This window comes from Arachis ipaensis, chromosome B2 (genome assembly GCF_059453495.1).
Source record: "Arachis ipaensis isolate K30076 ecotype BB chromosome B2, ASM5945349v1, whole genome shotgun sequence".
NCBI lineage: Eukaryota > Viridiplantae > Streptophyta > Magnoliopsida > Fabales > Fabaceae > Arachis > Arachis ipaensis.
The window spans coordinates 61,561,209-61,633,297 of NC_142437.1; the positions used below are offsets into that span (position 1 = coordinate 61,561,209).

The following is a 72,089-nucleotide window of genomic DNA, read 5'->3' on the forward strand; positions in this document are numbered from 1 at the left end:
CATCATCATGCAATCGCATCATCAATTCATCTCATCAAGAACAGCCCTCAACCTCCACCGACACCAACATGAGGGGCCTCTCAGTTGTACAAACACAAGCAATACAGGCAAGTAATACACAATTAGGGTACAAGTAGAACAAGTAGCACATAATCAGGTAACTTAGCATATATAATGTAGAAATCCAAAACAAATAGGCAAACCCAAACAATTCAAACATATGCAAATGATGAATGCCTGCCCTATGGCTGATGATATCATCTGTCGGTTATCAAGCCAACCCGACATGTCCGGTAGCTAACCCGGGCACATTCTCTCTGTTGCGTATTAATATCATTAGAGGGAATATGTGCCCTGTCACCATTAGAGGGTATCTGCGCCCTGTCGCCATTAGAGGGTATCTGCGCCCTGTCGCCATTAGAGGGTATCGGTGCCCTGTCACCCTTACAACCAGAGAGAAAACACAAGCATGCTTACATTCAACATTTTTCATCATTATTCATTTATCATATTCGTTAATTTATCATATATGCCTTTATACTCAGCCATAATCCATAATGGCTTTGCCGTAACTCGGCAATAACTCAGCCACCCGGCTCACAGTTCAATCCAGAACTAGCCAATTTATCAACATGGCTCCGCCGTATCTGATGACAAGTCATATTGACCCAGTTTTACTAGCCTTTTTCTTTATTTTTATTTAGTTTTATACACTTTCTTGCATCCTAAGAAATCAATTTGGAATGAAAATGCATAACTTCTCTTAATCAATCAACCACTATATAATTGATGCTAAATCATGAGGTTTAGGCCAAATTTAATTGCAGTTTTATGATTTGTAAACCTTGTGAATTTGGTGATACTTTGATTGGTTGTTTTGATTAATTGTAGGTGAAGAAAAGAAGAAAAGAAGAAAGCGTGGCCTAAGAAGTGTTGCTCAAAGAAGAAAAAGCGTGGCCAAGAAAAGAGGAAGTGTGGTGCAACAAAACCATGAAGCTCCCTCCAAAGCTCACTAAGTGAGCGCTACACTCACTACCAGGAGACCAAAGCATAAAGCTCAGCTCACTTTGTGAGCTGAGCACAACATGGGGTCAAGAGACAAGAAGAGAAGAACCAAGCTCTGCTCACTTTGTGAGCTGAGCACAACACAAGGCCAAGAAATAAGGAAATGAGGAACCAAGCTCAGCTCACTAAGTGAGCATTATCGAGAGCGCTAGAGGAAAAATTCAAAGGAAATGATTTGCAAATGCATGCTCCAAGGCTTGAACTCATGACCAAGGGGGATGGGGGAGGCGCTACTCACAAAGGAAAATAAGCAAAAAATGGCCAAATGCACTCCTCAAGGTTCGAACTCACCACCATGAGGAAGCAAGGAAGCAAGGCATCACAAGAAAACCAAGGAAAAGCTCCAGCGCATGCTTCCCATGGGTTTCGAACCAAGGACCTTTCCTTGGATGCCCCAAAGCTCAGCTCACTTTGTGAGCTGAGCGCTATCCATGGGCACATGAAGCACACCTTGACACGGTCCTGGGCAGCACAAGGCGCAACAAATTGGCACCAAGGCACTAGCGCTCAGCTCACAAAGTGAGCTGAGCTCTCCCCTGATGCATCCCAAGCAACAAAGGCCTCCCCACACTAAGTCTCCAAGCTCAGCTCACTTTGTGAGCTGAGCATCCCCCTGGAAGCAAATTTCTTCATGGGCTGAAATTCAAATTAAAAATCCAACTTAATTCATTTCTTCACCAAATCAAAAGCCCATCCAAATTCCAATATCCAAGAATAGAAAGTGTATAAATAGGACTTAGTTTGATGTAATGAAAAACTTTTCTCTGGGACATTTTTTTGAGAATTCCCTTTTGAGCTTTAATTTTTGAATTGATTTCCTTAGAGAATTGGGAAGGAGAATTGATCTCTCTTCTTCCTTGTTCTTGCTTGAGCACTCGTTAATTTTCTTGCTTTGGATCTTGGGTGAAGAATTGAAGAACTTCTGTTTCAATCTCACCTTGAGATCTCTTGTTTACGTTTCTGCATAATTGAATTTGAATTTCACTCTCTGGTCATTGCATCTTCTTCTACTCTTCTGCAATCTATTTCTGCAATTTACTTTTCTTAATTTCTATTGCAATTGTTCTTGTTGGATCAAGGAAGGATTTGAGATCTAGACTTGTTATCTAGTCTCTTCCATTCCTGAGATCTTGAACCATTTTTTCATTTGCTGCAACTTAAGCATCGCTTTCTGTTTTAATTTCTCAAGCATTTCTACTTTGCTGTTTAGATCTACTTTGCTTTAATTCATCTTTCACTATTCTGTTTTGTTGCAATTTACTTCTGCTTGTTTAATTTCTGCAATCCCACTTCCTAATTCCCTTTTATCATTCAAGCAATTTACATTTCTTGCACTTTAAGATTCAGTCATTTACATTTCTTGCAATCTAAGTTTCTGCAATTTAATTTACTTGTTCTTTAAGATTTAGCACATTTACTTTCCTGCTCTTTAATTTACTGCACTTTACCCTTCTCCCTTTACGTTTCAAGCAATTTAGTTTCTGTTAATCACAAACCACTCAACCAACACTTGATTCGCTAGACTAAATCAACCACTAAACTAAAATTGCTCAATCCTTCAATCCCTGTGGGATCGACCTCACTCACGTGAGTTTTTATTACTTGATACGACCCGGTATACTTGCCGGTTATACGTGAAAGAAATTTTTCGCGCATCAAGTTTTTGGCGCCGTTGCCGGGGATTGATTAGATTGACAATGATTAAGTGAAGTGGTGATCTAGATCTAGCATTTTTATTTTCTGTTCCTTTAATTTTTGACTAACCCACTAACTGTTTGAATTTTTGCCTGAGATGACTGAAACTTCACTTTAGCAACAAAGTAAAGTTTTCCGGGAAATTTCTGGCTCTATGCAATGCTCTTGCTTACACAAGAGAAGCAATTTCTGCCACTAATCTCCCAAGTCCATCAACTGTTTGATGCTTTGTGCCAGCTAACCTTCTGAATCACATTCTAAGCTTAAAAATATTCCATCATCACTTGAATTGGTTGTGACTGTGCAGATCATGGAAGGGAACTCAACAAATTCTAGCAATCATGAGAGTAATATCCCCACCTTGGATGATAATGTAACCCATAGTTCGAAGCAACTATCCATAGCCATGAATGATGTTGCCCAATGGTTTGAAGCTTTTCCACAAGGAAGCATTATCGGATGGGAAGAACTGATGAATGGACTCCTAGTCAAATTTAACCCATCACAGAGAGTTGTTAAGCAAGAGGCAGAAGTGCATCCATTAGAGAAAGAAATTGAAGGTGCTCGTGCAGTGATAAGCCAAAACAAGCAGATGCATCAGCAGACTCTACAACAACTAGATATGATGGCTAGAAAAATCACTGAGTTGAGACATGCTGTAGTACATACATACAACCTGACTCAAAGCTCATATGGGTGTAATCAAGCTGAACACAGCTTTGGGGCCATTAACCATGAGCAACAAAGCTATGAGCAACTACAAGCTCCAAGCAATCACTCTAGCATGCTCCAGCACAGGCCTCAGAATGATGTGTACAATCCACCTTGGAGAACTCATTCTAATGGGAGGGGGGTTGAGAACCAAAACCAAAGACCAAGGGACTTCAACTGCAACAATCCCAACTTCAAAAATCAACTTAAAACACACCCCCACAACAACAATCACACACACTTCCAACCCCGTCCTACCTCACCATTAGCTCAAAATGACATTCATCAACCACCACAATTGACACAGCCACAACCACTTCCAACCTTTCAAAGAATCTATATTCTAGAAATGCTGATGGAAAGGTCCATAAAAATTCAAGAAATGATGGCAATAGAGTGGGAAGAAATAAAGAAACATCAAGAGATGATAAGCAAGAACCAGGAGGCTTCACTCAGAAGACTTGAAAGGCAGGTGGAACAATTAGTGCAAAACCTTGCTGAATTGGGTGAGAAAAAGGGGACTCTGAACCCAAAGAGCCATGAAAAGGATGCTGTGTTGAAAGAGAAGGGAGTCATGGAGGAAAATAAGAAGGCTATGGAAAGAGAAACAGAGGGAAGGAAGCCCATAGCAAGAGGAGGAAACCTAAGGCAACAGAAGCCTCAACTTCCATGAGCACAGAGTGAAGGATGTCAAGCTAGTGACAATAAAAGAGCGCTTGTTGGGAGGCAACCCAACCCGAGGTAGTTTTCTGTTCATAACTATTTTAATAAAAAGGTTAATTAGTTTTATCTATAATGCAAGAAGCTAAGTTTGGTGTTGCACACCAAAACAATCTAAGGGAGAGTGAAGGATTCTAAGTTTGGTGTCTCACCAAAATCTCATCATAAAACGCATTCTCACTTTCTACATAATGCTAGCTTCAAGCATTTAGATAAACTAGTTAACTATTTACTGTTTCATAGTTTTTAGTTTTATTACCTTTAGCATGGAAAAAAGATTTCACAAGATAATTAATTTGCTGCATGAGAGACATTGGCAAGGAACTAAGTTTGGTGTTCACACACCAAAGTAAGTTCAAAAGCCCACAAATAAGCTTTGCATATTAACCGGGTACCTTAAGGGCTTGAGAGGCAAGCCACTTTTGAGGATTATGCAGGAAATAGCCAACAAATTAAAGAACACTTGCATTATGACTCAGAAGGAGCAAACAGAAGGAAGAATGAAAAGCTACAACCCAACAGGTTGTATTTATACTTGATCCTTGTTGTTATGTAGTGATTTAATTCAGAGATTCCTTTATGTCTGGCTGGAATGATTATTTAGTTGCAAGTGGAAGTACATGTTGAAAAAGAAAGCTATCTGCATAATTTTTGCTTGAAAGTTATCTGCATAATAATTGTCATCACTCATTAACTTGAATACTTTGTTTTGTTCCCCCTTGCTGTTTGAATAAAAGAGAGATGTTTGGTTTAGAAAAGTAATTGTTCAATGTCACAGAAGTTAGAATGAAAGTTAGTGGTGGTGTGTGTTTGATTAATTGTTAGCTCATAGAATAAAAGCTGCAAAATGACATGTTTCTTAAAGCCTAAGCTAGTTTGCTGCTATGATGTCTCAATCAATGAAAGTACCTTGAAAGTAAACCAAAATAGAAGAAGAAAAAGAAAGAAGAAAAGCCAAAAGTTGGCAAAGAAAGAAACAATAAGGCTAGACACCAATAGCTTGGACCCTAGGACATATGCCTGTGGTGTTTGTGTACTAGGATATGCTTGGACAAGTAAGTTCTAAGGAGTATTTTGAAACTTGGCAACTTAGATCAACTGATCTGGGATTGCCAACTGAAAGTCCACAATAAAGAGCAGCCTAGCTACAAAACATTTAGTGATCCAAAGAGATGCTGGGCATCAATGATCCTAGGAAGAACAAAGTGAGCCATGTGTCTGTGGTGAAGAAATGTTGAGTAAAATAAGGCCAAAGGCCACTGCAACATTTGACACCAAGCCTTCAATAAGAAATAAGTTCTGTAATGCAAAAGAAAGAAGAAAAGCTGACAAGGGAAATGAGCAAAAAGTGAGGATTCATAGCAGCAACCTTAATGAACCCTTAAAGGAACATTGTTTGTTTTGACAGCAAGTAATAAATGAGCTACTTTTGATCTGCATAAAGCCCCATAGACCAAGTTCAACTATCTGCCTAATAAGAACATATATACTTATCTATTTCATTCTATCTTCTCTTATGTTTGATGCTTGCTTGGGGACAAGCAAGTTTTAAGTTTGGTGTTGTGATGACAAGTCATATTGACCCAGTTTTACTAGCCTTTTTCTTTATTTTTATTTAGTTTTATACACTTTCTTGCATCCTAAGAAATCAATTTGGAATGAAAATGCATAACTTCTCTTAATCAAACAACCACTATATAATTGATGCTAAATCATGAGGTTTAGGCCAAATTTAATTGCAGTTTTATGATTTGTAAACCTTGTGAATTTGGTGATACTTTGATTGGTTGTTTTGATTAATTGTAGGTGAAGAAAAGAAGAAAAGAAGAAAGCGTGGCCTAAGAAGTGTTGCTCAAAGAAGAAAAAGCGTGGCCAAGAAAAGAGGAAGTGTGGTGCAACAAAACCATGAAGCTCCCTCCAAAACTCACTAAGTGAGCGCTACACTCACTACCAGGAGACCAAAGCATAAAGCTCAGCTCACTTTGTGAGCTGAGCACAACATGGGGTCAAGAGACAAGAAGAGAAGAACCAAGCTCTGCTCACTTTGTGAGCTGAGCACAACACAAGGCCAAGAAATAAGGAAATGAGGAACCAAGCTCAGCTCACTAAGTGAGCATTATCGAGAGCGCTAGAGGAAAAATTCAAAGGAAATGATTTGCAAATGCATGCTCCAAGGCTTGAACTCATGACCAAGGGGGATGGGGGAGGCGCTACTCACAAAGGAAAATAAGCAAAAAATGGCCAAATGCACTCCTCAAGGTTCGAACTCACCACCATGAGGAAGCAAGGAAGCAAGGCATCACAAGAAAACCAAAGAAAAGCTCCAGCGCATGCTTCCCATGGGTTTCGAACCAAGGACCTTTCCTTGGATGCCCCAAAGCTCAGCTCACTTTGTGAGCTGAGCGCTATCCATGGGCACATGAAGCACACCTTGACACGGTCCTGGACAGCACAAGGCGCAACAAATTGGCACCAAGGCACTAGCGCTCAGCTCACAAAGTGAGCTGAGCTCTCCCCTGATGCATCCCAAGCAACAAAGCAAGCAACAAAGGCCTCCCCACACTAAGTCTCCAAGCTCAGCTCACTTTGTGAGCTGAGCATCCCCCTGGAAGCAAATTTCTTCATGGGCTGAAATTCAAATTAAAAATCCAACTTAATTCATTTCTTCACCAAATCAAAAGCCCATCCAAATTCCAATATCCAAGAATAGAAAGTGTATAAATAGGACTTAGTTTGATGTAATGAAAAACTTTTCTCTGGGACATTTTTTTGAGAATTCCCTTTTGAGCTTTAATTTTTGAATTGATTTCCTTAGAGAATTGGGAAGGAGAATTGATCTCTCTTCTTCCTTGTTCTTGCTTGAGCACTCGTTAATTTTCTTGCTTTGGATCTTGGGTGAAGAATTGAAGAACTTCTGTTTCAATCTCACCTTGAGATCTCTTGTTTACGTTTCTGCATAATTGAATTTGAATTTCACTCTCTGGTCATTGCATCTTCTTCTACTCTTCTGCAATCTATTTCTGCAATTTACTTTTCTTCATTTCTTTTGCAATTGTTCTTGTTGGATCAAGGAAGGATTTGAGATCTAGACTTGTTATCTAGTCTCTTCCACTCCTGAGATCTTGAACCATTTTTTCATTTGCTGCAACTTAAGCATCGCTTTCTGTTTTAATTTCTCAAGCATTTCTACTTTGCTGTTTAGATCTACTTTGCTTTAATTCATCTTTCACTATTCTGTTTTGTTGCAATTTACTTCTGCTTGTTTAATTTCTGCAATCCCACTTCCTAATTCCCTTTTATCATTCAAGCAATTTACATTTCTTGCACTTTAAGATTCAGTCATTTACATTTCTTGCAATCTAAGTTTCTGCAATTTAATTTACTTGTTCTTTAAGATTTAGCACATTTACTTTCCTGCTCTTTAATTTACTGCACTTTACCCTTCTCCCTTTACGTTTCAAGCAATTTAGTTTCTGTTAATCACAAACCACTCAACCAACACTTGATTCGCTAGACTAAATCAACCACTAAACTAAAATTGCTCAATCCTTCAATCCCTGTGGGATCGACCTCACTCACGTGAGTTTTTATTACTTGATACGACCCGGTATACTTGCCAGTTATACGTGAAAGAAATTTTTCGCGCATCAGTATCCGGCAAGAACTCAGCCATCCGGCTCATGGTCCAATCAAGAACCAACCATTTATCAATAAATATAGTCCTTCGGCTCATGGCATACACGGTACTTCCACTGCCATCCTCCATATCTCATATAATCATATCTGATCATCATTGATCATAACCTTTTCCCTTGCTTCACTCGCAAGTTACCACATCCCCTAGCTCCTTCCTCATTGCTAGGCATACCATAATGATTTGATACATAAGGGGTGAGATCGGAGGCTTAAAAGTATGAGGTTTGGCTTTAAAAACTCAAAAATCAACTTTGGCATGAAAACAGGGCCACGCGTACGCGCACTTCACGCGCACGCGTGGATGGCCAAAAACTCATCTACGCGCAAGCGTCATACGCGTGAACGCGCGGGTTGAGAAATATCCAAACGGCGCGCAAGCGTCAGCCACGCGTACGCGTGGGTGCTCTTGCGCCCAGGCACAAAACTGGCACGACCCTGGCACAACTCTCTGGAAAATAGCTGGGCATTTGGTACAGCGCATCGACGCGCCCGCGCACACCACACGCACGCGTGGATGGTGCTTTCTGGAAGAACGGCGCGCACGCGCCAGGTGCGCCTACGCGCGTAGGGTCGTTTTGCTAAAAATTTTCTAAGTTAAAAGCTGCAGAATTTACATATTCAACCCCCAATCTTCTGACGGACATAACTCTCTCATTTTAAATCGTTTTTCACCCGTCCTTCGAACGGCATGGACATCCCGGATCCAATTTCATTTCTAAATAGATTTGGCAGGAAACAGAGATCCGTAGTCCAGGTTATGTCCCGTCAAAGTATGCCCCAAAACCATGTTTCCATACAAAACCACAAAGTGCCATTTTCAAAACAAGCCATTTTCAACGCTTTTCAAAATCAATCAAAACATGCCAATTTCAGCCTTTTCTTTGAAATCAATCAAAATATACCAAAATCAACATCAAGCCTCCTCAACTCGCACGTTGACACTTTCTCAAACTCAAACACATTTACATATCATATACTCTTTCTCATGCCAAATTTCAACAACACTATTTCCAATCAACCATCATTATACATAATCAATATCGTACTCACTATCACGTGGCTTCACCCACAAATCAACCTTAATCATTCCTCAAGCATATATCACGACAAACATATCTCTAATGCATCATCATACCATCAAGGCATCAATAATCATAATCACATATATGACCATATAATATATCTCAACCAAAACCAAACATACCTCATCTATATAATTGCACCCAAATTTACCAAATCCCACACCTCAACTCCTCAAACCTTATTATTCAATAACCAACCCAATCATTCATATATTCATTATCTGAAATTCATCCAATCACTTGTGTCATCATACAATGCACACATCAACTTACCTTTCTCACCTTTTTTTCGGCCTCCGACCCAAAATCCACGGCCTCCGGCCCAATATCATAATTTAAATGCATAAACCACAAATCAATACTCATTACCCAGTACATCAAATTCTCAATACACCAAGCATACAAGGCCACACAATTCTCAACCCAAATCATTAATTCACATTACATACCAACTATGCATATTAGCACCAACCATTTACACAATCCAAACTTAATCCTAGGGGCATCTAGCCTAGGAATTCTCATCACAACACACGGTACTTAAATGAAACTTAAACCGTACCTCTTGTAGCCAAACCAATTGAGCCTCTTCTTTGGAAGTCTTCACCAACCTTAGCTCCAAGCCTCACCAAAGCTCCTCAAGCAATACCAATCTCCCAATTGTGTACCAACATCACCAAATACACTAACATAACCAATATCACATACATACATCAACCTAGGGCTCATAAAAATGACAAGTCACAAGGGTTTGAGCACTTCTTACCTCATCCCATATGAAGTAGGGATAGAACCCACTTAGAATCCATGTTGGAGTATCCCTAAACACCCAAAATCACAAGATTTCAACACTAATTACCCAAAAACGTGTAACAGTGGGGAATTTCGAAAACTGGGCAGAGATGAATGGAAGACTCACCACAAAACTTAGATAGAATTGTAGAGGATGAGAAGAGCAACACGTGGAACGGCTCGTCAATCGGAGCTCCGTAGCTCAAGTTATGGTGGTTTGAAGATCAAAGAGAGTTAGGTTTTCTCTCTTCTCTTCTCTCTTCCCAATTTCAGCGCCCAACACCCCTTCTTTAGGGCAAAATGAGCTGAAATGCTCATAACTAATGTTTATATATGTTGGGTCTTGGGCCCACTTAGGCCCGGTTCACTTATTTTTGCCCATTGGCCCAATTTTGGGCCAAAACCTTTAAGATTAGCGCTCTAAATTGCACTTTAAATATTTCTACCTTCCCTAATTATAGTTCCTCATTTATTAATATTATTTACCCATAATCAATTTCTTCAGCTGTAGTACCAGACAGATCTCAGCCGGTACTGCCGGTCAAAATTCCACTGCGCGCTTTTACGCAGAAAACTATGTTTTCCGACTCGGAAAAATTCACTGAATCCAAATATCATATTTGAATTATCAAATTCCAATTGCCAAATCTTCCAACCATATTCGCTCTTATTTAACTTATTATTTAATTAATTTCGGTTAGACCGGGTATTACAAATTACATAGAGTGTATGTATGTTAGGTGAGAGCTTAGGTTAGCCAGAGATTCATATGATAGCTCACTTGGCCATATATATATACCCTCACCCTTACCTTAGCCCCATTACAACCTTGAAAAGACCTCATGATGTTTGCATTTGTACACTTGATAATTGTTGATTAGTTAGAAGGAAGAACAAAGTTTTAGAAAGTATGATTAGAGGAGATTTGAGTGTTTTAACCCCAAACACTGAGTGATTAGAGTGTATATACAATTCCAGTGAAGGTTCAATTGCTCATTTTCATATGTCCATATTTGATCATTACTTGTCTTGCAAGTTTGTGAACTCTTTTGTTTGACTCAATTCAATTGTGAAAGTGTTTTGATATGATCTAGTCCTTGATTGTGCATATTTGATTTCTTGGAAATTTGACTCAATCTGACCACATGTATGCTTATATATATATATATATATATATATATATATATATATATATATATATATATATATATATATAGGTAGATAGTAATTAGAATAGCATGATGCATGTAGGTAGTTTACATTTAAATAGGTTGCATTGCATAAGTTTCACCATTCTGCCTTCACTCCTTTATAGTTTCTCTTGAGTTTAGCATGAGGACATGCTAATGTTTAAGTGTGGGGAGATTGATAAACCACTATTTTATGGTTTATCTTGTGCTCAATTAAGTGGTTTTTATCAATTCTTTGCTCACTTATTCATACAATTTGCATGGTTTTACAAATCCTTCCTAATTCTGTAATATAGTTGAAAACATGTTTCCTAGGACTTTAAACTGTCAATTTTAGTTATCCTTTATTATCATTCAATGCCGTGATCTGTGTGTTAAGTGTTTTCAGGCTTTATAGGGCAGGAATGGCTTATAGGATGGAAAGGAAACATGCAAAAGTGGAAGGAACGCGAGAAAATGAAGTTTTGAGAAGCTGGAAGCGACGCGCACGCGTAGACGACGCGCACGCGTGCCTAGCGCAGAAGACAAGCGACGTACGCGTGACAAGGAATTTTGCCAAATGATGTGCACGCGTGACCTACGCGTACGCGTGACATGCGCCACGTGCAGAAACTTGCAGAAAGCGCTGGAAGCGATTTCTGGGCTCCTTTTTGGCCCAGTTCCAAACCTGAGAACACAGAATAGAGGTTGCAGAGTGGAATCATGAGGAACTTCTCATTCACACAATTTTAGGTTTTAGATGTAGTTTCTAGAGAGAGAGAGGCTCTCTCCTCTCTCTAGGTTTTAGGATTTCTCTTAGTTTTAGGTTTATTTCTTCTCAATTCCAAGTTCAATGTTCCTTTAATTTAGTTTCTCTTCTACTTTTATTTATTTTAGCATTCTAGTTTATTTATTTACATTATTGATTACTTTATGTTGTCAATTTAGTTTATGGATTCTCATGTTTGGGCCAAAACCTTTAAGATTAGCGCTCTAAATTGCACTTTAAATATTTATACCTTCCCTAATTATAGTTCCTCATTTATTAATATTATTTACCCGTAATCAATTTCCTCAGCTGTAGTACCAGACAGATCTCAGCCGGTACTGCCGGTCAAAATTCCACTGTGCGCTTTTACGCAGAAAACTATGTTTTCCGACTCGGAAAAATTCACTGAATCCAAATATCATATTTGAATTATCAAATTCCAATTGCCAAATCTTCCAACCATATTCGCTCTTATTTAACTTATTATTTAATTAATTTCGGTTAGACCGGGTATTACATTCTACCCCCCTAACAGAAATTTTTGCCCTCGAAAATTCCATCCATCACTGCGAGTACGCGAGCGTAGTCTGCCTCTATATCCAACGCATAACAGTCCCAAGGTCCTTTTATTCTGCGCGCTTCCGTTGCCGCGCTCTGATTTCTCTATATTCGAGGTTCTCGGTCATTTGTCCAACGCCGACCAATAGTCTCATTCCTTACTTTTATCGTCTCATCAACTCACCCTATTAAATCTCAAATCATGTCATCAATAATATTACCATCGTCGTTAATCACAGCCATCGTCCCCCATCACTATAATCAATCAAAGATCATCACCACACCTTAATGATACTCCATCACTATCCTCTCTCTCTGCCAAGCCAATTACCACTAATCACAGCACAACTCCAAGCATAAACTCCAAACTTACTTTCTTATTCTCAAACCCTCGAATTTCCACATGACTTGCTGTTATAAAGCCTCTGACTCATCAATCAAAAACCCCTTTCATTTCTGGAAAGCAAATGAGTTTGAAATAATAATTTAACAAAATTATAAGAATCCGCTTTCCTTTAATAATCTATAAAAGCATTCGAGACACATCTCTTTTGTTAACGTTACTCATATCAAAAATCATCCTCAAAACCATAACCAACGCTCTTTCAATTTCTTGGGAAAAATTTTCAACAGTACCTCCCCAAAAATTGGAGTTTACCACCCGTCACGGGTTCCCTTAAACCAATCTCAGTACCGCATCAGCATTCCAATTTAGTGGTTTTCACATTCGTCTTTCAAAACCAATCATTATAAATCTCAATCTAATTCCAAGGTCACTATGACCAAACATCATGGTACTCATCTCTCAAACACGACAACTTGCACTCTCTCATCATCTAAATCCAATTATGCATCAATGATAATTTCCTCATCCACTTTAGAACCATCAAAGCTCGCAGCCGCAATCAATTCCAACTATTGGGGATCATTACTTGCAGTAACCCGCTTAACCCTTCTAGTATTCAAACATAAGATACTATAGTAAACTTTTACAGCTCTTATTCGTAGCTATCCTGTGTTACTGCTTCCACAAGTTTCCACTGCTTTATTCTGATCTCTCGTCTAGTACGAGTTCTATCACTTACTTCCTCACAACCACAACTTAGCATGACTGGCATTCACTAGATTTCTATCTATGATAGCCAAAACCACATACCAACTTAATCGTACTTTTAACACGTTGTTACCGATCTTTCGCTTACCAATTCCCAAACCGTCGGATCTAACGGTATCACCCGTTGTTGTAGTGAACACACGACCTTGTTGTTGGCCCTTGGTAGTATTCCGGTTGACCTTCTTAGGACATTTCCAGGACACGTGTCCAACTCCTCTACAACCATAGCAAAGTCCCAATCCACCTCGACACGGAGTTCCCGGATGATGGCTTTGACATCGCCCACCAGTCATTCCACTCTGAGGTTGCTTTCCGTTAAAGGCCTACCTAATCACTTATGCTCACCAAACCTTCTATTAAGATAACTTAGGGTTATCTAGAACAGATCATAATTTTTCATTCGACCATGTATTATGAGTGAATACCATCCTTCAGCATTATCTAAAGTGGTAAAGAATTAAGTTATCAGTTTTCTTATTACCTCAGGTACGAAAATCAGACCTGGCAGTCTCCCGGTCCTTCCGATGTGGGCAATCTTTGACCAAATGTCCTAGCTTTCCGCAATTGTAACACAAACCCGAACCATAACGACACGGTCTATTTAGGTGATGACCTCCACATCTCTGACAGCTCAAAACATCTTAAACAACCACTATTTGCTTTTCCCTACCTTTTCCTTGGGAATTCTTATTTGTCGCAAGGTCATTTCGCCTTTGGGGAAGACGTTGTGGGTATCCTCTTCTCTTAAACTCTTGACCCCTTGCTGGGTATTCCTGATTGTGCTTTCTGCGGTGGGACTCCTAACGGTCATTCTTCGTCTCAACAGCCTTCCTCACACATTCTTCAGCAATATGGCTCTTGTTCACAAGTTCGGAGAAGACCCTAATCTCCATCGGTCCAACGGAGCTCAGGATTTCACTTTGAAGTCCTCCCTCATACTTAATACACTTCCATTCCTAGAAGTCTCCTGGGGTTCCTTGACACATACGAGAAAACCTGAATAACTCCTCAAATTTATCCGTATACTCAGATACGGACATTGTACCCTGCTTCAGCTGCAGTAATTCAAGTTCCTTGACCGTTCTAGCAGAATTCGGGAAGTACTTCTTATAAAATTCCACTTGGAAGGTACCCCAGGTGATAGGATCATTCCCCTGCTGCAGGAGACGTCGGGCCCCTTGCCACCAATGCGATGCTTCCCCCGTGAGCAGATAGGTAGCAAATTCAACACACTGTTCTTCAGGCACCAACTGCGCTTGCAGTGCTCGCTCCATGGCCTGAAACCAGGTGTCAGCTTCAGTCGGATTAGTGGTTCCCTTGAACTTAGGTGGATTAACCTTTAAGAAAGTTGCCAGTGTCATCGGGCCCTGAGCTCCACTTCCGCCATTGCCATTATTGTTTATCTGTTGCCCAAGAGCCTCCGCAGTGGCCTGCATAATAGCAGCCATATTCTCCAACACCGCCATAAAGTTTACCGGGTTATTCGGGTTGATTTCCGGTTCCTGAGTACTAGTACGATCTCTCTTACGTCCCCGACCAGGTCCACGAGGCGCCATCTGGTTCCTATACACACCAAACAATCGATATCAAGTTGATCAGTCTCAATATCGGAAGTATAGTACTTCAAAGTACCAAAAGTACACTCATGGACTTCATGCTAGATGTATCGGTTAGATACCCTAACTAGCACAGGCACAGACTCAGAGTATGCATTGAAGCATAAGCAGTTCCATCCCTCAGGCTCACGAGGACGAACTGCTCTGATACCATAATGTAACACCCTAATATTCAAATCCTTATGCTCGAGTCATAAGTCAATGATATTACGGTGGTACGACTCTCAGGTGGATTTTTAATATATAAATATAGGTAATTTCGAAAAGAGTATTAATCGAGAAGCCTGAAAAGAGTAGAAATAAAATCACGAAGACGTATCACTCACGTTTCGACAACAAAAGATAAACCGTGAAGCCGAAAACGATATACGGACAAGGCGTAGAGGAGATTAAGAGATAGATAACAGATAGATATATATAACATAAGTAAATAGCCACTAGTCGCGACCCGCGAAGTTTAGGCCGGCTAGGGTACAGTATGAAAGTAGATGACAATAGTATATCCTAAACTCTCCTAAAGGAAACATAAGAGCCTCTATAGGCAAGTTCTAAAAGAGTTCAATACATAATATAATCTTTTCAAAACATAGGTGGAGAGATTCTAATCAAACACAAAGTAGAGGAAATAAAGATCTTCGCCGTCTCTCAGACGACCCACAACTCACTTCTGAGCACCTGGACCTGTATCTGAAAAACAAAAGATATATACGGAATGAGAACCCCGGGCCCATGGGTTCCCAGTACGGTAAAAGTGCCAAATAAATACAATGCACTGCAATAAAAACTCACCAAGCATCCTAAACTCCTTTTCACCAAGTATCTAGCCTAGATTCTCACTAATCTATAAATAGGCATCTGTCGTAAGGGAATACTAAATCTAGATCACATCTCATATGACTCCAAACTCGCTGACTCTCCCACGAATCAGATTTCAGAATCATAAACAAAGCCATCATCAGTCGTGCTGTCTCAGCAATTCTATATCAATATATCATGCCCTCCCTGGAACTAGTGAAACCACATCACTGCGTCTACCCAGGGAGCTCAAATCATCTCAACTAATGATCACCATCATCATGCAATCGCATCATCAATTCATCTCATCAAGAACAGCCCTCAACCTCCACCGACACCAACATGAGGGGCCTCTCAGTTGTACAAATACAAGCAATACAGGCAAGTAATACACAATTAGGGTACAAGTAGAACAAGTAGCACATAATCAGGTAACTTAGCATATATAATGTAGAAATCCAAAACAAATAGGCAAACCCAAACAATTCAAACATATGCAAATGATGAATGCCTGCCCTATGGCTGATGATATCATCTGTCGGTTATCAAGCCAACCCGACATGTCCGGTAGCTAACCCGGGCACATTCTCTCTGTTGCGTATTAATATCATTAGAGGGAATATGTGCCCTGTCACCATTAGAGGGTATCTGCGCCCTGTCGCCATTAGAGGGTATCTGCGACCTGTCGCCATTAGAGGGTATCTGCGCCCTGTCGCCATTAGAGGGTATCGGTGCCCTGTCACCCTTACAACCAGAGAGAAAACACAAGCATGCTTACATTCAACATTTTTCATCATTATTCATTTATCATATTCGTTAATTTATCATATATGCCTTTATACTCAGCCATAATCCATAATGGCTTTGCCGTAACTCGGCAATAACTCAGCCACCCGGCTCACAGTTCAATCCAGAACTAGCCAATTTATCAACATGGCTCCGCCGTATCCGGCAAGAACTCAGCCATCTGGCTCATGGTCCAATCAAGAACCAACCATTTATCAATAAATATAGCCCTTCGGCTCATGGCATACACGGTACTTCCACCGCCATCCTCCATCTCTCATATAATCATATCTGATCATCATTGATCATAACCTTTTCCCTTGCTTCACTCGCAAGTTACCACATCCCCTAGCTCCTTCCTCATTGCTAGGCATACCATAATGATTTGATACATAAGGGGTGAGATCAGAGGCTTAAAAGTATGAGGTTTGGCTTTAAAAACTCAAAAATCAACTTTGGCATGAAAACAGGGCCACGCGTACGCGCACTCCACGCGCACGCGTGGATGGCCAAAAACTCATCGACGCGCAAGCGTCATACGCGTGAACGCGCAGGTTGAAAAATATCCAAACGGCGCGCAAGCGTCAGCCACGCGTACGCGTGGGTGCTCTTGCGCCCAGGCACAAAACTGGCACGACCCTGGCACAACTCTCTGGAAAATAGCTGGGCATTTAGTACAGCGCATCGACGCGCCCGCGCACACCACACGCACGCGTGGATGGTGCTTTCTGGAAGAACGGCGCGCACGCGCCAGGTGCGCCTACGCGCGTAGGGTCGTTCTGCTAAAAATTTTCTAAGTTAAAAGCTGCAGAATTTACAGATTCAACCCCCAATCTTGCGACGAACATAACTCTCTCATTTTAAATCGTTTTTCACCCGTCCTTCGAACGGCATGGACATCAAGGATCCAATTTCATTTCTAAACAGATTTGGCAGAAAACAGAGATCTGTAGTCCAGGTTATGTCCCGTCAAAGTATGCCGCAAAACCATGTTTCCATACAAAACCATAAAGTGCCATTTTCAAAACAAGCCATTTTCAACGCTTTTCAAAATCAATCAAACATGCCAATTTCAGCCTTTTCTTTGAAATCAATCAAAATATACCAAAATCAACATCAAGCCTCCTCAACTCGCACGTTGACACTTTCTCAAACTCAAACACATTTACATATCATATACTCTTTCTCATGCCAAATTTCAACAACACTATTTCCAATCAACCATCATTATACATAATCAATATCGTACTCACTATCACGTGGCTTCACCCACAAATCAACCTTAATCATTCCTCAAGCATATATCACGACAAACATATCTCTAATGCATCATCATACCTTTAAGGCATCAATAATCATAATCACATATATGACCATATAATATATCTCAACCAAAACCAAACATACCTCATCTATATAATTGCACCCAAATTTACCAAATCCCACACCTCAACTCCTCAAACCTTATTATTCAATAACCAACCCAATCATTCATATATTCATTATCTGAAATTCATCCAATCACTTGTGTCATCATACAATGCACACATCAACTTACCTTTCTCACCTTTTTTTCGGCCTACGACCCAAAATCCACGGCCTCCGGCCCAATATCATAATTTAAATGCATAAACCACAAATCAATACTCATTACCCAATACATCAAATTCTCAATACACCAAGCATACAAGGCCACACAATTCTCAACCCAAATCATTAATTCACATTACATACCAACTATGCATATTAGCACCAACCATTTACACAATCCAAACTTAATCCTAGGGGCATCTAGCCTAGGAATTCTCATCACAACACACGGTACTTAAATGAAACTTAAACCGTACCTCTTGTAGCCAAACCAATTGAGCCTCTTCTTTGGAAGTCTTCACCAACCTTAGCTCCAAGCCTCACCAAAGCTCCTCAAGCAATACCAATCTCCCAATTGTGCACCAACATCACCAAATACACTAACATAACCAATATCACATACATACATCAACCTAGGGCTCATAAAAATGACAAGTCACAAGGGTTTGAGCACTTCTTACCTCAGCCCATATGAAGTAGGGATAGAACCCACTTATAATCCATGTTGGAGTATCCCTAAACACCCAAAATCACAAGATTTCAACACTAATTACCCAAAAACGTGTAACAGTGGGGAATTTCGAAAACTGGACAGAGATGAATGGAAGACTCACTACAAAACTTAGATAGAATTGTAGAGGATGAAAAGAGCAACGCGTGGCCGCAAACGGCTCGTCAATCGGAGCTCCGTAGCTCAAGTTATGGTGGTTTGAAGATCAAAGAGAGTTAGGTTTTCTCTCTTCTCTTCTCTCTTCCCAATTTCAGCGCCCAACACCCCTTCTTTAGGGCAAAATGAGCTAAAATGCTCATAACTAATGTTTATATATGTTGGGTCTTGGGCCCACTTAGGCCCGGTTCACTTATTTTTGCCCATTGGCCCAATTTTGGGCCAAAACCTTTAAGATTAGCGCTCTAAATTGCACTTTAAATATTTCTACCTTCCCTAATTATAGTTCCTCATTTATTAATATTATTTACCCATAATCAATTTCCTCAGCTGTAGTACCAGACAGATCTCAGCCGGTACTGCCGGTCAAAATTCCACTGCGCGCTTTTACGCAGAAAACTATGTTTTCCGACTCGGAAAAATTCACTGAATCCAAATATCATATTTGAATTATCAAATTCCAATTGCCAAATCTTCCAACCATATTCGCTCTTATTTAACTTATTATTTAATTAATTTCGGTTAGACCGGGTATTACAAATTACATAGAGTGCATGTATGTTAGGTGAGAGCTTAGGTTAGCCAGAGATTCATATGATAGCTCACTTGGCCATATATATATACCCTCACCCTTACCTTAGCCCCATTACAACCTTGAAAAGACCTCATGATGTTTGCATTTGTACACTTGATAATTGTTGATTAGTTAGAAGGAAGAACAAAGTTTTAGAAAGCATGATTAGAGGAGATTTGAGTGTTTTAACCCCAAACACTGAGTGATTAGAGTGTATATACAATTCCAGTGAAGGTTCAATTGCTCATTTTCATATGTCCATATTTGATCATTACTTGTCTTGCAAGTTTGTGAACTCTTTTGTTTGACTCAATTCAATTGTGAAAGTGTTTTGATATGATCTAGTCCTTGATTGTGCATATTTGATTTCTTGGAAATTTGACTCAATCTAACCACATGTATGCTTATATATATATAGGTAGATAGTAATTAGAATAGCATGATGCATGTAGGTAGTTTACATTTAAATAGGTTGCATTGCATAAGTTCCACCATTCTGCCTTCACTCCTTTATAGTTTCTCTTGAGTTTAGCATGAGGACATGCTAATGTTTAAGTGTGGGGAGATTGATAAACCACTATTTTATGGTTTATCTTGTGCTCAATTAAGTGGTTTTTATCAATTCTTTGCTCACTTATTCATACAATTTGCATGGTTTTACAAATCCTTCCTAATTCTGTAATATAGTTGAAAACATGTTTCCTAGGACTTTAAACTGTCAATTTTAGTTATCCTTTATTATCATTCAATGCCGTGATCTGTGTGTTAAGTGTTTTCAGGCTTTATAGGGCAGGAATGGCTTATAGGATGGAAAGGAAACATGCAAAAGTGGAAGGAACGCGAGAAAATGAAGTTTTGAGAAGCTGGAAGCGACGCGCACGCGTAGACGACGCGCACGCGTGCCTAGCGCAGAAGACAAGCGACGTACGCGTGACAAGGAATTTTGCCAAATGATGTGCACGCGTGACCTACGCGTACGCGTGACATGCGCCACGTGCAGAAACTTGCAGAAAGCGCTGGAAGCGATTTCTGGGCTCCTTTTTAGCTCAGTTCCAAACTCGAGAACACAGAATAGAGGTTGCAGAGTGGAATCATGAGGAACTTCTCATTCACACAATTTTAGGTTTTAGATGTAGTTTCTAGAGAGAGAGAGGCTCTCTCCTCTCTCTAGGTTTTAGGATTTCTCTTAGTTTTAGGTTTATTTCTTCTCAATTCTAAGTTCAATGTTCCTTTAATTTAGTTTCTCTTCTACTTTTATTTATTTTAGCATTCTAGTTTATTTATTTACATTATTGATTACTTTATGTTGTCAATTCTGTTTATGGATTCTCATGTTTGATTTGATTTCCCATTTAATGCAATTTGAGATATTTCATGTTTATTGCTTCTTGCTTTATTTGTTATCATTGATCCTTGCAATTGGTTGCTTAGGTTTTATTATCTCTTATTAATTTCTATGTTTTTATGTTATGCCTTCCAAGTGTTTGACAAAATGCTTAGTTGGATTTTAAGTTAGATTTTTATATTCTTGGCTTTGGTTGAGTAATTGGAGACGCTTGAGTTATCAAACTCCTTTGTTGATTGATAATTAAAATTTGCTAGTTGATTTGGATCCCTCTAAAGCTAGTCTTTCCTTAGGAGTTGACTAGGACTTGAGGAATCAAATTGATTCATCCACTTGACTTTTCTCCATAGTTAGAGGTTAACTAAGTGGGAGCAATGAACAATTCTCATCACAATTGATAAGGATAACTAGGATAGGACGTCTAGTTCTCATACCTTGCCAAGAGTTTTTTTAATTGTTAGTTTATTTTCTTGTCATTTACATTCCTTGTTCAACTTTTCAAAAACCTAAAAAGACACTTTTCCATAACCAATAATAACTACACCTCCCTGCAATTCCTTGAGAGACGACCCGAGGTTTGAATACTTCGGTTTATTTTTACTGGGTTTGCTTTAGTGACAAATAAATTTTTGTATGAAAGGATTCTTTGTTGGTTTAGAAACTATACCAGCAACGAGAATTTATTGTGAAATTCTTTACTGGCAAAAGATCCGTTCATCAGTCATTATGAAAAACGGTTCTTCTCCCTCGATCAAAATCACAACACTCAAAATTTAAACAACGATCAAAACCTCTCAAAATCGTCATGAAAAGTCAAAGAAATTTCAAAGCTGAAGCCAAAATCTTACCAACAAACACACAAAGAAAAGACAAAAGATTATTAAAGGTAATGTTCACTAATCTTGTAGGTTTTTCCCTTTTCTCTTTCTCATTCTGATAGCAAAACACTACATAGTAATACTGCAGTTTATTTTGTGTTCTTACATTACTGTTCTCATTATACGCTTCATTTAGTGATAACTGTGTTAGGTCAGTGTAAAAATGTTACGTAGTATTTGTTGTATATATTAACCTATATTTGCATGTGTTTGAGAGATTTAAATGTGTTTTATGTATGTTTGAGTTTTGCATATTTTGAAATGAGTGTCTGTAGTGTTTTTGGTATCATTGTATTCATGTTTGTGTTTTGGTCTATTTGGTTTGTCTTTTGGTGTATTTGGCATGTCTTTCTGTGTATTTCATCAGAATTTAGATATACTTGGTGGTATTGTACTCTTTATGCTGTAATTAGACAACATAATATTCTTCTTGTGCTTCTGATGTTATTATGTACATATTTGAGTGATTTATAACTATTTTGTCCATTTATTAGAAATTTTGTTCATCAATTTATTGTAACAAACCATAGAATTTTATTCTATTGCTTCTGGTATCATTTTATGCATGCTTGATTCAGTTGCATGTCTTTTTTATCTCACATTGTATGATGTAATCAATAAACAATAGCAACGTATTTGGTTTGTATTTCGGTGTATTTGGTTTGTCTTTTGGTGAATTAACCTTTTTTCTATATCTTATAGAAAAAATGGCATCAAAGATAGCACCAAAATATAATGTAAGCATATATATGTTTGAACAAATCAATTTATTTTGTATAAATATAGTTTATTTACATGATTCTTATTTATTTACAGAAAATCCATGCTTTAAGATGCTCCACAAGATCAATTCAGGATAAATTCTAGAACATGAGCAAGGACAAAAAAGCAATTGTTCCAGAACTGGAATTTGGTAGTTTGATGCATATCCCTCCAATGAATGTGCCATACAAGCTATTGAAATAATTGGCATATTCATTTGATTTATCCCTTAACAGACTGGACACATGATATGGTATAATCAACATCACCCAAGAAAATATAGCAGCTACCCTTGGCTTGAGTATAGCTGTTAAAAATTAATTTCCTAATATATTCTGTGAATCAAATTTTGGTATATTATCAAATTATTTCTGTGTCATTGAAATATTTCTTGCCGCTTTTGCAGGCCCATGCTATCTTGGAAAAATTAACATTCAAGAACTTAGTGAGGAGAATAAAAAAGTTGTTAGAAGCTTCCAAGGCAAGACCTTGTCGCAATTATCAACCTCTATGATGGAGATAAATGTCGATGGGGAGGAAAATCGGATGAAATTTAAGAGGACATTCATCCTATGTATTCAATTGTCCTTTTTGTTACTGACAACGGTAAACAAAATTTCTTCGGTTCACATGCTGCCCATTTTCACATGGACACAATACATCATCGGAATTGGGTTGGTCATGTGCTCAACTTCCTAATAAAGGGCATTAAAGAGTACATATTGGAAAAGAAATATACTGGTAATGGCTGTCTCTATGCTCTAATGATTATATATTTTCACGAATCGACATACAAGTATAGCCCATTGGATGAAATTTCTGGACCACCGTGAGTCCAACATTGGACCAAAGAGTTGCTGGTACAAAGAATAAATGCTGAGATCAAGGATGAGATGGTAACTCAACAGAAATTTTTCTTTATTCTCAGTGTATTTCTGATAAATATATTGTGTAAACAAATATTTTTCTATTTTAAGGAATCGTGAAAATGGCACAACTGAAAAAACAACTAAAATAACGGAAAAATAAGGGAAAAAAATTAAGGAAAGAAAGAAAGAAGAAGAAGACGACTATTTTCTATCATTGTAATGCTATCTTTATTGTGTTCATTTGCCTGAGGATTGTTCGCTTTAGCAGAACTAAATCCAAAAAAAAAAAAAAAAAAAAACAGAAACAAGTTGTTAAGGACTCATCCTCACAAAAAGAAACTGAATCTGATAATGAGTAAGATTCAGAAACTCTCACTGTAAAATGCTATGCTTGTCTTTTGGTGTATTTTAGCAATTTTACTGTGTTTTATTTTCCTGATGATTGATTGATTTTTCAGGATGCTGCAAAAATCACTGATATTCTAGAAACTGGACTTCACTCTACAGAAGCTCACTATGATCCTTTACCAACGTAAGATTCATTGTCTGAAGTTCTTTCGTTGCTAAATTTTCCTTAAACCTGATATAATTACTCTAGTTTTATTGAATAATATTTATTTTGTCCTTAAAATGCCACATGTAAATTTGGCAAGTAAAAATAATGTTGTGTTTCTAACACACATAAGCAATCAGAGCAATGTAAATCAACCAATTGATAAAATATAATTTTTTCTCTTACTATTTCTTTCATTCTTTGCACTACCATATTATGCTTCTGATTTCATATTTTTTTTTAGAAAAAAAATCTCTTTAAGATTTTATGCAAGAAAAAAAAAGCAAAAATAAAAAAAAAAAGAAAAAACTGTAACTATGTTAGTTCTTATGCAACATAAATTGTGTTTTTACTGAATGCTTGTGGTGTAGTTCTGATGTGATTTCAGTGTATTTCAGGTTCACAGAACAAAAGGAATCATTGAATGAACTAGCTCCTATTCAGAAAGGAATAATAAATGATAATCCTAAAGGACAAATCATTGTTCTTCCGATACAAACTCATTCTCAATCAGAACCACTAGGCATGTGAATCTTCAACTCACTTTCAATGTTCTATTTCATTGAGTTAACCATTTGCACCTGAATGTTTACGCCATATTAACTTTTTCATTTTGCTTTTCTTTAGAGTCTCATGTAACACCCTACCACACAGAGTCTTATGCATAAGTCATAAAGTTGAGGTGGCAAGGTGTTACGACCTCGAAAAGTAAAAAAAATATATAATAATAATAATAATAGTTGAAAGGAATTTATATCGAGAAGCCTTTCAAGAAAAGTTTAAAACAAAAGTCGTAACGCTCACATAAATAGAAAACTTGCGTAAGAATAAACATAAGATATATATATATATATATATATATATATATATATATATATATATATATATATATATATATATAAGAGAATCCCAAGATGACCCAAAGCAGAAAAAGACATCCTATTTCTCCGAGTCAACCTCTAAGAGGGACAAACATAAAAAATACAAGGTGGATAATCTACATACATATGTAAAATATAAACAAAATACATCCCTGAGCCCCAAGAGTTCTTCGCTTCATCCGAGTCTCTATAATACAGAGTGGTGCTTCTCAACCTGCATCTGAAAAACAACAATATTGTATGGGATAAGAACTGGAGGTTTTCAGTATGGTTAAGGTGCCCACATATATAATAAATAAGGCCCCGGAAAATCCAGAGGCATTCCTAGAACGCCGACACTCAAATTATAATTCTTAAGGAACTAAAACAGAAACCATAAGTAGGGGTAGATATCTAAGGTTCTTAAGGTTCTAACTCAATCCTAACTTAATCTCTCAACTTATAATCCACTCACTGTCTCATGAAACTCTAACTCTACTCACCTCCTACCTCTTCCAACCCTCCAGATTCACCAATGCACAGACAAATAATACAAGCAAAGACAAACACAATTAGAATACAATTACAGCAGGTAGTAAATATAGCAGGTAAGCATAGATTATCAATTAGCCAATCCCAAGAAATGCAAACTCAAGCAAAAACAGACAAATGTATATGATGAATGCCTTTCCCACTGGTCGTGAGCTCACGTGTCGGTTACTTTGCCAGAACCCGACACATCTGGTAGCTAATCCAGATATCGTCCTCTTGAAAACCGGTGAGCGGTACACCACCACGAACGCCTCCTAGCGGGCGATACACCACCACGAACCCCACCATTGTGAACGGTACACCACCACGAACCTCGCAAGATCTTCAATTGGAAAAATAACATACACATGTGGACGGTAAACCACAACGAACCCCACAAAAGATTCACTTTTAAAAATATGTGGGTGGTAAACCACCACGAACCCTACATAACATTCTTTTTTAAAAATATGCGGTCGGTACACCACCACAAACCTCGCAAGATCTTCAATTGGAAAAACAACATACACGTGTGGGCGGTAAACCACCACGAACCCCACAAAGCATTCACTTTTAAAAACATGTGGGCGGTAAACTACCACGAACCCTACATAACATTCTCTTTTAAAAATATGTGGGCGGTACACTACCACAAATCCTACATACTTCTCGACACTGGGCAAGCGGTAAACCACCACGAACCTTGCCCTCTCGACCATTCCAGCTACATACACATCTCGATCATTCCGGCCACACACACATCTCGATCATTTCGGCCACACACAGTCATCCCCAATCTCATCATTAACATCTCAATTCAGTTACTCTATACCATCCTTCACTTCCAAGTTGCCTCACCTTCCTAGCTCAAATCTACTTAACTATCCTTATAACTCAGTTCTAGGGTCATAGGGTGTAAAACAGAGGTTTAGAGATTTAAAAGCATGTTAAAATCACAAAAATCTCATTTGTTGAAAACCAGGGCCACGCGTACGCATGGGAGTGCATTTCTGAAAGGTCACCCATGCGTATGCGTGGGGGTACAATTTTCTATGCCCGCGTACGTGAGATACCCAACCCGAAAAGGTTGGTCACATCGCGTGCAGATGGTCGGGTATTCGAGTTATGCAGAACAGCAAAAATGCTAAATGCTACAGAATTTTCAGCTTTGCACTCCAAACTTCCAACGCGCATAACTTTTTTATTTTAAAATATTTTTCATCCGTTCTTCAAACGGCGTAAACTTTACGGACCCAATTTTTATTTGAAACAAGTTTAAAATAATTTGGGGGTCGGAAGCCTAGTTATGGCTCTCTGAAGTTTGGCTAAAAACCAGATTTTTACAAAATTTACCAAACTTCTATTTTCACTAATCTCATAACTCAATACCAAAACTCTAAGCTTTTTGACAGCATCTAAACATACCAATTCATATTTCAATGTTCAATTCAATCCATAATACCCTAATACACAACTCCAATAAGCATAGCATCTTCAACTCACAATTAATCAAACTCAACTTCAAAATCTCGTATTCAATTCACAATCATATACTCAACTATCATCATCATGGTTCATCATTATCAACAATTTACAAATTTCCATATCATCAACCCATTCCCAAATCAACAATACAATTCAACAAATACCACAACATCCATAACACAAGTCCTCATTATCAACAATCATCATTACACATTATAACAAGTTCAACCTTTCACTAAAGCCACTAACATTTATCAATTTCACCATCTTCAACTTATCCTAAGTCATCTAGCCTAAGTTTTCATGATACCGTACATATTATATACGAGAAACCAAAATCATACCTTAACTGATTTCTCCCCTAAACTTGGAACGCCACAAATGACCACCGTTCAATAAAACTCAAAGTTCTAAATCTCTCCAAACAGCAAATTCAGCTTCCAACTCTACAAATTTGCCACCAATGCATATAATTTCATCTAATATCATATAAACACCACTAAATCAATATAGGATTTGCTATATATATAATTTCACAAGGGTTAAAGATTCCTCACCTTACCAACGGGGAATTGGGACAAGACCCGGCAAGTCCATAAAGCTAATTCGGTCCTAAACACCAAAATTACACAATTTCTCAACACTAAACCCAATTAAATTTTAAATTAAGGGCTGAGCTTCATAGAGTGAAAATGAGGATTACCTATGAAATTGTTGGATGGGTCTTGTAGAGCTCGTCACGATGAATGCGTGGCCGCAAACGATGCGACAATCGGAGCTCCGGATTGAAAGTTATTGAGAATTAAAATTGGGCAAGGGTTTTGGTGTTTTTGGCTTTGCCTCATGCAAGCTTCAGCATTCTTCCCTGCTTTTGGGAAGAAGAAGGCTGATACTCTTCATATATAAAGGGTTGGATTGGGCCTTGTGCCCAATACGGGTCCGGTTCGTTCAGTTCAGCCCAATCTTGTGCCAAATTCTTTAAAATTAGTGTCAAAATTCTTGTTTTGATTAGCTCTACCCCACTAAACTATAAAATTTTATTTCCTAATTTCTTAGATTAAATAATTAATTTATTGGCTAATCATTTACTAATTTTTTGGATTTTACATCTTACCCTCTAACGAAAATTTTCGTTCTCGAAAATTTGCTTTCAAATCTTCACATACGCTCTCGCAGATTTAACCGACTTCTTATCATTCATTTTGCCATTCTCCCAACATGAATTCAAATACACATTCACATTCTCTAGTCTCAGGTACAACATCATAAACTTAATCAAATTCAAGCCTAACTATACCCATTTGTTTTATTCTCAGTTTCATCTAACTCTTTCTCAATGACTACAACTTCCTCATCTTTCAAGAGCTTCATCTAAGTTAAGTTTATCTCTAATCCTTCTCAACTATCTCAAATACTAATCAATTTCTCAATCGCTTAATCGGAGTCAACCCACAATAACCTAAACCACACACTTACACTTTCCATCTCTGACCTTACGATAGCCCTCGAAATCATTCCATATCCCAAGTCTTCTTTCTCTCGTCTCTACAATTCTAGAGTCACCAAAATCACTGCACTTCCACATCGCTACTTTGATTATAAGCCACTAAGAACTTAATTACTCGTTTACCCTGCTAAAACACTCGTTGAATCTCTTCATCTCTCTAATTAAACGTCATCGACTTTTACTCCAGCTGCATGATTTCTAATCCTTTGGTTTCATTCATCGCTAGGTCCATTATCGCCTCCATTCCTTCAGCAGAATCTTGCATAGCAGTAGTCGAAAAATCAATTGTATTACCTCACTCGTGCCCACGAGACGCCATTTGGGTATTTTCCATACCTAACAATTGATATTAAGGTGATCAGTCTTAATATCCAAAGTCTAGTGCTATGAGTCTCCAAAAGTAATGCTCATGAACATTTATGCTATATATGTCAAGCAGACATCCTAAATAGCATGTACATATAGCCAGAGTATGCTTAGAAGCATAATCAGTCCATTCCCCAGGCTCTACGAGAATGAATTACTCTGATACCATAATGTAACACCCTACCATACAGAGTCTTGGCAAGGTATTACGACTTCTGAAAGTAAAAAAAAAAAAAATAATAATAATAATAGTTGAAAGGAATTTATACCGAGGAGCCTTTGAAGAAAAGTTTAAAATAAAAGTCGTAACGCTCACGTAAATGGAAAACTTGTGTAAGAATACATGTAATATATATATATATATATATATATATATATATATATATATATATATATATATATATATATATATATTGTTAATATCTAGCTATTTCTAGGGGTGTTCTAACTGAGGTCTATACTCTAATAAAGGTTGGATAGTTGTATGTTATTAACTGTTTGAGATATACATATGTGTGGTTATTTTATTACTTGTTATTATTTGTGAATTGATTATGAACAATTTCGCTTACCAACCCGAACATTAGATTAAACATTTTTTTAAATTACCCTATGAAATGACTACGTTTTAACAACGAACCAAGCTTATATAATAAATAATAGCTAAAGTTAAGGAATGCAAATTATTAGCGCTCGCCAAATCATCAAAATTGAATTAATCAAAATTTAATAGAGATAATCGAGCCATAAAATGCTCATTAACTCAAATGCATGTATTATCTAAACTTTTGAAACATTCTAAATTCGTAGAACAAACCTCCCTACTCAATTAGTTGAAACCCTATAATTAAACACGAAAACCATTTTCTATTCTTAATTAAAAGCAGCAGTGGCAATAATTCTGACCATTTCTATAGTAACAATATCATCGAACACGGCTTAGAGTTGCAGTGGCTCAATCCTGAGATGTTAAAACCTCAAATTTTCAAGAATTGTATAATAAAACAATCAACGTTGAGGGTTTCAGAATAAGAATACTTACAAAAACTAAGGGAAAACGTGAAAACGGAGCAGCAGCAATAGCTCTGTCGCTCAGAAAAATAGAAACCAAAGACCAGAACATTCGTTCTAGTGGTAATAGCACCAATCCAATCAGTTACGACAGCAGAGACACAAAAAAAATTAGAACAACAGAATAAAACAGAATCGAAACAGATCCAAGAAAGGAATAAGCAAAAACCAAAATAGTTTCAAGGTAGTGTTACCGGTGAATCTAGGAGGTTTCGGTAGTATCTCTCTGGTGACATAGCGTTCTGGCAAAGGCTGAACAGAGGACAGGGACAAACAGAGACCTGGGCGAGTTGTAATAGAACCAGAACAACAGCTCCAACAAGCTTAGATTTCCACCTTCCGGTGACAACGGTGATGACAAACACGGCAGAACGGTGTGGCAGTAACTCCTTTCCATCGATGAGCTCCAGTGCTGGTTTGCAGTTCGGTGGTGAGCCCTAACACGGACGGCGGCAATAAGACACAATGGGGATGGTCCTCATTGGCACCAATGACGACAACGAAAACAATCTCCCTCTTCTCCCCGTTCGTCGTCCTCTGCTTCTCGCTCACTCTCTATCTCTCTCGCATCTTCGTCCCCTCACTTTCTCGCTCTCACTCGTGCTTGATGGTGACCATGGCGATGACCATGGTTCCCCTTGCCGTCGCCCCCTCTCTTCCCCTCCTCTTCTTCTTTCCTCCTCTCTTCCCTTCTATACCGTGTGTTAATGTGGGTGAAGTGTGTGGTGTGTTAGGGTTAAGGTGGCGGCAGCTGAGTGAGATGGTGAGGGAGTGTCAATTAGGGATAGGACAACTAGTGAAAATTAGAAATTTTAGGGTTAAATTAGGTATTTTGATAAAACTAGAGGGTAGAGTAGTAATTTAAAGTCAAATATAATTTAATATAATCATTTTCAAGAATATTATTTATTTATAAACTCACAAATTATTTTTAAATAAGTACTCTAATTTAAAATTAGAGATAAATCAATTAATTTTCTATTAGTTTATAAAATTGAACTAAATTCCAGTTATTCAAATTAAATTAACAAATCTTCATTATTTTTCAATTACTAAAACTTTAAATTTTAAATAAGAAAATGTCTAACTATTATGAAAATTATATATATGAGTCCTAATTAAAATAATAAATAAATATAAATCACAAATAACTTTGATTTAATTATTTTTTAAGATAATTTTTTGAAAATAAAATAATAAATAAATATAAATAAAAAATAGCTTTTTTTTTTCAAAATTTAGGGTTTTACAAGATGAGCTGCAACGAGCAGTAGCAAGGAGATGAATGAGAGAGGTGGAAGATGAACAGCGACAAAAGATTAGGGTTCGTCATTTACACATCACTCTCACTTTTCCAAATGCAACAATATTAATCACTCTTTCATATGCATCACCTCCTTAGTTTAAAACACATAAAAAGAAAAAAAACGAAAATGATAGTGGCGGTTTTAAATCGCCATAATAAATGATAACCATCAAAAAGAGAATGATTGTTACGACAGAGCCTAAAATTGTCAAAATTAGTAAATATATTAACAGTTTTACAAACATGTCATAATACAATTCCCATTTTAATAAAAAATTTTTGTAGTGTCCTAGGCTTTAGATGTGTTTTTTTTATATGTTTTAGATGTTTTTCTTTTTTATATTTTACATGATTCTTCTTTTTTGAATTTGGATTTTTTTAAATTGTTTTGAATGTTTCTTTTCTTAGTTTTTTTATATTCTTTTTCCAATAATAATTTTGGATGTGTCGTTTTGTTTGGTTTCGGATTTCTTAAAATAATTTTGGATAAATTTTTGTAGGTTTTATTATATTTCGGATGTTTCTTTTTATTAGGTTTTAGATATTAATTTTACGATAATTTTAAATGTTTATTTTTCTTTGATTTTAGATATTTTTCTTTTAGATTTCAAATATTTCTTTTCAGTTAGTTTTAAATGTTTCTCATGATAATTTGAATTTACGTTCCATAAAAAAAACTTCAAAAATAAAAGGTCCAACTTTGTTTCTTTGTTTTTTAATGAGTTTTTTTTTTACTAACTAACTACAGGTGTTTGCATCCCTAATTAATTATCTAAAAAAATTGGAGAAGAAATTGTAAACCACCCTTCGATTGTATCTCTCCCTTAATGCTATAAAAACAAGAGTTTTGCCAAAAACACTTGTTATATTAAATATATAAAATTTATTAAAAATTCAAAATTTTTATCTTTTATTATAACAATTGTTAAAAGTAATTTAAAAAATTTTGTTCTAAGTAATTTTAATAAAAGTAAAGTTTACCTTTTGTCTTTAAAGTATATTAAAAGTTTATTTCAAAAATATCTTAAATTTTATTTTGTTTTAATTTTGTCCAAAAAATTTTTTATTTGCAACAAATATATTCCTGAAGACTAATTTTCCAAAAATTTAGGACAAATTCAACAACAATTTTATAAGAATAACCATCAATACAAACAAACCAGAGATAGTTGTCATATATTATTATTGAATTAGTTCTAATTTTTTTTTAAAATTTAACTGTTAAATATATATTTAATGTAAATTGAAAATTTTAAAATAAAATTAAAATAAAATAAAATTTAATGATATTTTTAAAACATTTAATAAACTTCAAAGATAGAAAATAAATTTTACTCTTTTAATAAATAATTTTAAAATACTTATTACAAAAATCGACTAAAACATAATCAATGGAGAATATTTATTGTTAAAAAATGCTGGAGGATTAATAGAATATATTGATTTTGACTATTAGTTAATTATTAATGTTTATAAATATAAATTTAAAATGTATTATTAACTAATAAAATAAAAAAATAAATTAATATCTAAAAATAATGGCCAAAATTAATAAATTTTGTTGGCCATTGCATTTCTCTTTCCCGTGATTGTTTATTGTGGTCTGCTGTCCTTTGCGAGCTTGTCTTGGTTTTACTATTGAAAGTCAGTCAAGCGTAGTCAAGACTCAAGATGCATGGCTGCTACGCATGGCTGCTACGCATGGACGACTTCTTCATCGTCTTAACTTCTTTAAATATACACGCATCTTACTTTTCCAACCTAGGAGCTATGCAAGTAATAATTTCATATCAAGAAGGCTTTTTTCAAAATTGCTTCACCTAACTTTGTCCTTACAAGCCATTCCAACTCCTATAAAATGGCACCCTCTCTACATTCATGAACCAAACCGTGAGAAACTACTATATAATAATTCCAGGAAAATAATCATGGCAACCCTCAAATGGTTTTCATCCATATTGCTATTCCAACTGTTGCAAGTTTCAGCTAATTCTGCTGGAATTGCGGTCTACTGGGGCCAAAACGGTGGCGAAGGATCGCTAGCAGATGCTTGCAACACTGGGAACTACCAGTTTGTGAACATAGCGTTCTTGTCTACTTTCGGCAACGGCCAAACCCCGGAACTGAACCTTGCTGGCCACTGCACACCCGACAACGGCGGTTGCGCTTCCATAGGCAACGACATCAAGACATGCCAAGGGAAAGGCATAAAGGTACTCCTTTCCCTTGGTGGCGGTGCCGGCAGCTACTCCCTGAGCTCTACCGATGACGCCACACAGGTAGCAAACTACCTGTGGAACAATTTTCTTGGGGGATCGTCAAACTCAAGGCCGTTGGGTGATGCAGTGCTTGATGGCATCGACTTCGACATCGAAGCTGGTGGAGGACAGTTCTGGGATCAACTTGCAAAGAACCTCAACGGATTCAGCCAGCAGAAGAAGGTGTATCTTTCTGCGGCACCACAGTGTCCTTACCCTGATGCACATTTGGATTCTGCTATCCAAACCGGTTTATTTGACTATGTTTGGGTTCAGTTTTATAACAACCCTCCGTGCAATTATGCTAGTGGAAATATTAACAGTCTTGTTAGCGCGTGGAACCAGTGGACCGGAAGTCAGGCTAAGCAAGTGTTCTTGGGGGTGCCGGCTTCTACGGCCGCCGCGGGGAGTGGTTATATTCCCACGGATGCGCTCACTTCTCAGGTTCTTCCTGCTATCGAGAACAATGCCAAGTACGGTGGTGTCATGATTTGGGACAGATTCAACGATGTTCAGAACAAATACAGTGATGCCATTAAGGGAAGTGTTTAATTAATTATTAGCAAGTAGCAGCATTCAGTAGGTTTTGTTCCTATTGAGTGCTACTTTAACACTTTCATAATATATATAATAATAATAAAAAGTAATAATGGATGATCCAGAGTAATACGATCCAGGAATTTCTTGACAATTTTTGTTTGTTTGGATTTGGATTCTGATAACATTTTAAGATATAACAATGGCGATACATTGCGAGAGATGAAAACTATTTAACATACTCTCAGAAAAAATTGGTAGCAATAAAGAACCAGCTAACAAATAATAAATATGTTAAACTATCAAAGTCATCAATTTTAAACATCCTAAATTTTATACGGTCAAAATTTATTTAAAATTACAAAGATGGCTAGCAACAACACGTAAACCAGTATTAGAACACCACGCGTGTAGAAAACACACTGTTCGTAGTTTCTCTAACTAACTATGATGCATGACAAAAAAATTAATGAGTTTATTTTTCTGAGTAATTGGACGAAATATGCTGGTGAAAAGGGGTGAGTTATAGCCTCCACAGGTCCAAATGAGGAGATTGATGCACCTGTGTGCTGTCACACTTTCATTGTCAATACGTGTTGAATTTTGGGCCGATAAAAAATGTATTAAAATTGTTTTAAAAAGTGTATTGGGCCTTTAATTGTTAAGTACCAATAGTTAATTGTGTTTGAAGGCCTTATGTAGTCTCTTCAAATAATGAAATATCCAACTCTATAAAATGTTGTCATTTAACCCTCTATTTCCGATATAAGGTATATTATTTTTGCATGCAGTAGCACTAACATACCACCACCATGGTTTTTTTTTTCCCTAGAAAAAGTAATAAACATGCATGTTAAGTGTTAACCACATGACAGCTTATATTATTGGCACAAATTTCTATTTTCTGCATCATATCCCATAGGCTTGTGTCTATAGTCTAATTAATTTATCCTCATCAAACCATATATATTCCACTTTTCAGATGGACCACGAAGAAAATTATAGCAACTTATAATAGATTTGTGACAACAATCCTATAGCTCAGTACCTCTTTGTTTCTCCCATTGCTTTAATTGGATATTAGCATGAACTGCATGTGTACAAAGATGAAATTAAATTAATTGATTAATTAAAGTTTTGGAGAAATTATTAATTATTATATATATTTTTATCCTTTTTAATTATGATATACACAAGAATTCTTTTATGCGATAAAAAGTTTTGGACATTACATATAAAGAAATATAATTATCACTCACGGTTCATGTACGACAAAAGTTTTAGACATTAATTAATTAAATAAAAGCTTGCTTTTGAATTATAATAAAGTTAAAGAGACCACCTTAATAAAGATATTAAAAATATCTTTTTTTAAAAAATATTTATATGTGTTATTTTATTATTAGATATTTTTATTAAAGCGGTTAATAATTTATTTTTTAATAAATTAGAATAAAATCGATTTATTATAGCAACAATAATAAACCCAATTGTCCGTATTATAATTATTAGACCCAATTTGATCCGATCGAATTACAGAATCTAAATCGAATATCTTTAAATTTTTTTGATAAAAAGACAAATATATCTCTGACTTTTTGTTTTGCAGACATTTGAATCCCTAAAAATTTAAAAATACAATTAGATCTCCAAAAAAATTAGATTTATTGCTATTGTTATACAAAAAATCGGTTTTATTTTAATTTGTTAAAAAATTCAAAAATAATCGGTTCATTAATACGTCGAATAATAATGCGATACGTAAGTGTCCTTACAAAAAGACATTTTACACGTCTTTATGAAAGTATTCCCTAAAGTTAATGAGACGGATATTAGGACAAACACTGGAGAGCGGAAAGAATGCAATAATTTGCCAATTAGTAAAATTAGGGAAATAAAAAATAATTAATTTAAACTGTCTATTTTTATTTTATTTATTATTTATTTATTATAAGATATATTAAATAAAATAAAAAATAATAAATTTTAATAAATTTTGACTAATATTTTTATTATTAAATATTTTTTTGTCAATCAATAATATTTTAAAAATAATAAAAAATTAGTCTAAATAATTTAAAGTGATCTTATTTAATATTAATTAATTATTATTAAAATAATTATATATAATTTTAAATGTAATAAATATACAATTATAAATATTTTATGTATAAAATTATAAATATTATATTATATAATATAATTTTAATATTCTCTCTCAAATATTGCTGTTTACCAATTAATATATAAATTTGATATAACAAACATAATAAAACCGATGATCCGTTTCTAACCAATTTGTAAAAGTGACATAAATTTGTATAACAAACATAATAAATTTGTCTTTTTTTTTTTGGTTAGCGTCGTGTACAAAGGACTAGTCCAAAATTAGATAACCGAACCCAACCCATTGGATGAACTTTTTCATATGTCCATTCCATTTGTTTAAAAAAGACAACATTGCAATTAATATTTTTTATCTATTCGGTTATAGTATAATGGTCATATTAAAATTTATCAAATAACAGGACACATATACACTTACCTGTGTTAGCAGTAATAGGTGCATCAATCTTCTTATTTGAACTGGTGTAGGCTATAACTCACCGTGAAAAGGAGAGGTGGTTGTTTATCTAGATGATTGAAATAAGGATTTTCCACACAAAATCAAATTCTTATCGTGAATCTCTCTCCTTTCTTCACTCATATATATGAATAACCATCCTCCTCCTCATCTTTTCGTCAACTCTTCTTCTTTCGCATCTTCTCACCAACTATCTGTACCCTTCTTTTATTTCCCAAATTATGAAATCATTCCTATGGAAATTATTCTTTTTTTCTCTTTCGTTTTTTCTTTTTTGCAATGATTGAGCATGTAAACGGTGCAATTAGCAATGAATTATTAGTCCCAATAATGATTTACGAAATTTTAGATGGTGGTCTAAATTTGTAATCTCCAAGTTCATTTTTATTGTTGCTCGAAAATTATCACACTAAGTTTATTAAGGACGATGCTCCAGATAATATTCCACTAGGTCAGTAACTTATATTTCGGCATATATATGCAAAATAAATTGAAAAAATTGATGGCTTTCTGTTCAAATCCTTTTGTGTTGATATATATTATCGATAACCAAATTTGTATCCCTAGACTTATGATTTTTACATGTGTTGCATGCTAAAATGATTGTAAATATTATTGTGAAACGGCTTCTAATTTATTTATTATTTATTATTAGAAAAAGTATAGAAAAAGAATACTAGTGGTGAACAATGTGAATAATAAATTAAAAAAAAGTAAAATTAAAATTAAAAATTAAATCATTAATTAAATATTTAGTTTTAAATTTCGAAATTTGAAAAATTAAAATTAGTATTTAAACTCATTCACACTATATACGGTTATTCCTAATTTCACCGTAATTTTCAATACACATCCAAAACTCGTGGTCATCTTCTTCGGTCCTCACCTCGTGGCGCAACACTCCCACCGGCCATACCGATGCTACTACAGCCTCCAGCCAACACCGCCTCCACCTTCGCCGGTCAGCCCGACGCATCTGCTGACGACGCCCAATCTCTCTGTGTTCTGTTTGTGCATCGTAGCAACGAAAGATCTCACCGCATCGTGCGTTCTCATTATCGCTGCCTTCCCGTGCCCGGCCTTCTTTTTATCCATTTATGGGGTCGTCGAAAGCGCAAAGAGAACCTTTTTGGGGTCCTTTAGTTGATGCATAATTCACTACTAGAAAACTAGTTATTACAGACAGATATTTCCGACGGATTTTATCTCACGGAAATACAGACGGAATTTGCCAGGGAAGTTTTGTCGGAAAACAAAAAAATGAATTTGCATAAATTACAGACGGAAAAGAGAATTCGTCGATAATTCTGTCGAAAAAATTAATTTTTTTTCGCGGGAAATGATTACAGACAGAAAATCCGTCTGCAATTAAATGGACAAAAACGCTGTGTTTTATTAAATTATTATAGACAGAAAATCTGTCTGCAATTTAAAATATTCTGCCGGAAATATTGAGTTAACCCTAACTCAGATCCTACCCTCTTGATCCATTCACACTCCACACAAGTGAAGAGCTTCTTCCTCTCTCCGTCCACGCTCTCTCCATCGCAGGAGCTTCTTTCACTGCCGTTGCTCTCTCCATCGCTCCGTCCACGATCTCATCACTGACCTCAACAACGGCCATTCACTGGTCATCCTCATCCACCGGTTCAGGAATAACTGTACTCATCCACCGGTTCAGGTATAATTTTGTATGGCTTTCAATTTTTGAATTCTTCTCATTTGAAATCATAGTTCTTGTGCTGTTCAGGTATGGCTTTAGGAATCACTGCATTCATCCCTTTCTTTCGTTCTTTGCAACAATCAAAACCATTACACACTAAATAAACTAACAAATCCTAGCAACAACATTATCAATCTTACTCTCACAACCATTTGCAATCATCTATTCAGTTTAGTTGAGGTGAGGTTCATTCCTTTTTTTTTCTCTTTTTCTTATTCCCTCTATTTTTGCTTTCTCCTAATTTTGGCTACCCCAATCTGTTATTTTCCTTTTTATTTTTATTTCGTTCCTTATTTGTTTTTTTTTTCACTTTTCACTCTCTTCAATTCTTTGGGCAATTCCCCTTTTAATTCCTTATTTCTCTGCATTCCTCTTTAATTAATTTGGGATCAAAGTGTTGGTTCCTTTAAAGGAATTTTTCTGTTTCTAACATAAATATTTGTTCTGTTTTGCTTTAAAGGATTTTGTTTCGCTGATGGTCTTGCTTCATTGGTACTTCTACGGCAAGAAATAAAAGATAAAATAATGAGGCTGAATATACCATAAATAGACCCTCCCTGATTGTAATCCTAATAAACTAAGAAGTTTGATTAGATTATCATCATTACAATTAAATAATAATAATTACAAAAATAAATAATAGAAGCGAGAGACAAGTCCCCCAAATAGTAATAATAATAGTAGCACTGACATTGGAAGTAAAATATGGTGAAATAGAAGCGAGAGGGTGTTGAGCAATGAAAAATGACTGCAAATAATGAACGGGGATATAGGTAGGTAGTTAGCTAGAGTTTGATTAGATTATCTCTCTCTCTTTATCTCTTCTCTTTGATTTCTTTTGCTTACTATAATTGTTAGTAGTTATAGCCATACTTTATTTGATTAGAGACCCACATATAGGCTTCTCCCTCTCTTGTTACACGTGCAATGAAAGAGCTGGAGTATTGAAAAAGTGGTAGTTATACATTTAGATTGATTTGTGTACATGTATCATTCATCGTGGCTATCACTTTTATCTTGAGATCGCTGATTTTCTGTAAGTTTCTGCTTCTTGTCATTAGTTATTTGATGCTAAATATTGGCTTCATCTTCAACTTCTCACTTGCAGAATTATAGAAGAGTCAATCAATTGCCGTTAAAATCATATCCAAAGCTAAGGTAAGAAGATTCTTGTTGGTGATTTCTTATGTATGTTGATCAGGTAGAAATTGGGCTTTTGTCTTTGTTACTATGTTGAACTGTGAATTGTGAAAATCATTTGATACAGTTTATCTTGGAGCTAGTTTCGTTGACTATTGGTCAATTTTTTATTAGCCCTTGAATTTTGTGACCCTTTTTTGCACTGTAATTTCGTGTTAGTAGTGTAGTGATAATTTAGCAAAATTAGTGGTTACTTGTTCATGAAATTTCGGAATTAAATTTTGCATTCAAGTTCTCTGCTTGGAAAAATGATGTCTGCCCCCTTATAGAATCTATTGGTGTGGTTGTGGACTGAAGTTTGAAGTTTGCTTTTGGGCGTGGATATAAATTAATAGCTGTTTTTGGCAGTTTCGAAGTCAGTGCTAGTACCACTAGAAGAGTATACAAAACTCAGAAGTATGAAATCTAAAGCAGTGCAGGATTTTATAATTTAATAATGCTAGCTAGCACTTTGGTTAGTCCTGGGGTAAAGCGAGTGAACAACTTTGCCTTTAACTACTTACTTCTTGTTGGTCTCTTAGAGCATTACAAAAATGGGTTAACCACCAAAAATGCTCTTGAATTATTCAAACACTAAAAAAAATACACCCGAATTTTACTATCGATAAAAATGCATTCAAATAATTTAAAAATACAACAACAATACCCAACAGTAAATATATATTTTAAAAAAATACCTTAGAGATTGAATTTTGATGCAATTTTTTACAAGCATGATTATAAAAATAATATATTATTATACATAAAAATTGGTAATTTTTTGTTAAGTATATAATTTTTTATAATTGTTTTTGTTAACAACCAATAATACTTTTAAAAAATTACAAAATAATATATACTTAAAAAAAATTACCAAATTTTAAGATTAATAATATCTCATTTTTATAATTATGCTTGTAAAAATTGCATCAAAATTCAATCTCTAATATATTTTTTGAGAAATAAATATTTAATATTAGTTTTTTTGCAAGATTATCTAACATTAAATATGTATTTCTCAAAACATATATTAGAGATTGAATTTTGATACAATTTTTTGCAAGCATGATTAAAAAAATGTGATATTAGTATCCTTAAAATTTGGTGATTTTTCGTTGAGTATATATTTTTTTTTAATTTTTTTGTTAACAACTAATAATACTTTTAAAAAATCACAAAAAAATATATACTTAGAAAAAATTATCAAATTTTAAGAATAATAATATCTCATTTTTTTAATTATTCTTGTAAAAAATCACATCAAAATTCAATTTATAAGGTATTTTTTGAAAATATATATTTATTGTTAGGTATTGTTGTTATGTTTTTAAATTATTTAAATGTATTTTTATCGATAGTAAAATTCGGGTGCATTTCTGTCAGCATTTGAATAATTTGAGAGTGTTTTTGGTGGTTAATCCTACAAAAATTGATTTGAAATATGTGACTGGATTGTTAGAAGTTGTTGGAGAAGCAAGGAGAAGATGAAATTGTAACCTCTAAAGTGGAAGTTGTCAAAAGACATGGCTTTTGCTGAAGGTTATCAAGGTTAACAAGGAGCATTACTATTGTATCACTCTCCCTGGGTTCATGCAATATTAGTCTTATTCAGGTTATCAAGGTTAGCATGGTTTGATTTTGAGTTTGTGAAAATAGTTTATGCATTGCTTAATCATATTCCATATCGATGGGGTCTTGATTCATAAGTTAATTGTTGCTTTCTTATGTTGGCCATGGTTAAATTATCTTCATAATCATGTATCAACAATATAACTCTTGATAACGATGCTTTTTGTTTTCTGAATTTTGTATAAATTGTTAAAAATGGTTCACAAAAAAGAAGAGATTTTATTCAATGGCAGCATTATAGATATTAGTATTTAAAAAATATTATTCAATGCCAGCATCATCAAATAAATATTATTTATTAGAAAATGACATACTTTGAGCTGCATTTATTTTTTATTCTTATTATTTTTTTTCCAGCAAGTTGTATTTGATGTATGTATAGAAATATATATGTTTATGGTTTATCTCATGCTATATTGTACTAAATCTAAAGTGATAATAGAAATATTTGAATAATTTTTTGGTAGACATAATCAAGTTATAAGTACCGTATTATTGTTAAATAGTGTACTATATTGTTTGAAACTTGATTTATATAATTGATATAATCATTGTGCAACAGGAGAAGTTTATAAAAGAGTTGGCAGAAGTTCAAGCCCAACATGCCGAGGCTCAAGCACAGAGAATGGAGGTACCACCAATTGATGAAGACTTGATCTGGGAGGAAGTGTGTGGTGGACAAAAGAAGAATCGAGTTTACGGAAAAAGGTCATTCTTTTCTAGCTCTATCAAGTCTGGAACCATTTATGCCAATTCTGTATCTGGAAGAGCACCTAGAAATCAAAATTCTGTTCTTGATTTGCGAGAAGAGATTCATAATCTCAATGAAGAACTTTTTCAGCGTGTTATTCAACAAACAGATGAGCGTATTATTAAGTTGTTAGATACACGCTTGGCTCCTTTGGAAAAGACTCAAAAGAAGTTAGAAAAGTTGGAACGGAAAATTGAAAAGGCCAAGAAGGAAAAGCTAAAACAGAAGAGATAGAATAAGGCTTATGTTAGCTATTATGAGAATGTTAGATCGTCAAGTAGTTCTAGTGCTGTTCGACTACCACCGCCACCGCCGCTACCCTCAATCTCTTTGGATGAGGACTATGATGATGATGAGGATGAAGATGACACTGAAGACTATAGCTGATAGTTTTAGTATGGTTGAACAATATATTGGGAATTATAGTTGATGATCAATACACTTTGTTTATGTTTTGAATTATATTGACTTGCTTGTTTATAGTACTTTTCTTTTAGTTTGATAATACGATGAATTTGTTTATTTTTTGAAATATTATAATTATTTGAATACAAATTAGATAAAAATTTGTATTAAATTTATATTTATTTTATATGAAAACAAGTTTATTTTGTAATTGGAAAAATCTAAAAAAAATCTATTTTACCTTATAGACGGATTTTCTGTCTATATTCAGAGTATGAGATGATTTTCAAGGTTTAAATTACAGACGGAAAATCTGTTGCCAATTACCGACGAAAAATCCGTCGGAAAGTTCGACGTTTCAGGAAAATGGATGGGACAATTTACCGAGGAAAAATCTGTCGGTAACTGGTAAAAATCTGTCGGTAATTTTCCGACGAAAAAAAATCCATCGGTAAATAATTTTCGACGAGGCTTTTACAGAGGGACAAAATTTATCGGTAATTTTGTCAGTAACCAAAAATCCATCTGTAATAAAGACTAAATTTATCTGTAAATCTATCTGTATTAAGCAATTTTCTAGTTGTGATTGAAGGTAATTTTGCGGCATTTGCATACAAGACAAGAATCATTTTGGTCAACCTAGAGAACGTTGTCGAATCAAAGTTATGGTTCTCGTATAACAGAGTAACAGACCACACAGCTTCATTTGGTTCCAAAATTAGGGAATGAGAAAGGAAAATTGAATCTTCTTTTTCTTCTATTTCAATTACCAGCATTTTAGTAGGTATGTAGATGATTATTTTTATTTTTATGTTAATGATTATTTTAATTGAATTGGGTTTAGTTATATATAATTAAAATATATTAGATATTCAATTGATTAGGTATGCGGATGATTATTTTTATCTTTAAGTGGATGGTTATTTTTATCGGAGGTGAGCGACGCCGGTGGTAGCAACAGTGAAGTGGGATGATTATTATTGATGAAAGTAGGGTGGCAGCCGATTGAAAAAGAAGAGGATATTGAAGTGAAATATTTTAATAAACTAGAGTTTGGGATGATTTTTTTTTAGAATAACTAAGTAGACTTTTTGATTTAGATAATTTGTTGAGTATTTTTTATTTTTTACATGTATTGGACTAATTTTATAACCCATTATTCACATTGTTTAGATTTCTCATTATCTCTTTAACGGAATTGTTATTATTATTAGTTTTCTAATGTTCAGTTTTTTCATTCGTATTTCTACTCTGTGAGCATCACTTCTCTTAATATATACATTATTTATTAACACTAAGTCTATGTAATTGTCTTTCAAGATCTCGAATCGGTCTTGATTTTAAAATATATTCATTCACTTTCCTTGACCTTGTGAGCAAGGTAAGCATGTATTGGACTCACCTGTTTGATATAATGTAATTAAGTCTAGATTGATTATTGTGTCTATTTTTTAATTTTGGTCACCAGTTGGTAGAGATTTTAAACTATGATAATATATTTTTTTAAATCTTAACTTTTTAAATTATGGAAATTTTAAATCGCTACAAATAAAAAAATGCTATAGTTTTTTTCAGGTAACAGTAGTGTAATTAAAAATTGCTGCAACAAAAAGCAGGGCATAAAAACTGCGTCAGTTTCATAAACTACTGTAATCTATTTTATCGGGTGAAAAATCATCTTCTTAGACCCTTCTAATTTAGCACTACACCATCCTTTATAATTAGACTTTGAGCTCTTAACCATAGTGAACCTTGATTTATAATGCGAACTACTAATCCTTTCACTTTTGCTCTTAAAGCCACAAAGAGCTCTAAGTTGACCATCCGTCTCAAGCAAACCATATTCAAGTGGAATAAGAAAGCTTAGAGATAAGAGATTTACCCACTTGAATGAAAGGATAGATAGTGATGGCTTGGGAGAGGTGTCTCCAATGATCTTACAAGTTCTACTCTCTTGTGTTCTTCATTGACTACCTCCACCTCTTTGCAAGCTTTTTCAACTTCAACCTCTTCCTCTTTGCTTTCCAAGGGACTTGGAGGTTGTGTATCTTCTTCTTTGGCCTCTATTTCATGTCCAATGGGAGATGATTCAATTGTAAATAAAAACTCATCAATGATTAAATCCATTTCGTCCAATTCTTCACTCATGACATGCTTGGGAGGTTGCGCACCCTCTTCAACATCAAATTCAAACTTTTTGGAAGGAAGCTCTATGACTTGAGATTTCTATGGACTTTTAACATCTCCTAAATATTCAACCACTTCTTCCTCTTCAACAATTACGGCTTCCTCAGGCACAGTAGGAGCAATGAGAACATGAGGGTTAACAACATTGTTGTTGTTGTTGTTAGGATCCATAGTAAATCCTTCAGCTTCTTTCTCAAAATTGTCTTTGAGATTCTCAGTGGCTTTGTAAGATCTAGCCTGCTGTAAATGCCTTCTTAAAGTTCTCTCAATCTCAAGATCAAATTCAAGAATATAGTCTTTATCTCTGTTTCTGCTCATAAACAAACAGAAAACAAGAAAAAGTGGGGATCTCTACGTCAGAGTGAAGAGAATTTCCAGTAAGATAAACTGAGTAAAGGAAATAAAATAAAATAAACTGAATAAATAACACTAGAATTTCAAAAATTAATAAATGAAAAAATAAGCTACCAATTTCAAAAATAATGTAGGAAAAATAATTAGAAAAACAAAATAAAACAACTAAAGGGACACCAAACTTAATTTTAGAAATTAAGGGAAAAATGTTTAAATAATTTAAGGCTATTTTTTGAAAATTAAAAGAAAGAAATTAAACAAAATTAAAGCAAAAATGTCTAATCTAAGCAATCAACCAATGGATAGTTGTCATTCCCAGTCAATCCCCAGCAATGGTGCCAAAAATTTGGTGCGAATTTAGAATATCACAACTGAACCGACAAGTGTACCGGGTTGTACCTAGTAATACCTCAAGTGAGTGAGGGTCGATCTCACGAGGATTGATAGATCAAGCAATAATAGTTGAGTGGTTCACTTAGTTAGACAAGCAGAAACTAGTGTTTTGGGTTCAAAAAGCATTAAATAGTAATTCACGAATTAAGAAAACAAGCAGTAAATTTGGTGTGAAAAGTATGTGAGAAACAGTTAAGGTTTCAAAGATATTTATTTTTTTGGATTAATAGTTCTTACTAAATACTTTAATCATGTAAGATTTAATTCATGGCCAATTTTAGTTGACTAAACCATAATTCCTTAGAGATTTAAATTCCTTTAACCGAATCAACTACCATTTTCTTGGTCACTTACTTAGGATTAAAGGTTTAGGTCCAATTCTAGTTTATTAGCCACAAAACCCTAATCACCCAAATATAAGATGATTATATGTCATGTTTCACGTTAAGTCTAGGTAGTTAGTAGTTTAGGACGAGTTACTTTCAAGCTATTATTCAAGTGAGTTAACTTTTCTAAGAAGTAACAAGAATTCATGTAGAAAAAGAGCTATCTTCCAATATACTCAAATTAATAAGATGAAGAACGGAAGTAATCCTTGAATATAAATAAGTACATTGATTAAAAGTATATTGACAATAATATTAATCCATAGAATAAACAGAGCTCCTAATCTAAACAATAGAGGTATAGTTGCTCATGGCTCAGAGAAAACTTAGGGTTTCAAAAAGTGTGTAGAGTGTAGAATGAGATAAAGAGAGAGAAGAAGAGCCCGAAGGGCTAAATCTGTTTCTCTTTTATATCTAACCTAATTGATTTGGAAATAAAATAAACTAGTTAAATAAAATAATATCTAAAACCCTAGAAGATTGTATCTTCTCATAATAAAAATCAAAAGATATCAAAATAAAATAAGTATAAATCCTAAAATACTACTGATGAGCGGATAATTTATACGCTTTTTGGCATTGTTTTTAGTATGTTTTTAGTATATTTTAGTTAGTTTTTATTATGTTTTTATTAGTTTTTAAATAAAAATCACTCTTCTGGACTTTACTATGAGTTTGTGTGTTTTTCTGTGATTTCAGGTATTTTCTGGCTGAAATTGAGGGATCTGAGCAAAAATCTGATTCAGAGGCTGAAAAAGGACCGCAGATGCTGTTGGATTCTAACCTCCCTGCACTCAAAGTGGATTTTCTGGAGCTACAGAAGCTCAATTGGCACGCTCTCAATTGCGTTAGAAAGTAGACATCCTGGGCTTTCCAGAAATATGTAATAGTCCATACTTTGCCCAAGATTTGATGGCCCAAACAGGCATTTCAAGTCAGCTCAAGAATTCTGGCGTTTAACTCCAAAACTGGCACAAAAGCTGGAGTTAAACACCCAAACTGGCACAAAAGCTGGCGTTTAACTCCAAGAAAAGTCTCTACACATGGAAGCTTTAATGCTCAGCCCAAGCACACACCAAGTGGGCCCGGAAGAAGATTTCTGCATTAATTACTTATTTCTGTAAATCCTAGGCTACTAGTTCTCTATAAATAGGACATTTTGCTATTGTATTTTCAGACTTTGATAGACCTTTTCACGTTTGGGAGGCTGGCCTCACGGCCATGCCTAGAACTTGTTCTTATGTATTCTTAACGGTGGAGTTTCTACACACCATAGATTAAGGTGTGGAGCTCTGCTGTTCTTCATGAATTAATACAAAGTACTATTGTTCTTCTATTCAATTCACGCCTACTTCTTCTCTAAGATATTCATTCGTTCTTCAACTTGATGAATGTGATGATCCGTGACACTCACCTATGAACATGTGCCTGACAACCACCTCTGTTCTACTAGCAATGGCTTGAATGCGTATCTCTTGGGTTTCTAATCTAAGATTAGAACCTTCGTGGTATAGGCTAGAATTATTGGCGGCCATTCCTGAGATCCGGAACGTCTAAACCTTGTCTGTGGTATTCTGAGTAGGATCTGGGAAGGGATGACTGTGACAAGCTTCAAACTCGCGATTGTTTGGCGTGTGACAGACGCAAAAGGATCAATGGATCCTATTCCAACATGATCGAGAACCGATAGATGATTAGCCGTGCGGTGACAGCGCATTTGGAACGTTTTCACTCAGAGGACGGGAAGTAGCCATTGACAACGGTGATGCCCAACATAAAGCTTGCCATGGAAAGGAGTATGAATGATTGGAAGAAGGCAATAGGAAAGCTGAGGTTCAGGAGGAACATAGCATCTTCATACGCTTATCTGAAATTCCAACCAAAGAATTACATAAGTATCTCTATCTTTATTTTACGTTTTATTTATCTTTTAATTATCAATCCTCCATCACCATTTGAATCTGCCTGACTGAGATTTACAAGATGACCATAGCTTGCTTCAAGCCGACAATCTCCGTGGGATCGACCCTTACTCACATAAGGTATTACTTGGACGACCCAGTGCACTTGCTGGTTAGTTGTGCGGAATTGTGACAAAGTGTGATTCACGTTTAAGAGCTCCAAGTCCTTTGGCACTATTGTTGATGATCACAATTTCACGCACCAAGTTTTTGGCGCCGCTGCCGGGGATTGTTCGAGTTTGGACAACTGACAGTTCATCTTGTTGCTTAGATTAGGTACTTTTCAGAATTTTTAAGAATGGATTCTAGAGTTTCAAGGTGATGTTCTTATCATCACAAAAGCTGATTGATTCTCATCAATTTAGCTGCTGAATGTAATGTCCTGCTGAAGCTTGGCCAAACATGTCTAATCTTTTTAGACTGAAGCTTTAGACTAACATTGCATGATTCCTGGAATTCTTATTAAAAGTTTTGATTCTCTTTATTTTCTTTTCCATATAAGTTTCAAAAATCGCAAAAAAATTTATAAAACCATAAAAATAAAAAATATTTTATGTTTCTTGTTTGAGTCTACTATCAATTTTTAAGTTTGGTGTCAATTGCATACCTATAATTTTCGAAAAATTACATGCATTATGTTCTTCATTGATCTTCAAGTTGTTCTTGATGATTTCACTGCTCTGATCTTTAAATTCTCCTGTTTTGTGTGTTTTGTTATTTTTCTTATGCATTCTCAATTTGTTAAAGCCTCTAATACAAAATTTCTAAGTTTGGTGTCTTGCATGCATTGTTCATTTGATCTTAGTTGCATTTTTTTGTTATTTCTCATCATTAAAAAAAAAATTCAAAAATATTTTCAAAATTGTGTCTTTTCAAGCTAATAATACAGAGAATTGAAGATTCAGAACATTCAGCAGAGGAATCAAACAGAAAAAACTGGGCGTTCAAAACGCCCAGTGAAGAAGGAAAACTGGCGTTTAAACGCCAGCCAGGGTACCTGGCTGGGCGTTTAACGCCCAAAAAGGTAGGATTGTGGGCGTTAAACGCCAGAATGGATGCCATTCTGGGCGTTTAATGCCAGGATGACACTAGAGGGAAGATTTTGTTTTTAATTTAGATTTTTTTCAAATCTTCATAATTTTTCAAAATCAAATCTTTTTCAAATAATATCTTTTCAATCATATCTCTTCAAAATCAATTTCTTTCCATTATTACTATTTTCAAAAATCCTTGCTATAATTAATGATTTACTTCAAAATTTTCAAGTTGTTACTTGCCTATTAAGAAAGGATCAAATTTTAAATTTTAAGAATCATATCTTCTAAATTCTTGTTAGTCAAGTAATCAACTTTAATTTTAAAACTTTCTTTTTTAAAAATTGGTTTTCAATCATATCTTCTCAATCACATCTTTTTCAAAATTAACTCTCAATCATATCTTTTTGATTTCTAATCTCAAAATCTTTTTCAAAAATCACTTAATTTCTTTCCCAATCTTAATTTTCGAAAATCATCAATCAAATTTTCAAAATTTCTTTTAATTATTTCAAAATTTTTTAAATTTATTTTCGAAAATTCTTCCCCTCTTCTCACATCCTTCTATTTAAAGGACTAACACTCTTCCTCAAGGTGCAATTCGAACTCCCTCCTTCTTTATATGTTCGAATTCTCTTCTATCTACCTCCTCCTTCCATTCTTCTTTTCCTCTGACACCTCAACGAATCTCTATACTGTGACATAGAGGATTCCCTACTTTCTTGTTCTCTTCTCTTTCATATGAGCAGGAACAAAGATAAAGGCATACTTGTTCAAGCTGATCCTGAACCTGAAAGGACCTTGAAGAGAAAGCTAAGAGAAGCTAAAGAACATCTCTCTTTAGAGGGCCTAACAGAGCTTTTCAAGAAAGAAGAAACCATGACAGCCGAAAACAACAATGCCAACAATGCAAGGAAGGTGCTCGGTGACTTTACTGCACCTACTCCCGACTTCTATGGGAGAAGCATCTCAATCCCTGCCATTGGAGCAAACAACTTTGAGCTTAAGCCTCAATTAGTTTCTCTAATGCAACAGAATTGCAAGTTTCATGGACTTCCATTGGAAGATCCTCATCAGTTCCTAGTTGAATTCTTGCAAATCTGTGACACAGTCAAGACCAATGGGGTTGACCCTGAAGTCTACAGACTTATGCTTTTTCCTTTTGCTGTAAGAGACAGAGCTAGGACATGGTTAGATTCACAACCTAAAGAAAGCCTGAACTCTTAGGAAAAGCTAGTCAATGCCTTCTTGGCAAAGTTCTTTCCACCTCAAAAATTGAGCAAGCTTAGAGTGAAAGTCCAAACCTTCAGACAAAAGGAAGGAGAATCCCTCTATGAAGCTTGGGAAAGATACAAGCAATTGATCAGAAGATGTCCTTCTGACATGCTTTCTGAATGGAGCATCATAGGTATTTTCTATGATGGTCTGTCTGAACTATCTAAGATGTCATTGGATAGCTCTGCTGGAGGATCTCTTCATCTGAAGAAGACGCCTGCAGAAGCTCAGGAACTCATTGAAATGGTTGCAAATAACCAATTCATGTACACTTCTGAAAGGAATCCTGTGAATAATGGGATAGCTCAGAAGAAAGGAGTTCTTGAGATTGATACTCTGAATGTCATATTAGCTCAGAATAAAATATTGACCCAACAAGTCAATATGATTTCTCAGAGCCTGTCTAGAATGCAAGCAGCAACAGGCAGTACTAAGGAAGCTTCCTCTGAAGAAGAAGCTTATGATCCTGAGAACCCAGCAATGGAAGAGGTGAATTACATGGGAGAACCCTATGGAAACACCTATAATCCTTCATGGAGAAATCATCCAAATCTCTCATGGAAGGATCAACAGAGACCTCAACAAGGTTTCAACAACAATAATGGTGGAAGAAACAGGTTTAGCAATAGCAAGCCTTTTCCATCATCTTCTCAGCAACAAACAGAGAATTCTAAGCAGAGCCACTCTGACTTAGCAACCATTGTCTCTAATCTAATCAAAACCACTCAAAGTTTCATGACTGAAACAAGGTCCTCCATTAGAAATTTGGAGGCACAAGTGGGTCAGCTGAGTAAGAAAATTACTGAACTCCCTCCTAGTACTCTCCCAAGCAATACAGAAGAGAATCCAAAGAGAGAGTGCAAGGCCATAAACACGTCTCACATGGCCGAACTTGGAGAGGAGAAAGAGGCAGTGATCTCCACTGAGGAAGACCTCAATGGACGTCCACTAACCTCCATGGAGTTCCCTAATGAGGAACCATGGGAATCTGAGGCTCACACTGAGACCATAGAGATTCCATTGAATTTACTTTTGCCATTCATGAGCTCTGATGAGTATTCTTCCTCTGAAGAGGATGAAGATGTTACTGAAGAGCAAGTTGCTAAGTACCTTGGAGCAATCATGAAGCTAAATGCTAGGTTGTTTGGTAATGAGACTTGGGAGGATGAACCTCCATTGCTCATCAAAGAACTGGATGACTTGACTAGGCAGAGATTACCTCTGAAGAGACAAGACCCTGGAAAGTTCTCAATACCTTGTACCATAGGCACCATGACCTTTGAGAAGGCTCTATGTGACCTGGGATCAAGTATAAACCTTATGCCTCTCTCTGTAATGGAGAAGCTAGAGATCATTGAGGTACAAGCTGTAAGAATCTCACTGGAGATGGTAGACAATTCAAAGAAACAGACTTATGGACTTGTAGAGGATGTATTGGTAAAGGTTGAAGACCATTACATCCCTGCTGATTTCATAATCCTAGAGACTGGGAAGTGTATGGATGAATCCATCATCCTTGGCAGACCCTTCCTAGCCACAGCAAAAGCTGTGATTAATGTTGACAGAGGAGAATTGATCATTCAAGTGAATGAAGACTCCCTTGTGTTTAAAGCTCAAGGATATCCCTTTGTCACCATGGAGAGGAAGCATGAAGAGCTTCTCTCAATACAGAGTCAAACAGAGCCCCCACAGTCAAACTCTAAGTTTGGTGTTGGGAGGCCACAACCAAACTTTAAGTTTGGTGTTGAACCCCCACATTCAAACTCTAAGTTTGGTGTTGGGAGGTTCCAACATTGCTCTGAACATCTGTGAGGCTCCATGAGAGCCACTGTCAAGCTATTGACATTAAAGAAGCGCTTGTTGGGAGGCAACCCAATTTTTACTTATCTATGTTAAATTTCTATTTTCTTTTGTTATTTTATGTTTTCTATAGGTTGATGATCATGTGAAGCCACAAAAACAATTGAAAAAGCAAAAACAAAAGGAAAAACAGAATGAAAAATAGAACACCCTGGAGGAGAAACTTACTGGCATTTAAACGCCAGTAAGGGTAGCAGAATGGGCGTTAAACGCCCAGTCTGGCACCATTCTGGGCGTTTAACGCCAGGAATGGGCAAGAAGCTGGCGTTAAATGCCAGAAATGGGCAGCAGCCTGGCGTTTAACGCCAGGATTGGCAGCAAGGGGGTGTTTTGCACGCCACATGGTGCAGGGATGAGAAATCCTTGACACCTCAAGATCCGTGGACTCCACAGGATTCCCACCTACCCCACCTCTCTCTCTCTTCTTCACCCATTCACCAATCACCTCAATACCTCTTCCCAAAAAATCCCTCACCTATCAAATCCCACCATTCTCTTCACCACTCACATCCATCCTTCATAAAACCCCACTACCTCACCATTCAAATTCAAACCACTTTCCTACCCATACCCACCCATAATGGCCGAACCACACCCCCCTCTCCACTCCTATATAAACCCATCTTCACTCCTTCATTTTCACACAACCTAAACACTACCCATCCCCCTTGGCCGAAACACAAAGCCCACTCCATCTCCTCTATTTCTTCTTCTTCTACTCTCTTCTTTCTTCTTTTGCTCAAGGACGAGCAAACCTTCTAAGTTTGGTGTGGTAAAAGCTAAAGCTTTTTGTTTTTCCATAACCATTTATAGCACCAAAGGCCGGAGAAACCTCTAGAAAGAGGAAAGGGAAGGCAAAAGCTTCCACCTCTGAGTCATGAGAGATGGAGAGATTCCTCTCAAGGGTGCATCAAGACCACTTCTATGAAGTTGTGGCCAAGAAGAAGGTGATCCCCGAGGTCCCTTTTAAGCTCAAAAAAGGCGAATATCCGGAGATCCGACATGAGATTCGAAGAAGAGGTTGGGAAGTTCTCACCAACCCCATTCAACAAGTCGGAATCTTAATGGTTCAAGAGTTCTATGCCAATGCATGGATCACCAAGAACCATGATCAAAGTGTGAACCCGGACCCCATGAATTGGCTTACAATGGTCTAGGAGAAATACTTAGACTTTAGTCCGGAAAATGTAAGGTTGGCATTCAATTTGCCTATGATGCAAGGAGATGCACACCCATACACTAGAAGGGTCAACTTTGATCAAAGGTTGGACCAAGTCCTCATGGACATCTGTGAAGAGGGCACTCAATGGAAGAGTGATTCAAGAGGAAAGCCGGTTCAACTAAGAAGGCATGACCTCAAGCCCGTGGCTAGGGGATGGTTGGAGTTCATCCAACGCTCAATCATTCCTACTAGCAACCGATCTGAAGTTACTATAGACCGGGCTATCATGATTCATAGCATCATGATTAAAGAGGAAGTAGAAGTTCATGAGGTTATATCCCAAGAACTCTACAAGGTAGCGGACAAGTCCTCTACTGTGGCAAGGTTAGCCTTCCCTCATCTCATTTGTCACCTCTGTAATTCAGCTGAAATTGACATAGAGGAAGACATCCTCATTGATGAGGACAAGCCCATCACTAAGAAAAGGATGGAGCAAACAAGAGATCCCACTCATGGACAAGAGCATGAGGAAACTCCTCATCATGAAATCCCTGAGATGCCTCAAGGGATGCAATTTCCTCCACAAAACTATTGGGAGCAAATCAACACCTCCCTAGGAGAATTAAGTTCCAACATGGGACAACTAAGGGTGGAGCACCAAGAGCATTCCATCCTCCTCCATGAAATTAGAGAATACCAAAGAACCATGAGAGAGGAACAACAAAGGCAAGGAAGAGACATTGAGGAGCTCAAGCACTCCATAAGATCTTCAAGAGGAAGAACAAGCCGCCATCACTAAGGTGGACCCGTTCTTTAATTTCCTTGTTCTTTATTTTTTATTTTTCGAAAATTGTGCTTTATGTTTATTTATGTTTGTGTCTTTATTATATGATCACTAGTGTCTAAGTGTCTATGCCTTAAAGCTATGAAAATGAATCTATCACCTTTCTTAAATGAAAAATGTTTTTAATTGAAAAAGAAAAAGAAGTGCATGAATTTCAAATTTTAAAACAGTTTAATTATTTTGATGTGGTGGCAATACTATTGTTTTTCTGAATGAATGATTGAACAGTGCATATTTTTGAATTTGTTGTTTAAAGAATGTTAAAATTGTTGGCTCTTGAAGGAATGATGGAAAAAGGAGAAATGTTATCTGATGATTTGAAAAATCATAAAATTGATTCTTGAAGCAAGAAAAAGCAGTGAAAAGCTTGCAGAAAAAAAAGATATATGCAAAAAAAAAAAAGAGAAAAAAAAAGGAGAGAAAAGAAAGAAGAAAGAAAAAAAAGAAAAGCAAGCAGAAAAAGCCAATACCCATTTAAACCAAAAGACAAGGGTGATAAAAAGGATCCAAGGCTTTGAGCATCAGTGGATAGGAGGGCCCACAAGAATAAAATCCTGGCCTAAGCGGCTAAACCAAGCTGTCCCTAACCATGTGCTTGTGGCGTGAAGGTGTCAAGTGAAAACTTGAGACTGAGCGGTTAAAGTCGAGGTCCAAAGCAAAAAGAAGAGTGTGCTTAAGAACCCTGGACACCTCCAATTGGGGACTCTAGCAAAGCTGAGTCACAATCTGAAAAGGTTCACCTAGTTTTGTGTCTGTGGCATTTATGTATCCGGTGGTAATACTGGAAAACAAAGTGCTTAGGGCAACGACCAAGACTCATAAAGTAGATGTGTTCAAGAATCAACATATTTAACTAGGAGAATCAATAACACTATCTGGATTCTGAGTTCCTATAGATGCCAATCATTCTGAACTTCAAGGAATAAAGTGAGATGCCAAAACTGTTCAGAAGCAAAAAGCTAAAAGCCCCGCTCATCTAATTAATATTGATCTTCATAGATGTTTTTGGAATTCATTGTACATTCTATTCTTTTTATCCTATATGATTTTCAGTTGCTTGGGGACAAGCAACATATTAAGTTTGGTGTTGTGATGAGCGGATAATTTATACGCTTTTTGGCATTATTTTTAGTATATTTTAGTTAGTTTTTATTATGTTTTTATTAGTTTTTAAATAAAAATCACTCTTCTGGACTTTACTATGAGTTTGTGTATTTTTCTGTGATTTCAGGTATTTTCTGGCTGAAATTGAGGGACCTGAGCAAAAATCTGATTCAGAGACTGAAAAAGGACCGCAGATGCTGTTGGATTCTGACCTCCCTGCACTCAAAGTGGATTTTCTGGAGCTACAAATACCCAATTGGCGCGCTCTCAATTGCTTTGGAAAGTAGACATCCTAGGCTTTCCAGCAATATATAATAGTCCATACTTTGCTCAAGATTTGATGGCCCAAACAGGCGTTCCAAGTCAGCTCAAGAATTCTGGCGTTTAACTCCAAAACTGGCACAAAAGCTGGAGTTAAACGCCCAAACTGGCACAAAAGCTGGCGTTTAACTCCAAGAAAAGTCTCTACACATGGAAGCTTCAATGCTCAGCCCAAGCACACACCAAGTGGGCCCAGAAGAAGATTTCTGCATTAATTACTTATTTCTGTAAACCCTAGGCTACTAGTTCTCTATAAATAGGACCTTTTGCTATTGTATCCATGCCTAGACCTTGTTCTTATGTATTCTCAACGGTGGAGTTTCTACACACCATAGATTAAGGTGTGGAGCTCTGCTGTTCTTCATGAATTAATACAAAGTACTATTGTTCTTCTATTCAATTCACGCCTACTTCTTCTCTAAGATATTCATTCGTTCTTCAACTTGATGAATGTGATGATCCGTGACACTCATCATCATTCTCACCTATGAACATGTGCCTGACAACCACCTCTATTTTACTAGCAATGGCTTGAATGCGTATCTCTTGGGTTTCTAATCTAAGATTGGAACCTTCGTGGTATAGGCTAGAATTATTGGCGGCCATTCCTGAGATTCGGAACATCTAAACCTTGTCTGTGGTATTCTGAGTAGGATCTGGGAAAGGATGACTGTGACGAGCTTCAAACTCGCGATTGTTGGGCGTGTGACAGACGCAAAAGGATCAATGGATCCTATTCCAACATGATTGAGAACCAACAGATGGTTAGCCGTGCGGTGACAGCGTATTTGGAACATTTTCACTAAGAGGACGGGAAGTAGCCATTGACAACGGTGATGCCCAACATAAAGCTTGTCATGGAAAGGAGTATGAATGATTGGAAGAAGGCAATAGGAAAGCAGAGGTTCAGGAGGAACAAAGCATCTTCATACGCTTATCTGAAATTCCAACCAAAGAATTACATAAGTATCTCTATCTTTATTTTACATTTTATTTATCTTTTAATTATCAATCCTCCATCACCATTTGAATCTGCCTGACTGAGATTTACAAGATGACCATAGCTTGCTTCAAGCCGACAATCTCCGTAGAATCGACCCTTACTCACGTAAGGTATTACTTGGACGACCCAATGCACTTGCTGGTTAGTTGTGCGGAATTGTGACAAAGTGTGATTCACGTTTAAGAGCTCCAAGTCCTTTGGCGCCATTATTGATGATCACAATTTCATGCACCAACTACTGAAACCCTTTCCTTGAAGTTCAAAAATGCGGTGCTGGTGCTAAATGCCAGGCTCGACATTTAGCGCCGATGAGGCAGAAGGACTCGTGGGCGTTACTGTCTTCCTTGTGCTAAATGCTAAGATTGGCATTTAGTGCCACTAGCGTATGGTCGTTACATGAATTACGAGGCATCTGGTGCTAAACTCTAGGTCGGGGTGTTTAACGCCAACCAATCAGAGGCCTTGCACGCGGTACGAGATGACTGGCGCCAAACGCCAGGCTCGATGTTTGGCATCAGCTTGGCATCTTCACTTTTTCTCTTTTTCTTCTGCATGAACTCTGCTAAACTTGTCTGAATTTTTTCTAAAACAAATAAAACCACAATACACCTCAAAGTAGCATCCAATAGGCTTCAAAGATTAAAATCTCAATAAAACTCAATAAATTTATATATAAAATAATAAGAAAATAAAGAAAAGATGATCATGCAGCACACTGCTGGCTTTATTGGATGATCCATCTACATACAAACTCCAAGTTGTAGGGATTCCTTGACTTTCAGTGTATTCGGCTACAAAGTCAACGAGGTACTGGGATTTGATTACTATCTGAGCTTTGTATTTTAAATCAAAGTCAGACAGTTCCATAGCCCATTGCAGCATTCTTCCTACTAGGTCCATCTTTTGTAAAATCTACATCATCAGTTGATTAGTTCGGACCTTTATAGTGTGAGCTTGGAAGTAAGATCGGAGCCTTCGGGAGGTGAAGATAAGAGCATACCCAAACTTTTCTATCCTTTGGTAGTTTAGTTTTGCTACTTGTAAAGCTTTGCTAACAAAGTAGATAGGTTGCTGCCCGTTCTCATATTCTTGGATCAAGGCTGAGGCTATAGCTCGGCTCTCCACTGCCAAGAAGAGGACGAGCTCTTCTTCTACAATAGGTCAGGTGAGTATGGGAGGTTGGCCTAGAAATGCTTTGAAATCTTGAAAGTCTTGTTTGTATTCCTGGGTCCATTCAAATTGATTCCCCTTTCTGAGGATCGAGTATAATGGTAGGGACTTCAACGCTGATCTTGCTAAGAACCTGGATAGTACTACCAACCTTCCATTTAGTTGTTGGACTTCTTTGATACAAGTCAGGCTTTTCATCTCTAGTATGGTTGTGCACTTATCTGGCTTGGTCTCTAAGCCTCTTTGAGTAAGCATGAAACCTAAGAACTTTCCAGCATCTACTACAAAGGTGCATTTTGAGGGGTTTAGTTTCATCCCATGATTCCTTATTATGGAGAATACCTCGGTGAGGTCGGATAGGAGAGCTAAGTTGTCCTTAGTTTTGATGAGCATGTCGTCCACATATACTTCCATGAGTTTCCTGATGATTTGGATTTGTGCCGCTTTAGCATTTCTCAAAATATTCGTTGATAGCATAGTCCAAATTGGAAATTAAATCCCAACATCAAAGTTTAAATTCAAAGATTGTCACAATCCAAAACAAAATAACCGGAAGTTTGAAGTCCCGAGTCGTCTCCCTCGGACAATGCAATTAAGATGCACACTCTTGGTTGTGAAGATACGGGGGTTTTCAATGAAGGAACGAAAGATTAAAAGAACTAAGAAATAAAAGAACTAATAAATGATCAAAAAGAAAATAAAAATAAATTAAAAGAAAGCAAGATCAAAACTTAGTGAAAATGCTATAAATTCATAAAAGAGCCTTGACTTGGGAATGAGAATTAAGGACTCCTATCATCGCCATAATCAAAACTATGATAACTATGATGAGTCAATCTCACTTCGTCAACCCCTAACATCGAGGACTAAGTCAAGCAAGCATAATTGACCTTAATCCATAAGTCCTAGCTAACTTACTAATTACTTAGTAAAAAGCTAGTATCAATGGAAACAATAGTCAACTAACTACCCAAGAATTACCACTAAATATCGGACATTATGACTCTACTATAACTAAAATATTCACAATATCAACAATAGAAACTCAATCAAGCATATATAGATCATAAAAGACTAAATTCATAAGCAAAAGATTCAAGAAATCAAAATTGCATATATTAACAAAGTAGCTTGAACTATAAGAAAAAGTAACAAGAGTAGTGAAATTAAAGCGTACTTATAATGAGATGAGTAAAATCCAAGACCAAAATTGAAACTATAAAATTCTACATTGAAACCTAATTAAAACCCTAAGAGAGCATTTCCTAATCTACACTACTCCTACTCCTAATGTGTTTTTTTCTATCTAAAAGTGAACTCCCTTTGATATATGATGAAGTTCCCTTCATATAGCACTCCAAAATGGCTTCAGCACTTCCAAAATTGGGCGAAAAAGCCCCAAAAATCATGAGCCACGTGCTTCATTAATAAAGTCACGCGCTAGAACTTGCGCATGCACAGGTGTGTGCGTACGCACACTTGCTAATTTTTCCACTTGTGCATACACACAGAAGGTTGTGCGTATACACACTTGCTGATTTCTGCACTTGTGCGTACACACACTTGACTGTGTGCTTCTCCTTTGTTTTTCTTCATGAAATCTCCCATTTTGCATGCTTCCTTCCACTTTTGGCTAGTCATTCTTGCCTCTAGGACCTAAAATCACTCAACAAATATGTCATGGCATCTAATAGAATAAAAGTGGAATTAAAATGATTAATTTAGGCACAAAAATGCATATTTTCACATTTTGGTCAAATCTAGAGAGAAATCACAAAAGTATGCTATTTTAGTGCTTAAGTGTGAGTTTATGTGATGAAATCCATCCAATTCAAGCAAAAAATTATCATCAAATATGGACTCATCAATTTTTTCACACTTAAACAATAGCATGTCCTCATGCTAAACACAAATAAGGAGAATGATCAAAGGGTAACAACTTATTGAATGCAACTATCTATATGCATACAAGTATACTATGTACTATCTATATCTATCTATACTATTGTTTACTATTGAATTGGTGAAAACAAACAATCAAATTTCCAAACAAGCATATGGACATATAGGGCTTAAACAAAGAAATAATTCAATGCAATCAAAATCCAAATAATTGATTCGAATTTCAAAATGAAACAACTTGCAAGAAAACATAATAAGAGGTGTGGAAACATAGAATTGAGTAATTGAACCCTCACTAGGTGTGTATACACTTTCAACGCTCGGTGTCTAGGGTTTAATCACTCAAGTCTCCTCTAATCAAGCTTTCAAGGATTTTGCTTTTCATCTAACAATCAACAAGTAATTGATGCATGTATGTAAGTATCATGAGGACTTCTTAGGGTTGTAATGGGGTTAGCATTAAGGTGGGATAGATACGGCTAAGTGGACTAAAAGATTGAATCCTTGATTAGTTTAAGTATCCAACTCAACCTATATCAACCAAATTACAAAAATATGCAACCTAACTTTCCATTTCCTCTCTTTTTATACACATTCATGCATTTTTTTCATCCAAATCTACATATACATTTATTTTCATTTATTTTCTCTTTTTTTTTTCTTTGGGATAACTTTTGTCCCCATCTTATTATTTATTTATTTTTGATTCCATTTTTTTCTTTTCTATTTATGTTTATTTTTCTATGACAAATGCATATGGTTAAAGCAAACTGATACATGAGTATGCACCCATTTTCCAAAATTTTCAACGAATATCCACAATAAAAATTTTCTCTACCAATGCTTTCCAAAAATTTTTCCACACTTAAATGACACACACACCTCAACCTAAGCCAATCAAAGATGCAATTCATGGTCTTTCGCTTAAGGTTGGTGATGTGGTAACAATTAGAACAAAAAAGGATTAAAAAGCTCGAAATTGGCTCACAAGGGTAGACATAAGGGGATGGCTATATGGGTAAGTAAGATTTAATTGAAATAAAGGCCTCAATCATGCGAAATGAATTCAAAACACCAAACATCGAAAATAATGAATCAAGAAAATCCAAGATCACAATCATAGAAGGAGCACCGTCGCGCTGTCGATCGATCAAATAAATAACAATAAGAGTTTCATCTATCAATATGTGTGGTCTTGGACTATAAATAATGATCTTTCTATTGAATTTGGTTTATCTTTTTTTTTTTAACGTCTCTAATTCAAAACCGAACGTGAAACTCTTGTTTCATTCGGCTCTTTTACGGAAGGGATTCAGAAAAGAAGAAATATGGAACCATAGCATCCGGTAACCATGCATGAAAGGAAAATTGGGTAGATTTAGCTACGGAACCGCAAAATAACAATAAGGCACACAAAGTAACAAAAAAAAAATTAAGATAATTATTAAAAATCAAGTTAGCACACAATGAACAAAAATTCGTGGTTAGAATGCATAACCACTCAATATAGGCTCAACAACTCACAAGGTATTTTGTTCTATCTCTCTTCTATGTTCCACAAAAATTCATTTAAGCAAGTTTAGAAAACAATTTTCCAACTCAATTTAATGGAATGCCCTGAAAGAGATTTCTTAAAAATTTTTGTCGTTTTCACCAAGATTATTTCCTATATATGTATGTATGATGTGATGGATGCAATTTCAACAATTTTCTAGTTCTTTCCCTAATTTTCAATATGCAAAAAATCATTATGAACAATTAGGACAAAATTGAGCTAGGTGCTATACTATTCACAACATCCAATCACAACTTCTATCTATAAAATATATACCAAGAAAAAGTAAAAATGCAATAGCTAGAAATAAAATTATGAATAAGCTAAGAAATATATACTAAAATAAAATGCAATGCAACAGTCAAAAGAACTCTAAATATATACAAGAAACATAATAAAAGAAAACAAAAATAAAGTGCAAAGTGTTCAGAAAAGAAAATTTACGCCCCATAAGTGGTGAATCCTCCGCCACACTTAAGCGTTGCACGGTCCTCCGTGCACAAACACAATCTGGGAAAAATGGCTCTAAAGCACTCCACCTTCAGCTGGCGGATGGAGGGCTCGGGCTGCTAAAAAATTGCCAAGTCCAATCCATTTTCGTCATCTCCATCATCGGTGTCCTCTTCCTCTACCGGCACCTCGCTTTTACGGCTCATCCTTAAAAAAGAATGAATAGAGTATAATTAAGAATCACAAGGCAAGTGGCACAGAAAGGTAAAGGAGTAAGTAAATACAATGTATACTTGGAGCCAAAAGAAAACAAACAAGTATTTAATTGAGGAAGTTTGCATAGTGGTGTGGTATGATAAAAATAAGCCGGGTGCGTATTCCAATTATGCGCGAGGTTAGAACACACATAACGGCCGGCTAAAATGGCATGCACACTATCAAAAAGTAAGCATGAGTTCCTCAATTAAATGGCTTAACATGCAAGGAATGGATGAGCATCAGTTAGAGACAAGCAAGCTTAGGCAATTACAACAAGAACGAATTGAATTTAGGAAATATTGGATATTAAAATTGTGCAAGTGAAAGTGCAACATTAATAAAGTAAGCACAACACACAATAACCAATTCAATGATGAAAAAAAACTACTTATTCATCCTCAAGGATAATGAAATAATCACATGGAAAAGGTGCTTGTTACAAAAAGTGACAAGCTTGATAAGAATCAAGTGAAGTCAACTCAAACAAATGCAAAGCATTAACAAGAAGCAAGGACCTTGTTATGTAATTATATTGATTTAAAAACTATGATGAACAAGCAATTTAATTCAATTCACTAAACTCAATATGCACTTGTTGAAAATTCCACCAAATAAGAAATCAAATGTCAATTTCCATATCAATTTGGTGCTAGCAACTCAAAGCAATAAACAAGTACATTATTCAGATTCCAATCTAAAATAATATTATAATCATTCAAAAGTGCACAATTCTTAATTAGAATGCCAAACAAGGATATAGTCTAACACATGTGGTAGCTACAACACATGCATTAAACTCAAAGTTCATTTAGGTATTTTATCGAACACATAGTGTGCAGTGCACATATTCATCAAATTCAAGCCAAAATTCAAGCATCAACAATCCATAAATCAAAAATTGAACACTTGCAACTCAACAAAAATTAATTAAGCAAAACCTAAGCTAGATTACTAAAGTTAAATAAAGAAAATGAAAATTAAGCAAGCAAATAAACAAAGCAAAGAAGATTAAAACCTGAAAATTGAAAAGTTAAAGAATGGAAGAATAGAAGATAGGCAACAGTGGAACTTGTGACATCCACTGCGAGGCTCATGGCGGCAGAGCGTTGCCGAAAGAAGAGAGGGTGGGGTGGGTTGTGGATAGAACGAAGAAGAAAAAGGGTTGGGGAAGGTCTGGCGCGACTGGGTTCTGTTTCTAATTACTGCTTAGTTCGGCGCCCGTGCGTATGTACACAGGTCCATACGTACGCACAAAAGATGAGAAAACAGGGGATGCAGACGCACAGGGGGTGTACGACCGCTCCCAACAGAAGGGTGTAAGTGGGTGTGCGTACGCATAGGTATGTGCGCACGTACAGAAAGCAAAACTTTTTTTTAACAGGGCAAAAGGATCATGTGTGCGTACGTACAGACTAGCGTGCGTACACATAGAATGAAAAAGTGCTGTGGTGCACTCACACAAGCAGATGCGAGCGCTGTGAACAAAGGGTATGTAAACAAGTGTGCGTATGCACAAATGTCGAAAACTAGGGGAAGTGTGCGTATGCACAAGTGTGTGCTTATGCATAATGCTCTATTTCTACAAAATTTTTAATGCCTATAAGGTACTAACCATGATATCAATCAAAGGTTTTCAACCCCAAAACATATCATTCTCAAAAACACATGATCCAACTAAAATGCAACTAATCCAATTAAACTAAGCTAATCAAAGAGACAAAATTCAATAAGCAAAAACTAAAAGAGAGAAGAGTTAGAGGGGTGTTACCATGGTGGGGTGTCTCCCACCTAGCACTTTGGTTTAAAGTCCTTAAGTTGGACTTTTGGTTGAAGCTCACATCAAGGAGACTTGTGCTTCCATTCATTCTTGAGTTGCCAACCATGCTTGCTCTTCCAAAATCTTCTGGGATCCCAAACGAAATACATCAAGCTCTCAAGCAACCTTAAGCAAGCAATTGGGACCCAAGATTGTTGGTTGTAGAAATGTATGCCCGGATCCCACACTTTAGTTTCCCGGTCATCCTCTTGTCGACCTTCACTCTTGTACTTGGATGAACAATCTCCCAAACCACCTTCGAAGCACTCAAATAAATCTTAGAATCCTCCTAATTGGACCTTGCACCACTTATGCCTTGAACTCCTTTGGCAACCAACACCTATTTCTTCATTGTTGAACACTCCAAGAAGGATCTTAAGTTGGTGATCCATTTCCAAGATAGAAAATTGATGTGGGCCTATGAAGCTCATTGAGGATATTGTTACCTACTCAAATTGCCCTTGGAACGGAATTACTCTCTTGGACTCTTGCATGAATGCTTCCACTTCTTGGGTGTTTACCTCTTTCTCACCACCCTTGACTAGTTCTTCCTCACCAACCTCCTCTAAGTCTTCTCTACTATCATTCAATCCAAACTTAGGAGGTTGTGGGAAGTCTACTTTCATGTCTCTCTCAAACTCAAAGGGAAAAGGTTCCTCAAGATCATTGAGGGGATTGACCAAGGTGGACAAAAAATCATTGATGATGGAATCCACTTCTTGATCAAACTCCCTCAATTCTCCATTTACCTCTTGTGGTTCAATTGTTTTACCTTCCTCCTCTTGTGACTCAAGATTTAACTCCACTTCTTCTCCTTTAGGTTCTATTTTTTCCTTCTCACTACACTTCTTAATTGATCCCCACATTCTTCAAGGGGAATGTCTTGATTGCTTGAGTGTAGTAAGGCCAAGCGGTTCACCGCTTCGGCTATGGTAGCCATGAACTCCCCTTGCTTCTTTTGGAATTCTCCTTGCTCTTGGAGAAAATCTTGAAGGTCTTGTTATTCTTGGGACAAGGATTGGAGAACTTCATATTTTGGTAAAAAAGAAGGTTCAATAGTTAGGAGAAAGGTTATAAAGTTGGAAGGTGTGTCATGTGGGTTAGTGTATTGAGGTGGTGTGTAAGGAGGTGATGGTTCATATGGTTGGTGGCAAGTTGTATATGCATTCGGATTTCATGGGGGTAGATAGTGTGGTGCTTGAAGGTTTGGTGGTTGAGAGTTGTGTAGGGGGTACCGTTGATGACAAGTCATCTTATACTAGTTTCACAAGCATTTTTCATTTATTTTCATTAGGTTTCATGCACTTTCTTGCACAATAAGTAAGTAATTGGATTGGAATTTCATGCATCCCTTGATTTAATTAAACTTGGTTGTTTATGTGCTTTCATGAGGTTTTCATGCAAATTTTACTTGATGATCGAATGATGCAGATATCTTGTGAATTATAGCAAACTTTGATGCAAGTGTTTGATTGATGATAGGTGAAAAAGAAGCCAAGAAAGGAAGAGCAACAAGCAACAAAAGGGCCATGGAAAATAATCAAGAGGAAGCAAATTTGGTGGCCAAAGTTGGCTCACCAACGTTGCCTTAAACGTTGAGGAAAGAAGGGAGAAACCAACGTTGGAGCCAAAGTTGGTGCTCCAACATTAGGTACAACGTCCATGCTAAAAGAGGTGCAAAGTTGGAGCCAAAGTTAGCCTCCAACTTTGCCTCAAACGTTGGCCAAGAAAGGTGCATAGTTGGAGCCAAAGTTGGACTCCAACTATGCCTCAAACTATAAGAAAAGGCAACGTTTGAGCCCATAGATGGACCTCAAACGCTACCTCAAATATTGGGCATAAAGAAGGTGCATAGTTGGAGCTAAAGTTGGACTCCAACTATGCCCCTAGCTTCAAATCAAGAGACCATAATTGGATCCAAAGTTGGACTCCAACTATGGGTCCAACATTGAGGCAGAAAGTGTGCCCACGTTGGAGGGAACGTTGGTGGTCCAACGTTACCTCTAATGTGCTCGACAAATTTCAAGTTTGGAGATTGGAAAAAAGTGCAACGACGCGTGGGTGTGCATTTCAGCCAATCGACGCGCATGCGTAGATCACGCGTATGCGTGGGTAGGCTAACGTTGAGTCCAACGTGCTCGACAAAGTTCCAAGAAAAATCGTGAAGCGATACGTACGCGTGGATGAGGAATTGTGTCAATCGACGTGCAAGCGTGAGGCACGCGCACGCGTGGATGAGCGAACGTTGAACTCCAACGTAAGGTCCAACGTTGGGTTAAACTTCAGGGCCAACATCCCAGCCTTGTTTGGCAACATTTAACCCAACGTTTGAGCTCAAACGTGGAACTCCAACGTCAATCCAATTCCAATACAAAAAGGCACCCATGCAAAGTATGAACGTCAACTTCCAAACGTCCTCATCAAAGGCCACTCCCAACTAGCTTCAACAAAGGCCAAGACCTACATCCAAGACTTGAAGAGCTGAAAGAAGAAAGTGTATAAATAGAGGAGAATTTGAGTTAGAAGGGGATTGGAAGGCTAGGGGAGTCAGGGACCCAAATTGGGAAACTTTGTGCTCAATTTCTTTTGTAATTTCCTTCTGTTTTTGATCTTCTGCACTTTTCTATTTTCTATTTTTTTTACTAGGGCAATGATGAACTAAATCCCATCAATGAAATTCATCTTCTTCTCAATTCATTTGTGTAGCTATAGGATAACTTCTGTTTTGATTGTAAATTACTCACTCCGGAAGGGGATTTAATTCAATTGAATGCTTGTGTGAGCCTCGGAAGGGGAATTACTTGCATTAGAATTGGAGCTCTATCCTTCACTACTCTCTTGATTAACACCATTCGGGAGGAATTGAGATCTTGAAAGTTTGTGTGGCTTATGGATGAGAGACATACACTTAACCTCTTCTCATGACAACTAGATCAAGGAATTGGCAAGATTGATTGTGCTTAGAGAGATTGGAGTTGAGACCCATTTGATTGAGAAAGGAGTTGAGAAAGGAGTTGAGACCCATTTTAATCCACCATAGATCTTGCCCATTTCAATCCGCCATAGATCTACTCACATGATTGAGAAAAGAGTTGACACCCATTTGATTCATGATAGATTATGATATCTCCAATTCCTAATGAATCATTCTCTTTGATTTTCTTCAATTCAAATCACTCTGAATGTACCTTAATTGTAATTTTTCTTACTGTCTTGTCCCAACACCCAATTCCCATTTACAATTCTATGCAATTTAAATTTCATTGCCATTTAGATTTTTCACTTTTACTTTCTTGCAATTTAAGATTCCTGTCATTTACTTTTCTTGCAATTTAAGATTTAGCCTATTTACAGTTTCTTACAATTTAATTTTCATGTTATTTATGTTTCTTGCCATTTAAGTTTCAAGCAATTTACATTTAGTACTTTAGATTTCCTACAATTTACCTTCTGTCAATCAAATTTCACTCAAGTCATCACTTGTTAGCTTGACTAGACTAATCACCATACTAAAATTGCTTGATCCATCAATTCCTGTGGAATCGACCTCACTCCGGTGAGTTTTACTACTTGATGCAACCCAATATACTTGCTGGTTAGTTTGTGCAAAATCGATTTTCCCTCATCAACCATTCATACGTTTGGTTTTGGTATGCACATCGAGGAGGGTTTCCCTCATTGTAACATGGGGGAGGTGGTTGCCATGAGTGTTGCTCATATGCATACGTTTCCTTCCTCAATTGATTCTTCTATTCCATGATGTAATCCCAATTTAAAATCATCATACCCTAAAATATAATCACATCTAAACTCCAAGAAACAAGGGGTGATAGCTCATAGAAAAAGTAGAAAATAAAAGCAAAAGACATCAATAAACAAGAAAAACAAATACCTAAGTATTAACCAAAACAACCCAATAACCAAAAAGTAAGCTATTTACACTATTCACATATTCACAACAAGAAAAAATATGACACCAATTGCATAGTCCTAGACAACGGCGCCAAAAACTTGATGATTAGGATTTGTGCCAATTTAGAATTTCTCAAAATATTCGTTGATAGCATAGTCCAAACTGAAAATTAAATCCCAACATCAAAGTTTAAATTCAAAGATTGTCACAATCCAAAATAAAGTAACCAGGAGTTTGAAGTCCCGGGTCCTCTCCCTCAGACAATGCAATTAAGATGCACACTCTTGGTTGTGAAGATATCGGGATTTTTAATCCAGGAACGAAAGATTAAAAGAACTAAGAAATGATCAAAAAGGAAATAAAAGTAAATTAAAATGAAGGAAGATCAAAGCTTAGTGAAAATGCTATAAATGCATAAAAGAGTATTGACTTGGAATGAGAATTAAGGACTTCTATCATCGCCATAACCATAACTATAATAACTATGATGAGTCAATCTTACTTTGTCAACCCCTAACATCGAGGAGTAAGTCAAGCAAGCATAATTGACCTTAATCCATAAGTCCTAGCTAACTTACTAATTACTTAGTAAAAAAAGCCAACATCAATGGAAATAAGAGTCAACTAACTACGCAAGAATTACCACTAAATGTTAGAAATTATGACTCTAGTATCCTAAGAACTCATTTCCCAAGTCAAGGTGTGAAAATCTACTCAAAATCTATAGTTGGCATTTTCACAAACACCTTGTGGGCATAAAAATAAAACATGGTAAATTGCAGAAGATAATGAAAACTATAAGCAAAATATTCACAATATCAACAATAAAAACTCAATCAAGCATATATAGATCATAAAAGACTAAATTCATAATCAAAAGTTTCAAGAAATCAAAATTGCATATATTAACAAAGTAGCTTGAACTATAAGAAAAAGTAACAAGAGTAGTGAAATTAAAGAGGAAATTAAAGAGTACTTACAATGAGATGAGCAAAATCCAAGACCAAAATTGAAACTATAAAATTCTACATTGAAACCTAATTAAAACCCTAAGAGAGCATTTCCTAATCTATACTATTCCTACTCCTAATGTGTTTTTTCTATCTGAAAGTGAGCTCCCTTTGATATATGATGAAGTTCCCTTCATATAGCACTCCAAAATGGCTTCAGCACTTCCAAAATTGGGCCAAAGAGACCCAAAAATTACGAGCCATGTGCTTCATTAATGAAGTCATGCGTTGAGACTTGTGCGTATGCACACTTAACTGTGTGCTTCTCCTTTGTTTTTCTTCATGAAATCTCCCATTTCGCATGCTTCCTCCCACTTTTGTCTAGTCATTCTTGCCTCTAGGACCTGAAATCACTCAACAAACATGTCATGGCATCTAATGGAATAAAAGTGGAATTAAAATGATCAGTTTAGGCATAAAAATGCATGTTTTCACATTTTGGTCAAATCTAGAGAGAAATCACAAAAGTATTCTATTTAGTGCTTAAGTGTGAGTTTATGTGATGAAATCCATCCAATTCAAACAAAAAATTATCATTAAATATGGACTCATCATTTCCCTAAAGGGGGCGGGGGGACACTTTGTTCATCAATTGCTGGTATGTGGCTCCAATATTCTTTAACCCAAAAGGCATTACTACGTAACAGTAGTTAGCCTTGGGAGTGATGAAAGAAGTCTTTTCTTATTCTGGTTTATACATCGGGATTTGATTGTATCCCAGATATGCATCCATGAAGGATAAGTTCCAATAACCTGAAGCCAAATCAACCAGAGCATGGGTACCTGAGAGAGGGTATAGGTCCTTGGAGCAAGCTTTGTTGAGGTCGGTGTAGTCGACACACATCCTCCACTTTCTATTTTGCTTCTTTACCAGAATCAAGTTAGTGATAAACCACTATTTTATGGTTTATTTTGTATTGAATTGAGTGGATTTTATTCATTATTCTCACACTTATGCATATAATTCGAATGTTTTACATTTTCCTTCCTAATTTTGTACTATGATTGAAAACATGTTTCTTTGGCCTTAAATTTGCTAATTTTAATCCTCTCTTATTACCATTCGATGTCATGATATGTTTGTTAAGTGTTTTCCAGGTTTATAGGGCATGAAGGGTTTAGAGGATGGAAAAGTGATGCCAAGGCATCTTAGGCTAGTTTCACAAGCCTTTTTCTGTTATTTTCATTAGGTTTTATGCACTTTCTTGAGTTATAAGTAAGCATTTGGATAAGAATTTCATGCATCCCTTGATTCAGTTAAACTTGGTTATTTATGTTCTTTTTACAATATCTTATGCAATTTTAGCTTGATAATTGAACGATGCAAATATCTTGTGATTATAGCAAACTTTGATGCACATGTTTGATTGATGATAGGTGAAAAGGAAGCTAAGGAAGGAAGATCAAAGAAGAAACAAAAGGGCCAAGGAAGAAAGCAAAAGGAAGCAATGTTGGAGCCAAAGTTGGTGCTCCAACATTGCCTCAAACGTTGATGAAGAAGAGGGGGAGACCAACGTTAGAACCAAAGTTGGTGCTCCAATGTTAGGTCCAACGTCCATACTCAAAGAGGTGTAAAGTTAGAGCCAAAGTTGGACTCCAACTTTACCTCAAACGTTGGCCAAGAAGGGTGCAAAGTTGGACTCCAACTTTGCCTCAAGCTATAAGCAAGAAGGCAACGTTTGAGCCCAAAGTTGGACCTCAAACGCTACCTCAAACATTGGCTAAGAAGGGTGCAAAGTTGGAGCCAAAGTTGGACTCCAACTTTGATTAATTGTTCTAACCACATTTTTTTCATTAACTGTGAATTTTTCACTTGCTATTTGCCTGTGTTTGCTGAGTGCATGACAGGTAGAAGAGGAGCTTCAACCTCTTTTGATAGTGAACCTGAGAGGACCTTTCTTAGATTAAGGAGGGAAGCAAGAGGCAAGGGAGTGGTTGGAGAAGAAGAGTTGGAAGAGGATCTAAATCTTGCTATGGAGGAAGAGGTACATAACCATGCTGGAGAAGGTGTAGCTAATCATGCTCCACAAGAGAGAAGAGTGCTAGGGTCCTACATCAACCCCAATCCTGGGAATTGTGGAAGCAGCATTCTCAAACCAACAATTTTGGCAATAACTTCGAATTGAAGCCACAGCTCATTATTCTCATCCAAAACAATTGTTCATTTGGAGGAAGTACCCAAAAAGACCCTAATCAGCATCTCTTTACATTTCTAAGAATTTGTGATACTGTAAAGTCAAATGGAGTTCATCCAAACACTTATAGACTGCTCTTGTTCCCATTCTCTCTCAGGGACAAGGCATCTAAGTGACTAAAATCATTTCCTAAAGAGAGCCTCACAACTTGGGAAGATGTAGTCAACAAATTCTTGGCAAGGTTCTGATAAACCCATATTTCATGATATATTTTGTGCTCAATTTAAGTGATTTATTCAACCCTTCACCCACTTATTCATGTGAAATTGCATGGTTTTATTTTTCCTTCCTTATTATGTGATATATGTGAAAAACATGTTTCCTATACTTTAAAAATAATTATTTTAATTACCTTTTATTACCATTCGATGCCGTGATTTGTGTGTTGAGTATTTTCAGATCTCCTAAAGCAGGAATGATTTAAAGGATGGAAAGAAAACATACAAAAATGGAAGGAAAGCACAAAATGGAGTTTTTGAAGAAACTGGCAGCGACGCGAACGCATGGACGACGCAACCGCGTGCCTAGCGCGAAAAGGCAGTAACGCAAACGCGTGACTAATGCGGACGCGCGCTGATAAACCACTATTGCATGGTTTATCGTGTGCTCAATTGAGTGGTTTTTATCAACTCTTTACCCACTTATTCATACTATTTGCATGGTTTTACATTTGCCTTCCTAATTATGTGCTTTGATTGAAAACATTCTTCTTTGGCCTTAAGTTCCCTATGTTTAATCCTCTCTTATTACCATTAGATGCCTTGATATGTGTGTTAAGTGATTTCAGAGATTACAGGGCAGGAATGGCTCAGAGGATGGAAAGGAAGCATACAAAAGTGGAAGGAATACAAGAAGTTGGAGAAATTTCTAAGCTGTCCAGCCTGACCTCTTTGCACTCAAACGGCTATAACTTTAGCTACAGAGGTCCAAATGATGCGGTTTTAGTTGCGTTGGAAAGCTAACGTCCAGGGCTTCGATTTGATATATAATTTGCCATAGCTGCTCTGAAGCCAGGCAACACGAACGCGTGGATCACACGGACGCGTGACCTGGCAGAAATGCAATCCATGCAAACGCGTGGACGACGCTTCCGCGTCACCTTGCCGTGAACTGAATGTAACAGAAATCGCTGGCGGCAATTCTTGGGCTGTTTTTGACCTAGTTTTCGGCCCGGAAAACACAGATTAGAGGCTATAAAGTGGGAGAATACATCCATTAATGAACATGTCCTCCATAATTCACTTTTCATAATTTAGATGTAGTTTTTAGAGAGAGACGTTCTCTCCTCTCTCTTAGGTTTTAGGATTAGGATTCCTCTTAAAGGATTTAGGATTTCAACTGCTTCTCAGGTTCAATGTTCCTTTTATTTCTTTTCCCAATTTACTTTATGAACTTTTCCATGTTAGATTTGAATTTATGTTTAAACGTAATTTGATGTGTTTCAGATTTATGATTGCTTTATTCTATTTATGAATGCTTTCAATTTAATTTAGATATTTTCTTCCTTTTGGCTTTGGTTAAGTAATTGGTAACACTTGAGTTGTCAAACTCAGCAGTGGTTGAAATTGGCAGATTACTAATTGATCTAGATCGCTCTAAAGCTAGTCCTCCCACAGGGATTGACTAGGACTTGAGGATCAAACTAATTAGTCCACTTGACTTTCCTTTGCTTTAGTAAAGGTTAACTAAGTGGGATTAAAACCCAATTCTCATCACATCTGATAAGGATAACTAGGATAGAACTTCTAATTCTTATACCTTGCCAAGAGATTTTATTATTGTTAATTTATTTTAGTTGTCATTTAAATTACCTGTTCCTTACTTTCAAAACCCCCAATTTACAAGACTCATAACCAGTAATAAGAACACCTCCCTGCAATTCCTTGAGAAGACGACCCGAGGTTTAAATACTTCGGTTATCAATTTATTAAGGGATTT

General features: G+C 36.4%; 1 protein-coding gene and 1 non-coding gene across 2 annotated transcripts; one reads left to right on the forward strand and one right to left on the reverse strand.

Annotated features, from left to right (window-relative positions):
- The first annotated feature begins 32,724 nt into the window (after positions 1 to 32,724).
- Positions 32,725 to 33,881, forward strand: LOC107628330 (acidic endochitinase). Its single transcript, XM_016331055.3, has one exon. The coding sequence runs from the start codon at positions 32,861 to 32,863 to the stop codon at positions 33,740 to 33,742; it is 882 nt and encodes a 293-aa protein (XP_016186541.1). The 5' UTR covers positions 32,725 to 32,860; the 3' UTR covers positions 33,743 to 33,881.
- Positions 33,882 to 49,594: 15,713 nt separating this feature from the next.
- On the reverse strand, positions 49,595 to 49,702 carry LOC148574084 (small nucleolar RNA R71). Its single transcript, XR_015906482.1, has one exon. It is a non-coding gene; the product is annotated as a small nucleolar RNA R71 (small nucleolar RNA).
- Between the last annotated feature and the right edge of the window lie 22,387 nt (positions 49,703 to 72,089).

Coding starts and splice junctions, on each gene's coding strand:
- LOC107628330 (XM_016331055.3), top strand. CDS start 32,861: ATGGCAACCCTCAAATGGTTTTCATCCATATTGCTATTCCAACTGTTG.